Below are 72,089 nucleotides of genomic sequence, written 5' to 3' on the forward strand. Positions count from 1 at the left end.
AACATCAGGACCTGTTTATGGCCTTTGTCAAACTCTCCAAAGCATTCGATACTGTGCAAAGAGAGCTCTTTATAGGATGTTCTCCTTAGGTTTGGCTGTCCCAATAAATTTGTTAACATCCTTCGCCAGTTCCACGATCAGATGACTGCTCCGGTGACCACAGGAGAACAAGAGTCCGAGCCCTTCCTTGTACACACAGGGGTGAGGCAGGGGTGTGTGTACTAGGGCCAGTGCTCTTTAACATCTTCCTCTTGTGTGTTACCAAGCTTCTCCACAACGAGATCGAACACAGCAGCGGTGTGGCAGTGGACGTCAGATTAGATGGCAACCTCTTTGACATCAGGAGGTTTCACGCATCACCAAACTCTGTAGAGAGCGAGTCCTGGAGCTGCAGTATGCAAATGACTGTGCTCTTGTGTCCCATACTCCGGAGGATCTTCAGACTGTCCTTGCTGTGGCCGTGAGAGCGTACAGCAGGATGGGGCTGACCGTCAATACCACCAAGACAGAAGTGGTTTGCCAATGGAGTACCAGTGTCCCACCCACTCTACCTGCCTTCACTGTTGGTGATGAAAAGCTGTCAGTAATGCCATCTTTCAAATATCTGGGGAGCATTCTCTCTGAGGATAGCGGCATTGACGACGACATCCAGAGCCACATTAAACAGGCATCAGCTGCCTTTGGAAGACCTCGGCGTCGAGTCTTTCAGAACAGGAGCCTTCGTCCTTCCACAAAGGTCTCTGTATACCAAGCGGTCTGTGTCACCACCCTCCTTTATAGCTGTGAAGCTTGGGTAACCTACAGCTGTCACATCAAGTCCTTGGAGTGCTGCCAAGTAAACTGCCTCCAGCGCATCCTGGGAATTACCTGGTGTGAGCGGGTGTCTCACACTGAAATACTTGTAAAGACCAACTGCAGAAGTATTGAGACCATGATCACCCAGCGTCAACTGCAGTGGCTGGAGCACGTGATAAGGATGCCCCCATGTCGGCTACCCCACAGAGTGTTATATGGCCAGCTACATCATAGTTGACACTCAGCTGGAAGGCCGAAGAAGCGCTATAAGGATCAGATGAAGAATGTTTTAAGGAAGTACAAGATCAGACCTGAGGACCAGGAGGACGTTGCTGCTGACCGTACCACGTGGCAACAGCTGTGTTGGAATGGGGTTCTTATTCTGGAGATGGAAAGAACAACCAGAAGGCAGCAGAAGAGAGCCGGAGAAATGCAGCCATGGTTGCCACCACTACCACCACCACTACTACATATACATGTCCCACCTGCAATAGAGCTTGTGGGTCCAGGATAGGACCGTATAGTCATCAAGGATCCCACCGTTAAAGGAGTAGACGTCGACTTGGACAACGAAAGAGAAAGAGAAATTTGAGTGCAAGCTGACAGACCAAACGAATATTGTCATTTAGCTTATCAAAAATGGTCACAGGTATGGGCAATCAATAGTTTTTGTGTACTTATCATATTGGTGGACACAGAAGCATCGCTGACAACATTAATTTTGTTTGTCCGCCTCTCTGTCATCAAAAGGCTTCAGGGCATTTGTGTCCCTGCACAACATCCATTAACTGGTCTTTATGATCTCCTTGTTCTGTTGATAATTATGTAGTCGATTTATATATTGACAATTATTGAGGTTTGATTATTGACATTTGCACTAATTGTTCATGGCTATTTGCACCATTGGCTTGGAAATTATTGGTTTCTATTGCGTTGTCTTGTGTTTTATGCTTGGCACTAAACCACAATCAATTCTGGTATGTTTCATATTCTGACAATAAAGTAATTCTTACTGTGATTAGTTTCTCCCAAAGGTGATTGGACCTTCAGAGGAGTTTTACCAATTACAATGCACTTCCACTATATATTCCAAAGAAAAAATTAGTGAAGTATTCAAGTAAACAATGTAATTGTAACTATTGAAATTATATTGAATCACCTCTGTTACCTTTGATCTTAAGGGTATAAAATGTGATGTAACTTTGGGTTTGTGAGCCTCCACTGAGAGTGGCTTCAGAATGATGCCTGCTTGTTGTGCTGAATAAAGACTTCTATATCACCAACTTCAGTGTCTTTGATCACAGTCACAACATTTGAGGGTTCGTCTGGGATCATTCATGGCCCAGTGTATGGCCTGTGACTTCAGCAGTCTAAGGGGTTGAATTTTTTTTTAAGGAGTAGCACCCATACTTAGATCTGTTTAGGTCAATAACCATGGGATCATGGGATCACAGAGTATCAAAGGACAAAGCAGAGACTGAACAGATAGATATAAAAGAGTGTGTGTGTGTGTGTGTGTGTGTGTGTGTAAACCTGAGCCCAAGACAGGCAATAGTGCAGAAATATTTAACTTTCTACATAAAAGGGATACAGAAACACCATGGGCTCGATTATGAAGAGGGAAGAACTCACAGAGCATGTACTCTATAAACTTGACAAAGTTGAACAGACAATGGTCAAAACCGGGTTGGTTAAGACTGGAGCCCAGAGGAACATTGGCAGTGGTGGGAAAACCAATAAGGAAAGGAGATAAAGTAGCAGTCATTCTATACCATGTATATTTGTAAAAGAGAACAGAGTGCTCAGAATCACATAGTATACACATAGTAGAGCTATAAAAGTTAGATGACGAATACAGGGAACAGTGGGACAATGTACGAGTAAGCTGGACAGATTGAAGGAACAATTGGAACACTTATAAAGAGAGAGACATGGGTGAAAAATATGCAGAACAATTAGAGCAATACAAGAATGAATTAATCAGGGATGTGGTCAGACTGAGACATAAATGGGCAAATGCCCAGCAGGTGGGTACTCTCTGGGCAGCAGGCCATTGTAATAACAACTGAGGAAGGTAATGAGGTAAATTAGGAAGCTCTGGACCGGGGAGTCGTCTAGTGGGAAAGTACCCACAAACATGAGAGATTATACCCAGTACTGTCTGTTGGAATAGCACCTTCAGAGACCAGTCAACAACAGGCTCAGAACCCCAATGACACAACCTGCCACCTACACTCATTGCCACCATCCACAAGCTGCTCACCCCAGGGGAAAAGCAAAGTATTCTATCGAAAACTGCCCTCATTTAGAGTTGGCAATGCAGAATTTTGGTGTAGGTTAGAGGAAATGATCAAAATCCACCAAATGCACCCCAAGGACATACTCATGTGGGTTAAAGCCAAACAGCCAAGAAATACATGGGATGGTATGACTCCAGGGGTGCTGGATGGAACATGGGCAATTAGCGGGAATGCCAGCAATGAGGAAAGATATCGGAACTTTAAGGAAGAGGTGAGTCAGCAACGGAGGAGGAGAATTAATGGGAGTGATAATATCAGTTGTTCAGAAGGCCGATTAATTTGCCATGGACCATGCAGAATGAAAATATGGTGCTTATGAGGAATATTCAGGACTGGGCAATTCAGAGAGGGATGATCCGGTCTTCCTGAAAATGCTCAAGGAAGGGCTGAGCTCAGCCTACCAGGAGGTTTTAGACTTGGGGATAACTTGGATTCACCTACTTCACAGTAGTTTCTTGGGCTGGGGAAATAGATCGAAAAAGAGGGAAAAGAGGTGATAAGGAGGCTGTAGCAGACGTGATTGCTATGAAGATGCAGGGATCTTGCTTCGTTTGCTCAGACCAGGGCACTAAGTAAGGGACTGCCATGCGAGACACTGAACGGCAGAGGGGGTAATATGTGACAGCTGTGGTCTCCCAGGCCATGGCTGGAGACAGTATCCTAGCAGAGGAAGGAGACAAGAGTCACCCTTCAGGACAGGTGGAGACCAAACAGAACCTAAGTACCTAACCCCAGCAGTGCCCTCTCTTCAATCTGATTGCTGATCCACTTATAGAGCTAGTAAAGACAGTGATGAGGTCAGACAAGTAGATGGTAGAGGCAACCATTGTCAGCCCTGGTGACTGACAGATGTACATAACAGCACTGTAAGCAGGCCAGCAACACCATTTGTTAGTGGACACAACGGCATCAATATGGATAACAGATCTAACCTTGCCAATGACTGGAGAGGCTATTTATATTATGCGTGTAGGGGAAAGAATAACAAAGTCAGAAAGAAGTGAGTCACAGATACTCAGAATCAGTGGAATGCAGCTTCCAGTGTATTCCTGGGTCTATCCAAATTATTCTTCCCGCAATGGAATAATTAAGGTTTTGAGGAGGAGAAGATGGCGGCGCGAAACAGCGCAAGCGGCCTCTCCGGTGAATGATATCTGTAATCTGTCAGGTAGGGTACCGTGCACAGTTCTGATCTGATGGAGACAGATGTGAGAGTATGGAGGAACATCTGGGGAAACTTCCGAAATGCCCGCTTTGCTGCCGCTGCTACTGTGTGGTAACCTGAAACTCTGGAGCAGAAGGCCCTGAATCCTCGTCTTTGCTTGTTTCGGCAGCCGGGGCGAGGTTGAAGGTGCTCAGCAGAGGATGGCGCTCGGGAGACTGTATCGGAGAGGCTGGTCGGAGGCTCGAAATTTTCGGATTGATGAACTCGGTGTCAGCTGTGGTCGGCTGGTTCCAAGGCATCGGCAAGTTGTCGGTGCCTTGGAGGTTTATGGCAAGGAGTTTCTCTTTTTTGCCGCCTGCTATCGGGGACTCGGGAGTCGATCGGGACGAGACTTTTTTTTACCGTGCCCATGGTCTGTTCTTTATCAAATTATGGTATTGTTATGTACTGCTGTAACTATATGTTATAATTATGTGGTTCTGTCAGTGTTAGTCTTTGGTTTGTCCTGTTTTCTGTGATAATCACTCTGGAGAAACATTGTATCATTTCTTAATGCATGTATACATTTCTAAATGACAATAAAAGAGGGCTGAGTGTTCTCATAATCTAATTCAAAAATAATGAGTGTATTATCATAGGAATAGTCATCCTGAGGGATGTAGGGACTGATATAGACTCTGGATAGGGAGAAATAACATGGACAAATCAGGGGCAGCGAACACCTATAACCAATAGAGTACACAACCTAGCCAACATAACAGCAGCCACTCCAGTCATCAGGGACCGGAGCCAGGATAGTGTCTGCAGTTCCCAGAGGTGTGGGCTAGACAAAAGCAAGATTGCTGTCAGATAAAGATAAACCTAGCTAAAATAGCGGGGGATCTGCATAAACCCCATAAGCAGTATCCCATAAAAGCTGATGCATTGACAGCTGCCCAGAGCATAGCGAAGGAACTATAACACCAAGGGACACTAAGAGAGACCTCGTCAACCACTAACTCACTATATGGTCAGAAAAGAAACCAGATGGATTCTATTGGTTAACAAAAGACTATACCACCCTCAAAAGCACCACACCGAGAGGGCATCCCATTGTGGTCAGCCCTGCCAAAATCCTGAATGGCCTGTTGCTAGAACATAAAACTTTCTCAGTCCTGGACATTCCTAATGGATTTTTTGTGCTCCCATAAGCAACTGAGTCCCAAGACTGATTTGCCTTCACCCTGGGTAGGCAGCAATGTACAATGTTTGTACATGCAACGGACTCTGCCAGAGATTCCACATTTTCACAGCCATTTTTCATAAGGTCATGGCACAGACTCAATTTAACACTCTTCCGCTCAGTCATCTTGTAATATGTAGATGATCTACTAGTTGCCTTGGAGGATGAAGCAGGTCACTTAGGGTAACAGCCAGTGGTTTAGAAATACTGCAGGTCGAGTCGTTTAAAATCAGCCCATACAAGACTCTGATGGGAAAAAAAACTGCACAGTACCGAGGATATACAGCATTGCAGGGGAGAAGGACATGTCAGATGACAGACGTCCTGCGGTTAGCTCCATGCCCCACCTAGTGAGGGGAGTAAGGAGGGTCAAGGGTCAATTCAATTACTGCCGTAGTTCCATACGAGGGTTCTCAGCACTAGTGGTTCCAATATAGGTCTTAATCAAAGGAGGGAAACCCCTCTGGAGGAGATGAAATGGAGGCCAGATGAGGAAAAGGCTTCTATAGATATCAAGAAAGCCCTGGTCTCTGAACCTGCGGTAGGATTACCAGATGTGCCTCGCCCCTTTCAGCTCTCCTGCAGAAAATAGGGAAGGTATTACAAAGCAGTGATGTGCAGACCCATAGAGACACAAGAAGACCAGAGAAATATTATTCAACAAAGCAGGACCTGTTGTGTCAGGGCTTCCATGAGGTGTAGCAACATTAGACTTTGCAGCGTGCGTCGGTGAACCTGTTGTGATGATGGAATAATACACTCTGCACACTGCCCATACCATTGGAGAGCTCCTGAACACCAGGGGGCGGGGGGTGCGGGGTGCGGGAGGGTGAGGGAGGTTACCTACAGCAGAAGGGCATCTTGGGATGCAGTTCTCATCCCCAAAGACAAGTCAGTGACAAAAGTAAGGGACACTGGCATGAATTCTGCAAGCACCATCCTAACAGAGGAGGAGGCATATGTGTGCCAAGTGGTAATAGAGCAGGAGGAAGATATCAGTATGACGGGAAGGTCTCTGGAAGGTGAAGGAGAGGAAATATGAATAGATGGGTCTCGGAGGTACATAAATGGGAAGCCACGGACTGGCTGTGCTGCGGTGAAGGGAAAAGGTGATGACTTAGCTGCAGCACTGCCAGGCAGTTGCTGAACTCAGGTGGCAGAACTGGTGTCTCTGGTAGAAACACTATGCTACAGTAGAGGCAGATTCGTAAATATATATACAGACAACAGGCATGTGTTTGGAGTGGTGCATGATTATCTGATGGGCACGATGAGGATTTATAACCTCAGCAGGGGCAGGTATCATCATGGGCACCTAATACAAGTTCTGCTGGGAGCAGTGAGGTTGGCAGCAGAGGTTGCAGTGATGAAAGTAAAGACTCATCAGAACGGGGAGAAGAAGGAGCAGAAAGGGAAAGAGTGGTTAGGCATCAAGGCAAAAAGGGCCGCAGGAGAACAACCTTATCACTCTCAGAGCGCAGGAATGATGAAAAGGAGCAGAATCAGAATCAGGTTTATTATCACCGGCACGTGTCGTGAAGCTTGTTACCTTAGCAGTGGCAGTTCAACGCAATACATTATATAGAAGAAAATAATAATAATAATAATAATAATAATAATAAATAAACATCAGTTTGGGGTGAACAATGCAACTCTCTTACGGGGTGATTGTGGGCTGCAATGATCCTGGAACTTATAGGGATGAAATTATCCCATCTGGAAAGAACCTCTGAACCATCCTGAAGTATTGAGGGACTGAGAAAAGAACAGCAACACATTTGTGACTGGAGAGAGCCAGAGGGAGAGGAGACAATCCTTCCACAGCCAGGATACTAAGTCATGATAAGGGAGCTGCCTGAAAAGGCAGGGTTCATCCCCAGGTGGATAGGATCACAGTTGGTGCTTCTGACAAATGTTGCTTATGTTTGTTTGCAGACCCAGTGAAGCAGGCAGAGGAAACACTGGACTCAAGTTAAACCATATGACTTAACTATTTGTTGCCTTCACAGACAGAAGAGATCAAGTCTACCCATTAACAGTCCGGGAGGGGGCGCTACTGGAGCAAGGTCTTTGGGGCTATTTCAACAGATACAACCCCAAACCCTCCTGTAGATCAATGAAAAAGACTGGTGTCGAGATCATTCTGATAACCCTCTGTCATGGCATGGAATACGAACTGTTTCCGGCAAACCTGAAACGAAGTTACCTTGCTGTGACCCTGCCAACAGAGTAAATACTAACAGTCACTACTGATAGTTTTAGCTATCAGAGATTGAAGGAGTGAAGAGAATGTGATCAATTTTCTGTTTTTTTTTCGCTATTTCAGTACAGTTTTGTTGATATCCAAATAGGGGTATTAGATAGTGTAGGTGTGGGTAATTAGGGGAGGGGGCCAAAGTGAAAGGCATTTTGTTGCACTGCTTAATCAGATCCTACTTAAAGTTTGGCCTTCTTAGGATAGATTTCTGTCCAGAAAGAATTAGGAAGAATTCTGGAGTTATGTGAATATTAATTCAAACAAGAACCTGACTTCAGTTCTTATTGGAAATGTAAGTAAACTGCAGAGTTTGCAAATAGCCTTCATTTTTTTTTGTAAATTGAAGTTAAAAACACAGGCTTCTCCACAGACTAAGAGATTGCATATGCAAGAGTCAAATGTTAAAACAATGAGTTTGTGTTAATTGATTTACATCAAACCAGACAAAACAGCTAAGTTATTTGCACCATTGTGACTTGAGTGCAAGCTGGTAGACCAGACAGATGTTGTCACTTGGCATATCAGACATGGTCACAGGTACAGGTAATCAATAATTGTAGTGTATTTACAATATTTGTGTACTTAGAGACAACCCTGACAACATTAAATTTGGATGTCTGGCTCTCTGTCATCAAAAGTTTTTAGGACATTTGTGTTAATTAGTTTCTCCCAAAGGTGCTTGGACCTTCAGAAGAGTCTTAGCAACTACAATGTGCTTCCACTATGTACTGTATCTCAGAGGAACCATTTATCAACCCCAAGTATTGAAGTAAACAATGTCTTTGTAACTATTTGTATTGTATTGAATCACTTACTGTTACCTTTGAACTTAAGGATAGAATAATGTGATATACCTTTGGGTTTGTGAGCTTCTACCGAGAGTGTCTCCAGAATGATGCTTCTTGTTATGATGAATAAAGTCTTCTATATCACCAGCATCAGTGTCTCTCCAGTGACTTCAATCACCGTGACAACAGTCTGGTCCATTACCTTTCTGGTCACCTTAATAGCCTCATTAATTTCACCTTTTTGGTTTATCAGGCAAGAGGCTGAAAACATCCTTGTCTTGATGTTTTACAATTGAAGACTCTACTGAGCATAATCAAACAATTAAGCTCCAATCTGTAGCTAGCCAGCAATTTTTTGCCTTGCAGAAGGTGACCTTCCTTATTGAAACACCACAGTCCCTGTGGTGAAGTTCTCTCACAGTGGTCTTTAGTAAGGATTTATAGTAAGGATCCAGCAATGATGAAGTACCAATGATATATTTCCAAAGCTGGATGGTGTATGACAAGGACTAGAACCTGTAGGTCGTGGTGCCTCATTTGTCTCCTTCTTGGCGCTGGAGGTTGTGTGTTGAGAGGTGCAGTAGTACTAACCTAGGCAAGTAACTGAGCTGGATTTAGTAGATGTTACACACTGTGGTTGGAGATGATTTACAATATCCTGGACTATTTAGTGCCAATGTCTGAAATTGACAATTATCTTACAGCCTTGTAACTCATCCCCTGGTATCAGTTATACTCTCTTATTATATCAAAATTTTCTCCTGGATTTTTCAGATAGAAGTGCATTTGAATTATTTATCTACTACTCCTACTTCAAACATATCAGGTTAAATATTACAGTGGATTCCCATCCAGGCTACTATTTTTAACAAACCACAGTCTCCTTAGACAAAGGCAGCCTGATGCCGTGGAACAACAATATAAAGGTACATGTCCCTACCTGCCAACACACAGCATTTAGCTGAATATAACATCAATTAGTTTCAGCAAGACACAGGTGCACTTACAAATACAGCTTGGAGTGCCTTTAAATGAGTAAAATATCTCAAGGTGTTTGGAAGGAGCATTTTCAAATTGTCTCTGAGCCACAAAAGGTGAGATTAAAGCAGTTGAGGAAAAGAATGAGAGCATTTCCTCTAATAAATTTGGCCATTGATTCAGGACAATTAATTCATTACAACTTCAGAAAGACTGGGTTACAGTCAATTATTTGAGAATAGCTTATAGTTGACTTAAATATCTAAACAAATTTCATGACATCTGCCAGGTATATTAAAGCTGATTCTGATTCTGATTCAGTTCTGGGACAGTGATCGGGCAGAGTGGGATGCGGAGATGAAATAAAGACAGTGTAATGCATTATGGACAACTGCTGAATCCATTTTTTACATATGGTGAACTCCAGAAATCTGCAAAGAAAATGCAAAAGGCGTGAAGTGTTATTCAGAACTTGTTGGATTGTTATACAAATACAAATCTAACTCAACTTGAGAAACTTAGATCAAAGAAGTAAGAGCAAGAGCTGAAGGGATTAGGACAGGAGTTCTAGAGCTCAAGGACTTGTCTTCTAAAGGTATGACAAACAGTGGATGTGGTGATGATCAAGAGGCCAAAACTTGAAGAGTACAAATGGGGCTGGAGGAGATTTGTGAGAGAGCAAAGGCAAGATTAAGGAGGAACTTAGAGATCTTGGAGGGTTAAGGGAGATTATATAGAGATACGGAGAGGCAAGGCCGGATTCACAATAAGTGACTTTACTACTTACAAAATAAAGCTCTTTTTTAAATCGGTGGACAAGTATTTTAGTTAGAGAAACAGCTCTCATTTCTTTTCTCAATGTTCTGTACAACAATATAAAACTTAGATTTGCATAAAATATAAAATATTTGCTGTACTGAGCTTGCCAAGTAAATCGGAACTGCTTTGGATATAAGTATGTAGGATGAATTACTTGCACAATCTCAACTGTATATAAGATTTTTATTTAATAATTAACATACAGAAGCCTAGATGAACCCTTCTCACCTCTTTCCTTCAGCCTGTGTTAATTTCGAGTAATTACACATTCCTATTAAGATTTCCCCAAAAATAACAAATTATAAAATATTATCCACCCGCTAACTCGTTCATTCTCATTACTTGCCAGAAGCGGAGTATGACTTAAATGGAATTCCACCTCGAGTAAATTCTAACCTCAATGGAAATGCTGCTTAACATACTCAGGTTTTCTTTCCAAATCCTGTTGTTCACCATTGTGTTTACTTCATGACATAATCCAAATAGTATTTGGTGACTGGTTCCTCAACATCCATTAGCTATAATGCCTATTGAGATTAATAAATTCCCTGAGAGTTCCTTCAGGTTCCGACTGTCCCTAGGTCATTATAATTGTGCTTTCATTGACATTCTTCCAAAATCACTCAGCACTGAAACAGCCTCTTCGACCCAACCAGTCCACAATAGGCATCAAGCACCCACCTGCACCTACCCAATACTAACCTTCATTTTATTCCCTCCCCAGATTCCCATCAGTTTACCCAGATTCTACCACATACACAAAGGAAAGTTTACAGTGTAGAACACACATATCCTTGAAGTTGTGGGAGGAAAGCAGAGCATCCAGAGGAGATACACGGTTGATTACAAAGATCAACCTCCATGTAGCCAGTATCTCATTGATCAGACTGAACACAGGTTCCCAAAGCTGTGAGGGAGTAGTCCTACCAGCTGCTACACAGTGTCATTCAAGTTCCAAAGCCCTTCCATAACAGTGAGATATTTTGACTGCTATTAGAATAAAATGAACAGCAGTCTCATTTGAATAACAACAGATAACTAACCAGCTAATATGCTGGACAAGTGCAGAGCAGTCATCAGCAACTGCCTGAATTTCTTGGGAGAATGGAACTAATTTAAGTTTGCTAGTAAGACAATACCACTGATGATCTGACAGCTTTGGCAGTCTGAAATATTCAGACTGGCCTTGGCATGGACCTTGAGCCTTTAATATTTTGACTCAGAGCAAGAATACAACAAATGGAAACCAAATAGCTGAAATAAGGAAATATGCTTCAAACTTCCACCATTAAAACAGCACCTGTATTTCAAAAGTAATTCATTGGCTATAAAATACTTTTAGAATGTGGTGCACGTAAATGCAAAAGACTGTAAGATAAATGTAATATTCTCCTTTTGCTTGCTGTCAACTAATATTTAAATCTTCTTCACCTAGAGTACAGAGTATATGCGAAAAAAGGAATATTTTATGTTTCTTTTCATATTGCAGAATAGCCCAAATACACCTAAGGAGCATAATCAAGAAGAAAATAACATCAAGAGGAAGGAAACTATTTATATGCTTCAGAGTTAGCTAAACATGGCCATGTCTGATCAGTATGCTATCGTCATTACGGGAGCTTGCTGCATGCAAATTATTTTCCTTTTTCCACACATTACTACCAAGCATACTTATCAAAAGTATTGAATTGGTTGTAAAGTACTTCGAGAAACCCTGAGGTGACCAAAACCATGGTTTTACTACAAGTCATTCTCTCTCGATGTCCAATCCAGTTATGAATTATACTTTGTTTGTGTGTGTGTGTGTGTGTGTGTGTGTGTGTGTGTGTGTGTGTGTAGAATTGTTACAATAATCATGTTTGCTCGATCTTGTCATTTTTTGATTCACTCTCGACCAAGTTTGATAATAAATCTAGTACAGAATCATTTCAGGCACAGCCCTTAATCCAGTTTTAGTTCTTTATGGATTCCAGCATGTTCTTTCCAAATGATTAAAACCCATTATGTTACCTTGATGTATTAACACCGCTAGACCTCCAGGTGGAGTTTCGGACAGATGAAAAAGCCAAAGCAATCATATTTCTTACACACAATGTCCTGAAGGTAAAGCAAAACTGTTTACTGTATTCTGATTACAGCACAATAGCTATATACCAGGTTAGATTCTTTTTTATGCTGAATTTCCCAGTTTTCTATGCAGCACCATCTTGTCTTCACTAAATTTATCACTTACCTGGATGCTCAATAAAAGAACCAGACAGTTAATTTAACAAAAAATCTGTAGCAGCAGTACAGAAAAAGAACACAGCATTGCTGCTCTGTATGTTTTGCTAATTTTCATTTAAGTATTCACTAGGGACAGTTGTGACTCTAGAGACAGGTGTGACTGTAAATTATGCAGTCAACCAGTATTGGCGAAATCTATCAAAAGATACTGTGTTTTTTCTTTCTGGTTTCTAGCTGCACAGGGTACTGAAACAGGAGGGAGTACGATAAATAAACAGATTCTCATGTAGCATTGCTTGTACGAGCTCGGGATGTAGGAAGGTTGGTGGTTACTGTAGGATGAGCCTAGAAATTCAAGCCTCATTCACTATTTGTGTGACTATACAGCTGCATCAGCATGCTGTATTGTACTTCCAAAGCTTAACCCGTTGACTCCAATGGAATAAATGTCAGGGTCAGAGAACAATGAACAGACCTGAAATTATAGTGATACAGATTGGGGTGAATTTCTAGGCAATATTATCTACGATCCCAAGCCATCATTAACTTTAGATTGAATACTCTTTTAGTATACTGAACAACCAAGATTATACCATACATGTACTTTTATGGATATTTCTGTGTTGCTTTTCTCTGTTGTATTGGGCTGTAGAATTATTATTTTTCCTGCAGATTAATTTCTTATGCTTGTTTGTATTTTTATATAATTGCCTATATACATATATTTAATTATTCTGTGGGTTTCCCAGAGCTTACAGTTGCCTTTGTATTTATTTTCTGGAAATTTCAGTAGCTGGTGTCATATTGCTTGAATTTGGCTATCTTATTGGTCATCAACACACATAAAACGCTGCAGAAACTCAGCAGGCCAGGCAGAAATGGATTTCCAGCTTCTGCAGATTTTCTCGTGTTTGTGATCATATTGGTTAACTGTTTTCAATGGAATTTCTGCTTATCTCCAGTCTGGTATGAGAAGACCACAACTACTTCATGAGTCTCTTTCCTTTGACTCTCATGACCCTTCTTCTTCCTCCTCTTCCTTGCCTTTGTAACACTTCATAAAACTATTGTAAGCAACAAGTTTTATGCCTCATTTTGACTTCTGAAGAGCCTTTGGATCACAAAAATAGCAGGATCCAACACTTCCTTTTAAGCATTCTCTAATAAGATTTTTGCTAACCTAGTGTTCTTGTCTGTGACTCAGATCACCATTTAGTTTAATAATTGACCCTGAAATACATATTAGCATGAAAAAAATATCTTTTATACTCTTACCCTTTTTAGAGTCACAGAGTATAATTGAAAATATTTTGTTTATGTGCCACCCAGACAGACCATTCCATACACAAGTACATTGAGGAAGTGAAAAGGAAAACAGAATGCAGAATAAATTGTTTGGGTTACAGAGAAAGTGCAGTGCAGGCAGACAAATAAAGTGCAATGGCCACAACAAGATAGATTTGGTGACCTTTAAGGATATGAAAGGTGATAACATAGAAACATAGAAACATAGAAAATAGGTGCAGGAGTAGGCCATTCGGCCCTTCGAGCCTGCACCGCCATTTATTATGATCATGGCTGATCATCCAACTCAGAACCCTGCACCAGCCTTCCCTCCATACCCCCTGATCCCTGTAGCCACAAGGGCCATATCTAACTCCCTCTTAAATATAGCCAATGAACTGGCCTCAACTGTTTCCTGTGGCAGAGAATTCCACAGATTCACCACTCTCTGTGTGAAGAAGTTTTTCCTAATCTCGGTCCTAAAAGGCTTCCCCTTTATCCTCAAACTGTGACCCCTCGTTCTGGACTTCCCCAACATCGGGAACAATCTTCCTGCATCTAGCCTGTCCAATCCCTTTAGGATTTTATATGTTTCAATCAGATCCCCCCTCAATCTTCTAAATTCCAATGAGTACAAGCCCAGTTCATCCAGTCTTTCTTCATATGAAAGCCCTGCCATCCCAGGAATCAATCTGGTGAACCTTCTTTGTACTCCCTCTATGGCAAGGATGTCTTTCTTCAGATTAGGGGACCAAAACTGCACACAATACTCCAAGTGTGGTCTCACCAAGGCCTTGTACAACTGCAGTAGTACCTCCCTGCTCCTGTACTCGAATCCTCTCTCTATAAATGCCAGCATACCATTCGCAGGATAGAAGGATAGAAGCTATCCTTGAGCCTAGTAATGTGTATTCACTTGAACCCTCCACCTGAAATAAAGGAGGAGAAGTGCGAATGACTGGGATGAAAGGGGTCCTTGATTACATCAGCTGCTTTCCCGGAGGCAGCAGAAGGTGAAGGTACAGTCTATGGAGGAGAGGCTAGATTGCAAAATGAACTTCTTTGCATTTTTGGCCTTAGGAGAGAGGGGAGAAGACGTGTGCTTATTCCCATGCACTATATGTGTAGTAATGCCAGATTGACACTTTGTTCCATGTTTCCTAAATCAGTCTTCCCGGAATTCCAGAGGCAGAGCCCGACATGCAGCTGCTCCCACTCTGACTGAGTGTAAACCTCTACTGGAGGTATTTGAAGATTTTTACCCTGCAGACAAAACAGGGTCATCTAAGGATGCTCAGCATGCGTTCCAATCACATAATTGTATTTCTTTTCATTATTGCCGAGTACTTAATTTAATTAATATTTCTTGACAAAGGGTCTCGGCCCGAAACGTCGACTGTACCTCTTCCTAGAGATGCTGCCTGGCCTGCTGCGTTCACCAGCAACTTTTATGTGTGTTGATTAAAATCAAACAGGTTAGTTCATATTGGTTTGAAGTAAAGTTAGTCGTAGCATTATACAGCAAAGTTTAACTATGATGGTGGGCTGGGATGTGCCCATGATGTATGAGATTGAGTCCACTACTCTCTGCAGTTTCTTACATTCCTGTGAATTCAAATTGCTGTACCAGACCATAACGTAGCCAATCAGGATACTTCCAACAATATATCAGTAGAAAATGTTGTTCTAAGACATGTGATACCCTACCACAAAGACTTATAAAACTTCACTGGCTATATGCTGTGAAGCATCCCAAAATGTTGATGGGCACTAGAAAAGTTCAGATTAGAGTGATTAGTTCGTATGGTTGAAAATATTCATGAAGCCTCTGTAAACAAAATGTTAGCTATTGAAGGAGTTGCCTTATCTTGTTTAAACCCAGGTGATTCACCAAATGTATGCAGGACTCATAAAAAGAGGCTTTCAATTATTTAATTGTTTTATTTGTGACATCTGGGATCATATAACAATATATCTAATGAAATAATTATAGCTACATAACATTGTCACTACAGATATCAAGTCAAGTCAAGTCAAGTCAAGTCACTTTTTATTGTCATTTCGACCATAACTGCTGGTACAGTACATAGTAAAAACCAGACAATGATTTTCAGGACCATGGTGCTACATGAAACAATGAAAAAACTACACTGAACTATATAAAACAACACAAAAACTACACTGGACTACAGACCTACCCAGGACTGCATAAAGTGCGCAAAACAGTGCAGGCATTACAATAAATAATAAACAAGACAATAGGCACAGTAGAGGGCAGTAGGTTGGTGTCAGTCCAGGCTCTGGGTATTGAGGAGTCTGATGGCTTGGGGGAAGAAACTGTTCCATAGTCTGGTCGTGAGAGCCCGAATACTTTGGTGCCTTTTGCCAGATGGCAGGAGCGATAAGAGTTCGTATGAGGGGTGCATGGGGTCCCTCATAATGCTGTTTGCTTTACGGATGCAGCGTGTGGTGTAAATGTCTCTAATGACGGGAAGAGAGACCCTGATGATCTTCTCAGCTGACTTCACTATCCGCTGCAGGGTCTTGCGATCCCAGATGGTGCAATTTCCGAATGAGGCAGTGATGCAGCTGCTCAGGATGCTCTCAATACAACCTCTGTAGAATGTGGTGAGGATGGGGGGTGGGAGATCTGATCATGTAGCAGTCCTAGATTCCATTGGTGCTACTAAGTTTACAGACACCACACATAATGATGCGCTAATAACAAAACAATCATGCAAAAGAAATCTTCAAATCTCCAGAATTCTCCATCTTCTATCCCCTTAAATGCAAAAGGAAACTAAAAATTTCTCCAGAATCTTTTAAAACTACCCAACACACCAAAGTTTTTGTGAGACCTGGCCCTGACCAATACAAAGCTTCTTTAAATTATCACCACCAACATAATGTTACATTGATAAGAGAAATACACAGTCAATGGCAGAAAAAAACCCTCAAATACAAGGCAGTGATTGATCACACCAATTGCTTTGTGCCTTAGATTGTAGAGAGAATGAAAAAGGCTTAAGGTCATTCGGTGACCCTGTGATTAGAGAACTAGAATAACTACCTGTGATTGATTTTGTGTTTAAACCTATGCAGAAACAGCTAGTGAATATGAATCTGCATTAATGTATGAGTACTCATATTTCTATGTGTAAATTTGTGTTTCTATCAGGGCGTGTGGGAGTGTGTGTGTGTATGTGTGTCTTTGTGTGTATACACATGCTTGTTCTATCTAACTAAGTTGCTGACTTTATCCCTCCGGCTGATTGATAAGCAAAGAGCAGAAAATTCCTAAGCTTGGGTAGCATAGACAAATAACACGTATGATTCATCCTTGAAAGAAAATAGAGGGGAATGAATTGTGGAAACTTGACCAAATGCAATAAATGACCAAAACCAAGTAAAATTGTGGAAGATTACATCACTGCTCTGGGTGTAATCGTCAGGTGAAATATGGACATCATGAATACATTATTCATCCATATTTCATGGAGCATGGCTAAATACAGACCTGGCTGAAGTCAAGAGTATTAAAATGTCAATAAATTGCTTGTGTGATATTTTAAGCCTTGTTAGCATTTTTATTGAGCCCTTGTGCTAACATTTTAAAGAACAGGCCAATATTAATCACAATTTAAATCTATACATTAGTCCCACAGGTCAATATTGCAACAAATGGGAACTGGATGGTCATCCCTGCACTGATGTTTTCTTACCAACTACAGCATTTCAATTTCAACACATTTTCATATTAGTAATTAAAGTGCTCACATAGCAGAGGCTATCTATCACAATAAGTAGACAGCATATGGCATTAAAATGTTAATGTACCAGATGATAGGTAACATAACTTAAGCCTGTAAATATTTCCTCAATTTTTGTTTTGCATTTTGTAAACTTGTCAGTCGCATTGCAAAATAATCTATTCTAATTAAGGGAAGGCTCGGCAGGGCAAACCTGTAAGAGAGGTTTAGTTGGAAATAAAGAATTCAGGAGGAATTTCTGTTTCCAGGAAAGCTGAAATGTGGTCCTCTATGCCTGCGAGGTATTCAAGAATATAAAATTTAAAGGGAAGTTAAAGGTAGAAGACGATGTGGTAATTACAGATGAGGATAGGTCAGAAAAAAATTATAAGGATGTTGCCAGGACTTGAGAGACTGAGTTATATGGAAAGGCAGGACAGACTAGGAAACTTCCTTAGAGTACATTTAGATCCTATGTGAATTTCTCATTTTGCTGCCTCTATCTCTGAAAATAACTCTTCCCTTTCTAGTGATAAACTTCATCCTTCTTGCAATGTATATGAGAAGACCAATTTAGTGGCAAATTGAGAGTAGCTTTGAGTTCTAAGCCAAGTGGGAACTAATTAACAATTTCTGAGTTTATTTAATTTAGTAACCATGTACTCAGCAGATAGACAATAATTTCTCCATCAATTTCCGAAAATTTGAGTCTAAGATGCAGCAGAAATTTCCTTTATGAATGGTAATTTATACATATGTATCTGCCTTACTCGATGAGAATGCACAATAGGATAATATTTAAGACTGGATGGCTTTCAATTATAGTATCTTTCTTATCCTGCAGTACTTTGAAGCAGTAGGAAGTGCAGCTGTTCATTTGTGTGCAGCAAGATCACACAATGTCGTAATAATCTTTTTAGAAGTGGGGATGAGCAATATAAATTGGGATGAACATTCGAGAGAACTCCCTTGTTCCTTGAGATAGTCCAGCAGACTCCTTAAACTGGAGTAAGAGTTGTTATGAGGAGTCAGGCTTGATGGTTTGATCTGGTGTTGTGGCCACAGGAATGCAATTATACTTAAACACGGTCTCAGTTTAATGTTGCATCAGGATGGTGCCAGCGAATGATGATTCCTTGAGCAACCTCTTCCGGATAGTCAATCTCTTCGATTATTTCACTTTCCTTACGTCTTCTGCTGGTGTTACGCAAACTGTTGGAGCCTGTGGCGTGCAGTCTGGAATTCAATTGAATGATCCAGTGCTCTGCTGTATCTGAAGAGGATCGAGAACACGGGCTGCCTCGTGGAAAGGACTAGGGGCTCAGGGTCATGAATGACACCTTTTCAAAGCGTGAAGGAAGGTTGAAACGCCAAGGTGAATGAAGAGGAGGTCAGCTTCTCTCAACGGAGGCCAAGGGGGTAACAGTGGTAGGTAACCGGGTCGCCGGTACGCTGGTTGCTTTTCACAGAAGGACCAAGTTCGTGTGGCCACTCTCCTCAAATGCTAACAGGAGGATGTTTTTGATATTCTGAGATTTATGTGGTTATTGGACTGTACTTTATATTGGTCCCCTTCAGTTTTTGGTCTTTTCCTTGTTGCTGAATGGCAGGTGGATGATATGTTGCTTTTTTCTGGAAAGGAGGAGTTGAGAATTTGGGGTCTGATGATCTTGTTGGTGTTTTTCTGTGTGGTGATCTGTTAGATTTTTTGTGCAGAGGAGGGGTGGGACTTTCAGGATTTGTAAGTTTTGTTTCTTCTTCTTTTTTGTGCCGGGGGAGATTTTTCTTTCAACAAAATCCCACAGTTTTTTCTGTATTTCGGAGATGAATTTCGGAGTTGTATTGTACATGCATACTTTGACAATAAAATGAACATTTGAACCTGAAAGAGGATACTTCCCACAGTGTCACAATCCCTCAGCAATGCACTGCAATTTGGCTTTGACATCTTTGCTCCTGTCTATAGGTGGATTTGAACTCAAGGCAAGAACAACTGATATTATAATCCCACCACTCCTGGCCCAACAGGTTGAAAAGCAGATGCCAATGCAACTCAGACAACAGTGGCAATAGTTTGTGATGAGCTACTTATCTTTCGTTCATCCTTGTACACTTATCGATAGGGAAAAAGTTGTATTTACACAATAAATTTATAGCATCATTTAATGATTTATAGTCTCTATTGTGGCAGCCATTTTTGTGCACAGTAAGAATCCATAAACAGGAGTGTGATCGTGACTATGTATTTTTTCTTTCGCTTATGTCTAAAAGGTTGGCCTGGGCACTAGGAATGTGAAAGTTGGATTATTGGATGTGCTTGGGAGCCTTCAATGGTCTCAGTGTCTATTTTGAATAAAGTGGATGAAAATAGATCTGTGGTATGAGACCTTTTATCATTTCATGAATTGAGATGTATGAAATCTCTCTGTTTCAAACCTTTTTAAATAAGAATACATTGAAAGCAGTCGGCCATGTCTGAAGGAACATCAGATGTGACCTTTTGCTCTTTTGGTGCATGGAGCTTGTCTAAGTATTCAAGTTGTCCACAAAGTCACAATCTCCAGTATAGCAAATGCCCAGGAGATATATTTACTGTGTTTTTTTTATAACTTATTAGGGTAAAGCTGCTATGATTTGCTATTATATTTTTATCCTGATCATATAAGCTGGTAAAGAAGAAAATACTTGTGTGTGCAAAATATGTTTTCTAAATTCTCCATGTACCTATGCTTGGTAAATTGGTTTATTATCGTCACATATACTGAGGTACAGTGAAATACTTTGTTTCACATGTCAATAATACAGATCATTTCATTACAGTGATGCATTGACTACACGGGAAAACAATGATAGAATGTAGAATAAGGTGTTACCATTACAGAGAAATTACAGTGCAGGAAGACATCAAGGTGTAAGGCCATGATAAGGTAGATTGTGAGGACGAAAGTTCAGCTTATCATATAAGGTATCCTTCAAAACATTATATTGGATCGAAGTTGTGCTTCCAGGCTTTTATATCATCTGCCTCACGGGAGAGGGGAGAAGAGAAAATGTTTAGAGTGGGAGGCATCATTACTGAGGCAATGAGAAGTGTGGCAGAGTCCATGGCAGGGAAGCTGATTTTAGTGATGTTCACAACTCTCCGCAGTTTGTTGCTTATGAAAGTCCTACAGACATAGTTTGTGTGGAGTCCTAAATAAGATCTTCCAGAACAAAACACTCTTCAACTTACACAGATACACATTTCTCAGCAACAAGGCCTCTGACACATGATAGGGGGCAGGGTCAAAATAAGCCACATCCCTGATCACTAAAATGCTTTGACAGCTGACAAAGCTGCTAAACCAGTATTCAAAGCTGTTAAAACACCATGAATGTTTTAATGCCTGTAACTATATAAAAGAATAAAAATCACATCACCCAAGCACAAAATATTCAGTTAATGAAAGTTTATTGAGTTAGAAGACATTGGAAGGTTCAAATAGTCTTCTTCTATGTCATAAGGAAATAGAGAGTTAAAGGACGAAGTGATTTTGCCTTGTTGTCAGAGCACGGAAGCAGGGATCCAATCGCAGACCCAGTACTGTGCACACAGTGATATTAATTGAATAACAAATCTCCAGGTGCAAACAAAGGTGATGTCAAAGTTCAGGCAGAGATCAAAACATCCAGAGAAATCCAAAAACCAGAATCAGGAAACAGGCAGAGTTGATATTCAGACGGACGGAGTACAGATACAAATGCTGGAAATGCTCGCGAAAACTCACTGGCACAATCTGGGAACAAACAGGTGAAAACACAGGACTGAAATTCACTGAGTAATAAACAGAGAGGCAGGCGATAGGTGGAGCACAATGAGACACAGGTGGCAGCAATACAGGTAATAATGAGAAACAGATGCGAGACGGAGTACTCAGTAATACAGGGGCCGGAGTAGAGCAGGTTTAGGGACAGGAGTATGTGGGGCTGAAAACAAACAAGAGTTCAACTGGAGGTAGTGATAGCACCCCCCCCCTCACCCCCCACTGACATCTCCTGGCGTCACGGCAGGTAGAGCTGGGTGCTGTTGATGAAAGTCCCTGATGAGGGAGGGGTCCAGGATATTACGGGCGGGGACCCAGCACCTCTCCTCAGGACCGTGGCCCTCGCAGTCCACAAGGTACTGGAGGCCAAGGCCCCGGCGATGAATGTCCAGAAGTTGCCGCACCGTGAAGGCCTTTGACCCATCGATGAGCTGTGGGGGAGGGGGGAGGTTTGGGGACAGGACACAAGGGGTGGCGAATGAAAGGCTTGATGCAGGACACACAGAAGGTGTCCTGAATGCGGCAGAGAGTGGAGGGGAGCTTGAGGCAAACTTTAGCAATGGGAAAAAGGCCGAGAAAGCTGGGGGGCAAGATTGTGACAAACCATCTTGAGGGGCAAGTCTCGGATTGAAAGCCACACACGTTGTCCCTGGCAGTAACATGGGGCTTTGGAGCAATGGTGATCAGCTTAACACTTGATCCTAGCAGAGGCAGGGAGAAGGGCAGAGCAAGTGAACCTACATGTCCGCTGACAATGGTGGATGAATGCCTCAGCAGATGGAACGTGAATCTCATCCTCCTGGGCAGGAAACAGTGGAGGTTGGTAGCTAAGGCAGCACTTGAAGGGGGACAGACTGGTGGATGAGGACGGATGAGAGTTTACGGCGTACTCAGCCCAGGGTAGCTGCTGACTCCACGCAGGGGGGTTCTGGGAGACCAGACACCGCAATACTGTCTCTAGCTGTTGGTTGGCCCGCTTGGTCTGGCCGTTGGTCTGTGGGGGGAATCTTGAAGACAGACTCAGAGGCATCTAGAAGTTTACAGAAAGCCCTCCAGAAGTTGGATGTGAATTGAGAGCCCCGTCTGACTCAACATGTACAGGTAAACCATGTAATTTCAAAACATGCAATACTAGTAATTTGGCTGTTCCTTTGGCAGAGGGGAGTTTAGGTAAAGGAATGAAGTGTACAGATTTGGAGAAGTGATCAACTACTGTGAGAGTGGTGGTGTTACCATCTGATGGGGGAAGACCGGTGACAAAATCCAGGGCTATGTGGGACCAGGGTCCCTTGGAGATAAACAGGGGTTGTAACAGACCAATGGGTGACTGGTTAGAGTTCTTGCCTTGAGCACAGACCAAGCAGGCTGAGACGAAGTTGAGGATGTCATCTTCCATGGACGGCCACCAGAACTGCTGACAGATGAGGGCTTGGTTCCGGGGTGACAGGATAACCGGGATGAATGACCCCACTGCAAGACCTGTGAGCGGACAGAGCTGGGAACGTAAACACGGTTAGTGGGGCATTGGCTAGGGTCTGCCGCTCTCTATCTCGCTCTGTTGAGCAGCTTGCACAGTGGATTCAATGTCCCATTGCACTGCACCCACAAGACAGTGAACAGGGAGGATGACATCGGGGACCTCAGGGGTCTCAGAGGAGGGAAATCTTCGGGAGAGGGCATCACGTTTTCCATTCTTGGAACCAGGGCGGAAGGACAGTAAAATTGAACCTTGAGAAAAACAGGCACCAATGAGCTTGACGGGAGTTGAGATGCTTGGCAGTACGGATGTATTCCAGATTATTGTGATCAGTCCAGACTAAGAATGGCACCTTGGCTCCATCCAGCTAATGCCTCTATTCCTCCAGAGCTTGCTTCACAGCCAGCAGCTCCCTGTTTCCGACATCGTAATTCCGTTCTGCGGGAGTGAGGCAGAGAGAGAAGGTGCAGGGGTGCACCTTCTCATCCTTGGCTGAGCTCTGAGAGAGAACAGCTCCTACGCCAATGTCAGACGCATCCACTTCCACAATGAACTGGCGGTCGGTGTCGGATTGAATCAGGAGGCAGAGGTGAAACGTTCCTTCAGGTCAGAGAATGCTTTTTCAGCAGCAGGGGACCAGCAGAATATGACAGCAGATGAGGTAAGAGCAGTCAGTGGTGCAGCCAGTGTACTGTAATTTCTGATGAAGCAGGGATAGAAGTTAGCAAAGCCCAAGAAGCGTCGCAACTCCCGATGACTTGAAGGTTGGGGCCATTCGACCTCCGCCTTGACCTTCTGTTGGTCCACCTGTGAAGCACCTTCAATTACTCCAAAAGACTGAGGTTTGGTAAAAATACTGAAAGGCTTTTATTCGCTGTACAATACGACTTCCACAGTGAGTATCTGCCCCCGGACTGAGGGGGAGGGGCAAGACAAACACCTTTATACAGGACTCTGTGGGAGGAGCCACAGGGGCAGTCAGCAGAGGGGTGTGTCCAGACAGGTAACCGAGTTACAACATATATACATGGTTTACCACAACCTGAATGGAACCACCTGAAATTACACACCTCAGGAAAGAGATGGTACTGCGATGAAACTCACATTTCTCAGCCTTCACGAAGAGCTGGTTCTCCAGAAGACGCTGGAGAACTCTGCAGACATGACCTGTGTGTTCAGCAAGGGACTTAGAAAAAAAATCAAAATGTCGTCGAGGTACACAAAAACAAATTGGTTCAGCATGTCCCTGAGAACATCATTTACCAGGGCTTGGAAGACGGTGTGGGCATTGCTGAGGCCGAATGGCATGACCAGATACTCATAATGGCCTGAGGCAGTGTTGAAGGCCGTCTTCCACTCGTCCCCTTCGCGGCTGCGGACAAGATGGTAGGCGTTACGGAGATCAAGCTTGGTGAAAACTGAAGCTCTTTGCGGTAGTTCAATAAAGAAAAAAAATGGCACCAGCAGGGGAGGAAGATGGCCGGATGATGCCTGCAGCCAGAGACTCCTGAATGTACTTACTCGTGGCTCCTGTTTCAGGTACGGACAGCGAATACAGGATGCCCCATGGGGGAGATATGCCAGGCAAGAGGTCAATGGCGCAATCATATGGACGATAAGGTGGTAGGGGAGTGGCCCAGGACTTGCTGAACACAGTCTTGAGGTCCATGTATTCAGGAGGGATGGCACTAAGGTCCAGAAATTCCTCAGCGGGATGTGGGCTTGGAGACAAGTGGAGCTGAGCATGGCGGAAGCAGTGGGAGTGACAGAATGGGCTCCAGACTACAATCTTGCGAATGAGCTAGTTAATGTGGGGCTTGTGTTTAAATAATCAGGGATGGCCCAGGACAATGGGAGCTTGAGGAGAGTCAATAACATAAAAGGTTAACTGTTCATGATGGTTGCTGGATAAACTGAGACTCACTGGGGCCGCGACATGGGTGATGTTAGCCAGTCTCTGACAGTTCAAGACGTTGGCCACCAATGGTGACCAGAGAGTAGACGTGGGTAATCCCCACTGAGCAGCCAAGCCAGAATCGATAAAACACCCCTCCGCACCAGAATCGACCAAGACAGAGACTGCTCGCCGTTGGATGCCTCACTCCAGAGAAGCAGGTATGAGAGTGACTGGCGTCGAGGAGGGCCGGACAGGGTCATGCTCACCTGTACTCCTCATCCTACTGGTGAGCACTTGACTTTTACTGGGAAGGTGGAGATGGAGTGGTCTGGTTGGCCACAGTACAGACAGGAACGGGCGCTGATTCTCCTTTGTCTTTCAGTTGCTGTCAGGCGAGTTCAGTCAACCTTCATAGCTTCGGGCTCTTGAACAGGAATTGCAGACGGGGGCAAATGGCAGGGCAATGTAGGCTGACGAGGAGCTTGGAACTCACCCAGTGCCCCCAGGGATCCTCTGGAACCCCTCCCTCCGCAGCACTGCTGAAGGCGAACATCAATACAGATGGCCAAATCCACCAGGGCTTCAAAGATGGTAGGAAGGTTCCTGGGTGACCAGCTCATCTTTGATGTGTTTGGAGAGGTCGTTCAGGAAGGTGTCGTACCGCGTCTCTGAGTTCCAGCCGCTACAGGTGGCTATGGTCCGGAACTTTATGGCATAATCTGACACAGATCTGCATCCCTGGTGCATGTGCAGAATTTCACAGGCAGCCTCTCTCCCATGTTTGGAGCGATCAAACACTTCTGTCATCTCCTCAGAAAATAACTGAGAACTACTGCAGAAAGTGGAGCCTGCCTCCCAGACGGCTGCTCCCCATTCTCTCCCCCGACTAGACATTTGGATGATGACATAGGCTACTTTGGCTCGATCAGTCAGAAATATTGTTGATTGCAATTCAAAAATGAGGGTGCACTGGGAAAGAAAAGAGCGGCAGGTACCAGGTTCACCTGAGTACTTTTCTGGAGGAGGCAGACGGGGCTCTTGGAAGGGAGGAGTGAGCAAGAACACAGAGGGTGGGGCAGAAGATGCAGTCGCAGAATGTTGATGGACACGCTGAGACAGCTGGAGTGACTGAGTCTAGGTCACAAGATTGGCTACATTGGCAGAAAGCAAATCCACTACCCTGAACACAGAGTCCAGCTCGTTCTGGTGTCTCCCCAGCATCACTCCTTGTTGTTCCAGGGAAGCTCTCAGGTGACTGCAGTCTGCTGGATCCATTCTGACCAGATTATACTGTCAGGGCACTGGAGCAGGGATCCAATTGCAGACCCAGTACTGTGCACACAATGATATTAACTGAGTAACAAATCCCAACGTGCAAACAACATTGGTGTCAAAGTTCAGACAGATCAAAACATCCAGAGAAATCCAAGAACCAGAATCAGGAAACAGGCAGAATGGATATTCAGATGGACAGAGTACAATCCCAAGCTGCAAACAAAGTCAGTGTCAAAGTTCAGGCAGAGATCAAAACATCCAGAGAAATCCAAAAACCAGAATTAGGAAAAAGACAGAGTCAAAATTCAGACAGGCAGAGTTCAGATACAAATGCTGGAAAGGCTCAGGAAAACTCATTGGCACAATCTGGCAACAAACAGGTGAAAACACAGGACTAAAATACACTGAGCAATGAACAGAGAGGCAGATGATAGGTGGAGCACAATGAGACAGAAGTGGCAGCAAAACAGGTAATAATGAGAAACAGGTGAGATTTGGAATACTTAGTAATACGGGGGCCGGAGTAGAGTAGGTGCGGGGACGGGAGCACATGGGGCATAAAAACAAACACCAGCCAGTGGTGCAGTGCTAGCCAGAGCACACCAGAGCGCGTCCGGCACCTCTTTAATAAAAAAGCCGAAATAAACAAGCTAATTTATTAGGTGCCGCCCAGGGAGATTTGAGTATCTCAGAAACTGCTGATCTCCTGGGATTTTTATGCACAACGGACTCTGGAGTTTACAAAGAATGGTGCCAAAAACAAAAAAGCATCCAGCAAGTGGCTGTTCTGTGAGCGAAAATATCTTGTTAAATCCACTCACTGGATTTTTTTTTGTTCTTGGCAGAGCACTGCACCACTAACAAGAGCACATGGCAATACAAAACCACAGACTGACAGCTAAGGGGAAAACACACAAAAATACAAAGTTCAACTGGAGGTACTGACACCTCTGCACTTATTTCACCATTCAGTTAGATCACAGCAGATTTTTTACCTCAGCACCAATTTACAGACTACGTGCATGCAGATGGGCATCATGATAGACACAGTTTTGTGGACTAAAATAGACTGCTCCTATGCCCTACTATTCTTCGTTCTGCTGTAATGTGTTCTTTGGGCCTGCGCAGGGCACCAGAGAATGTTGTATTCCTATGGAACTTTTTGCAACATCTCAAAGTGCTTTGTAGCCAATGAATATTCTTGAAGCACTTTTACAGTTATACCATTGGACTAGGAATTCACAAAGCTGGTATTGAACTTTTGCCAGCAGAGCTGGGTGCTTCAATTTCAGTTAATTAAATCCATCTAATATTAAAAGAAAACAAATATCAGTAATGGTGACCAAATTCTATTAAACCTGCCACTTTAGTAGGTACACCTGTAAACTAGCTCATCGATGCAAACATCTAATCCGCCAATCATATAGCAGCAACTCAATGCATAAAAGCATGCAGACGTGGCAAAAAATGTTCAATTGTTTTTCAGACCAAACATCAGAATGGAAAAGGAATGAGATCTAAATTACTTTAAACGTGGAATGAATATTGGTGCCAGACAGGGTGGTCTGAGTATTTCAGAAACTGCTGATCTCTTGGGATTTTTAGGCACAACATCCCTAGAATTTACAGAAAGTGGTGCAAAAAATAACAAAAAAAAAAATCTGGTGAGTGGAAGTTCTGTAGGCAAAAACACCTTGATAATAAGAGTGGTCAGAAGTGAATGACCAGACTTGTTCAAGCTGACAGGTAAGAAATAGTAACACGTTACAACAGTGGTGTTCAGAAGAGCATCTCTGAATGTACAACAAGTTGAACCTTGAAGTGGATAGGCTACAGCAGCAGAAGACCATACCAGCCCACTCCTGTAGCCACTTTATTAGGTATACTTAAAGGTACCTATTAAATTGAATTGAATTGACTTTATTACTTACATCATATATATGAGGAGTAAAAATCTTTATGTTACGTCTCCGTCTATATGTGTAATGCGCAGTTTATAGTAATTTATAATAAATAGTATGTACAACAGGACAGCCAATATAACATAGAAATATAGTTGTGTCAGTGTGAATTAATCAATCTGATGGCCTGATGGAAGAAGCTATCCCAGAGCTTGTTGGTCCTGGCTTTTATGCTGCAGTACCATTTCCCAGATAGTAGCAGCTGGAACAGGTTGTGGTTGGTGTGACTCAGGTCCCCAATGATCCTTCAGGCCCCTTTTACACACCTGTCTTTGTAAATTAGATTAGATTAGATTAAACTTTATTCGAAGAAGAAGCCCGAGAATCGGAGCGGGAATGCGGAGTAAGCCATTTTTGAATTTTTTTGTTTTTTTTTCCATCGGTGTTCAGAGAGGCGGGACTGCGCAGGCGTGTGACGTCGGGCAGTGAAGCACAGAAGATTTAAAAGGAATAGAGCCTCATACAGCGGGCAACGTAGTTTGTGGGCTGCGGAGTGAGCCAGGAGCAGAGTGAGGGCTTAAGGGCTTTGGCTTAACGGGCTTAGGCGGAAACGGGTGAGGTGAGGAAGGTTTGGTATTCATTTTTTGTTGTTATTTGAGGAGAGGGGCAATATGGGTGTGAGGGAAGCTTGTTGTTCTCGATGCCTGATGTGGGAGGCCCTGGAGTCTGCAAGCCTCCCGGACGTCCACATCTGTGCCAGGTGCACCGAGATGCAGCTCCTAAGGGACTGCGTTAGGGAACTGGAGCTGCAGCTCGATGACCTTCGTCTGGTCAGGGATAGTGAGGAGTTGATAGAGAGGAGTTACAGGCAGGTGGTCACACTGGTCCATGGGAGGCAGACAAGTGGGTCACAGTTAGGAGGGGGAAGGGGAAGAGTCAGGTAATAGAGAGTACCCCGGTGGCTGTGCCCCTTGACAATAGGTATTCCTGTTTGAGTACTGTTGCGGGGGACAGCTTACTTGGGGGAATCGACAGTGGCCGTGCCTCTGGCACAGAGTCTGGCCCTGTGGCTCAGAAGGGTAGGGAAAGGAAGAGGAGGGCAGTTGTAATAGGGGACTCGATAGTAAGGGGGTCAGATAGGCGATTCTGTGGACACAGTCCAGAGACCCCGATGGTAGTTTGCCTCCCTGGTGCCAGGGTCCGGGATATTTCTGATATGTCCAAGATATCCTGAAGTGGGAGGGTGAGGAGCCAGAGGTCGTGGTACATATAGGTACCAATGACATAGGTAGGAAAAGGGAAGAGGTCCTGAAAGGAGAATATAGGGAGTTAGGAAGGGAGTTGAGAAAAAGGACCGCAGGGGTAACAATCTCGGGATTACTGCCTGTGTCACGCGACAGTGAGAGTAGGAATGCAATGAGGTGGAGGATAAATGTGTGGCTGAGGGATTGGAGCAGGGAGCAGGGATTCAAGTTTTTGGATCATTGGGACCTCTTTTGGCGCAGGCATGACCTGTACAAAAAGAACGGGTTACACTTGGGGGCCCAATATCCTGGCGGGGAGATTTGCGAAAGCTACTAAGGTGACTTTAAACTAGAATGGTTGGGGGGTAGGAATCAAATTAAAGAGACTAGGAGAGAGGAGATTAGTTCACAACAGGGGGATGGGAACCACTACAGAGAGACAGAGGGGTGTAAAATGAGGGTAGAAGCAAAAAGTAGTAAGGTGAAAAGTAAAGGTGGCAGGCCGGCAAATCCAGGGCAAAAATCAAAAAGGGCCACTTTTCAACATAATTGTATAAGGGCTAAGAGAGTTGTAAAAGCGAGCCTGAAGGCTTTGTGAGTCAATGCAAGGAGCATTCGTAACCAGGTGAATGAATTAAAAGTGCAGATTGTTATTAATGAATATGATATAGTTGGGATCACAGAGACATGGCTCCAGGGTGACCAAGGATGGGAGCTCAACATTCAGGGATATTCAATATTCAGGAGGGATAGACATGAAAGAAAAGGAGGTGGGGTGGCATTGCTGGTTAGAGAGGAGATTAACGCAATAGAAAGGAAGGACATTAGCTGGGAGGATGTGGAATCGATATGGGTAGAACTGCATAACACTAAGGGGCAGAAAACACTAGTGGGAGTTGTGTACAGGCCACCTAACAGTAGTAGTGAGGTTGGGGATGGTATTAAACAGGAAATTAGAAATGTGTGCAATAAAGGAACAGCAGTTATAATGGGTGACTTCAATCTACATATAGATTGGGTGAACCAAATTGGTAAGGGTGCTGAGGAAGAGGATTTCTTGGAATGTATGTGGGATGATTCTTTGAACCAACATGTCGAGGAACCAACTAGAGAGCAGGCTATTCTAGACTGGGTATTGAGCAATGAGGAAGGATTAATTAGCAATCTTGTCGTGAGAGGCCCCTTGGGTAAAAGTGACCATAATATGGTGGAATTCTTCATTAAGATGGAGAGTGACGTAGTTAATTCAGAAACAAAGGTTCCGAACTTAAAGAAGGGTAACTTTGAAGGTATGAGACGTGAATTAGCTAAGATAGACTGGCAAATGACACTTAAGGGGTTGACGGTGGATATGCAATGGCAAGCATTTAAAGATCGCATGGATGAACTACAACAATTGTTCATCCCAGTTTGGCAAAAGAATAAATCAAGGAAGGTAGTGCATCCATGGCTGACAAGGGAAATTAGGGATAGTATCAATTCCAAAGAAGAAGCATACAAATTAGCCAGAAAAAGTGGCTCACCTGAGGACTGGGAGAAATTCAGAGTTCAGCAGAGGAGGACAGAGGGCTTAATTAGGAAGGGGGAAAAAGATTACGAGAGAAAACTGGCAAGGAACATAAGAACTGACTGTAAAAGCTTTTATAGATATGTGAAAAGAAAAAGATTGGTTAAGACAAAAGTAGGTCCCCTACAGACAGAAACAGGTGAATTGATTATGGGGAGCAAGGACATGGCAGACCAATTGAATATGTCTTCACTACGGAGGACATAAATAATCTTCCCGAAATAGTAGGGGATCGAGGGTCTAGTGAGATGGAGGAACTGAGGGAAATACACGTTAGTAGAGAAGTGGTGTTAGGTAAATTGAAGGGATTAAAGACAGATAAATCCCCAGGGCCAGATGGTCTGCATCCCAGAGTGCTTAAGGAAGTAGCCCAAGAAATAGTGGATGCATTAGTGATAATTTTTCAAAACTCTTTAGATTCTGGACTAGTTCCTGCGGATTGGAGGGTGGCTAATGTAACCCCACTTTTTAAAAAAAGGAGGGAGAGAGAACCAGGGAATTATAGACCGGTTAGCCTGAAATCGGTGGTGGGGAAAATGCTAGTGTCAGTCATCAAAGATGTGATAACAGCACAATTGGAAAGCGGTGAAATCATTGAACAAAGTCAGCATGGATTTGTGAAAGGAAAATCATGTCTGACGAATCTCATAGAATTTTTTGAGGATGTAACTAGTAGAATGGATAGGGGAGAACCAGTGGATGTGGTATATTTAGATTTTCAAAAGGCTGTTGACAAGGTCCCACACAGGAGATTAGTGTGCAAACTTAAAGCACACAGTATTGGGGGTAAGGTATTGATGTGGATAGAGAATTGGTTGGCTGTCAGGAAGCAAAGAGTGGGAATAAATGGGACCTTTTCAGAATGGCAGGCAGTGACTAGTGGGGTACCGCAAGGCTCAGTGCTGGGACCCCAGTTGTTTACAATATATATTAATGACATGGATGAGGGAATTTAATGCAGCATCTCCGAGTTTGCGGATGACACGGAGCTGGGCGGCAGTGTTAGCTGTGAGGAGGATGCTAAGAGGATGCAGGGTGACTTGGATAGGTTGGGTGAGTGGGCAAATTCATGGCAGATGCAATTTAATGTGGATAAATGTGAGGTTATCCACTTTGGTGGCAAAAACAGGAAAACAGATTATTATCTGAATGGTGGCCCATTAGGAAAAGGCGAGATGCAACGAGATCTGGGTGTCATTATACACCAGTCATTGAAAGTGGGCATGCAGGTACAGCAGGCGGTGAAAAAGGTGAATGGTATGCTGGCATTCATAGCAAGAGGATTCGAGTACAGGAGCAGGGAGGTACTACTGCAGTTGTACAAGGTTTTGGTGAGACCACACTTGGAGTATTGTGTGCAGTTTTGATCCCCTAATCTGAGGAAAGACATCCTTGCCATAGACAGAGTACAAAGAAGGTTCACCAGATTGATTCCTGGGATGGCAGGACTTTCATATGATGAAAAACTGGATCAACTAGGCTTATACTCGTTGGAATTTAGAAGATTGAGGGGGGATCTTATTGAAACGTATAGAATCCTAAGGGGATTGGACAGGCTAGATGCAGGAAGATTGTTCCCGATGTTGGGGAAGTCCAGAACGAGGGGTCACAGTTTGAGGATAAAGGGGAAGCCTTTTAGGACCGAGATTAGCAAACACTTCTTCGCACAGAGTGGTGAAACTGTGGAATTCTCTGCCACAGGAAATAGTTGAGGCCAGTTCATTTGGCTATATTTAAGAGGGAGTTAGATATGGCCCTTGTGGCTAAAGGGATCAGGGGGTATGGAGGGAAGGCTGATACAGGGTTCTGAGTTGGATGATCAGCCATGAGCATACTGAATGACGGTGCAGGCTCGAAGGGCGAATGGCCTACTCCTGCACCTATTTTCTATGTTTCTATGTTTCTATGTCATTGTGCTGAGTACAGATACAAAGCCAATGAAATGCAGTTAGCATCTGACCAGAAATGCAAAGAATAGTGTTATTTACAAAATAACTGCGAGTAAAAAGTAAGTGCTACAGCACACAAATATAAAGGTACTGAGACAGTACAATATGGGTGCAATACTGCTTAGCGCTGTGATGTGAGGTTCGGCAGGGTCACAGCCTCAGGGAAGAAGTTCGTCCTGTGCCTGTTGGCGCGGGGGCGGAGGCTTCTATAGTGCCAACCGGATGGAAGGAGAGTAAAAAGTCCATGGTTAGGGTGAGATGCATCCTTGATAGTGCTTTTCACCCTGTCCAGGCAGCGTTTATGGTAAATATCCTGAATAGAGGGAAGTTTACATCTACAGTGAATGTTGTACAACATACAATTTCATGTAATTCCAACATATCTTGTAAAATCCTTGCCACAAGAAGTTGGAATCTTTGAATATCTAGCATCAGGTCCAACTTGGCCTGCACTGACATCACTGCAGTTAAAGTGGTGTGCTGTGTAAAGGGAGATAAAGATCAGCTTATTTGTCTGCTCCTAATTGCTTTTCTGTGACTCATGCTGGCAAGTATTTCTGCCAGATTAGAAATGCATTGGATTTGACTGCAGTGTTGCCTTGGTTAAAAGTCAGCCTGACACTCACAGTACTGGGTCACAAACTATTAACAAAGTGTGGAGAGGGAGGAGGGATTCTTGCAGTTCCACAAGCTTTCTGACACACAAGAAATTCTGAATCACTTCACATGAATTGCTTTATGAAAAGAGGACCAGAACTGAATGATTGGAGTCAAATTAGTCAATGTACACACCCATCCCAGATATTGTATTTTCTCCTCCCTCCTATTGTGCAGAAGATACAGCACAAAGCCTGAAAGCAGACACCACTGGGCTCAAGGGTAGCTTCTACCCCACTGCTATAAGACTACCGAACAGTCCCCAGTACAAAAAGATGGACTCATGACCTCACAATCACCTACATCATCGTCTTCCACTTAATATCTGCCTGCAATGCAATTTCTCTGTATTCTGTCATTGTTTTCTTTTATATCACCTCAGCAGACTAATGTGGCGAAATTATCAGTCTGGATAGCATGCAACACAAAGTTTTTCATTGTACCTTAGTACACATGACTAATTTCTCAACATATTTTTGACAAGTTGTGCTCTTTATCTTTAGAAATTACTTTAATGAGACCAAAATTTATGAATGTGCTGGAAAGGGATAAACAACAGAGATTCTGCAGATACCGGAAGTCTTCAGCAACATGCATAAAACGCTGGAAGAAATCGGCAAGTAAGGCAGTGTCTATGGAGCAGGGTAATCAGTCGATGTTTCAGGCAGAGACCCTTCATTAGGATGCTGCAAACTTGCTGAGTTCCTCCAACGTTTTGTGTGGGATGATGAAAGGGAGATGCTGAGGTATGGCATCTCTAAGCAGTCAAAGGTTGGCCATTGCCATCACTAGAAAAAAAGACGTTGGGGAGGAATTCAAGCCAGACTAAAGCATCAAAGTGTGAATCTTCCTCCACCCAGCATCTTGTTAGCAAGTTTACATTCACTGGAGAACAAGACAGGGGAGCTAAGGGCAAGATTGCTATATAGGAGGGAATTAATGGGTTGCTGTATTTTCTGTTTCATTCAGAAATGGCTCACTTTGGACTTGCTGAACCTCATAGTCCAGCCCAAGGGCTTCTCGATTCTCTGGACAGAACTCCCAATTCGGAGAAGGCAAGAGGTGGGGCTCTCTGTTTCATAGTACACCCTTCATGGCCCATGGTAGTGGTCTTGTTGAACTCTTGTTCTAGACTATGTAATGATAAAGTTTGACTTACTAAGAGAGTTCTTCTGTATGATCCTGACCAAAGTTTACATACCGCTAAAGACAGGTGTTAAGCAAGCACTGGATATATTAAGTGCTGTGTTTAACAAACAAGAAACAGCCTACCCTGATGCCTCTCAATTCATTGCCAGGGATTTCAATCAGGAAGAAATCTCTGCCCAATTATTATCAATGTATCACCTGTAGCACCAGGTGGCCCAACACATTCAACCACTGTTACACTAAAACCAGGAATGTCTACCACTCCATCCCTAGACTGTATTTCAGGAAATGTGACCATCTGGTTGTCCTCCTGTTACATGCATATAGGCAGAGACTAAAGAACAAGGCTCCAGAAATAAGGTCAACAAAGAGATAGTCACGGGAAGCAGAGGAGCAGCAATGGGATTGCTTTGAGTCCATGGACTAGGTCATGTTCAAGGACTTATCAGAGGATCTGAGAGAATACACCACGGTTGATATGGACTTGATAAAGACACTTGTAGATGATTGTGCCCCCACAAAATCATTCAGAGTCTTCCCCAACCAGAAGCCTTGGATGAGATCCTCAAACTACTGAGGGCTAGATCAGTGGTTTCCAGGTCTGACAACCAAGGAAATTGCAAGAGGTCCAGGAATGACCTCCAGAGAGCCATCTCACATGAGAAGTGTCTATTCCAGACAAAACTTGACTCACTGAAGGATGCTCAAGAGCTATGGCAGTGTTTGAATACTATCACCTCCTTCAAAGTAAAATCAAGTGACATATGTACCGACAAGTTTTCACTCCCAGGTGAACTCAATGCCTCTTATGCTCACTTTGACCGAGAGAAATGGAGACAACTTCACAAACTCCCACAGTCCCTGAAAACCCTGTGATTTCAGTCTCTGAGGCCGATGTAAGAGCATTCTTCAGGAGGGTGAACCCATGAAAAGCATCTGGCTCTGATGATATACCTGGCTGAATACTGAAAAGCTGTGCTAATCATCTGGCTGGAGTGTTTACTGAGATCTTCAATCTCTTGCTTCAGCAATCTGAGGTACCCACCTGCTTCAAGCAGATTTCAATCATACCAGTGCCCAAAAAGAACATGGTAACCTGCTTCAATGGCTATCATGTAATAGCACTTACACTCACTGTAATGAAGTGCGTTGAGAGGTTGGAGAAGAAACATATCAACTCTTGCCTATGGATCTACTCCAGTGTGTGCACAGTCACAACAGGTCAATGGCAGATACCATTTCTTTGGCTCTTTACTCAACCCTGGGACATCTAGACAGTAAAGATGCATACAACAAGGTGCTCTTTATTGACTACAGCTCTGCATTCAACACCATCATCCCTTCAAGGCTAACCAATACCTCCTGTCAAATGGATCCTCATCTTCCTCACTTGCAGACCCAGTCGTTTTGGATTGGTAACAACAGCTCCTCCACAATCTCCATCAGCACAGGTGTACAACAAGGCTGTGTGCTTAGTCCCACGCTCTACTCACTTTATTCTCATGACTGTCAGGCTCTACAGCTCCAATATTATATTTAATTTAGATGAAGACACCGTTATTGTTGTCTGAATCAAAGAAAGAGATGAATCAGCACATAGCAGGGAGATTGAAAATCTGGCTGAATGGTACCAGAACAACAACCTCTTACTCAACATCAGCAAAACTAAAGAGCTGATTATTGAGTTCAAGAGGAGGAACCGGAGGTTCATGAGCCAGTCCTCATTGGGGGATCAAGGCAGAGAGAGCAACTTTAAATTCCTTGCTGTTATCATTTCAAAGGATCTGTCCTGAATTCATCACAGAAGTGTAATTACAAAGAATACATAGCAGCACCTCTACTTTCTTAGAAGTTGGCAAAGATTTGGCATGTCATCTAAAACTTTGACAAGCTTTTATAGGTGCATGGCGGAGAGTATACTGACTGGTTACATTGCAGTCTGGTATGAAGCACCAATGCTCTTGAACTGAACTGATTCCACACCCCATGGACTCACTTCCATTGACTCTACAACTCAGTATTCTCAGTTTCTTACGTATTTATGTATTTTTTTATATTTACATAGTTTGTTGTCTTTTGCACATTGGTTTTTGGTTCATCTTTGGTCTTTTTTCATTGATTCTATGTTTCTTTGTACTTATTGCAAATGCCCACAAGAAAATAACTCTCAGGGTAGCATATAGTGACATAGGTGTACTTTGAGCACAGCAGTAATCTCAGCTGATGTCCATTTCCAAAATATGCTCCTGTGAAAGAATCCGGGAATCCAGTAAAGAAGATGCATCCATGTACAGTACCTGTCTATCAAACACTGTAATTGTAGCCACCCATGCTGGTTTTTCTGGTAACTTGATACCCACCACCTCTGTGTGAACAATATGTCTCTATTTTTTTCCGATCTTAACTTCATATAATCTAATTTTAGATTCCACCGCCTTCATGAAAAGAGACCGGCCATTCACCTCATGATTTTATAAACATCAGCCTCCTACAGTACGTTCAAAGGAAAATAACCTCAGTTTATCCCCCTTATGACTCAAGCTTTCTAGTTCTGGCAACGTTTTTGTGAACCATTTCTGCAGCTTTACCAGCTTAACGACATCCTTTCTATAACTGGACAAGCAAAAACTATATATCGTACTCCAAGTGTAGTCTTACTAGCATTTTGTTCAGCTGTAACATGATGTCCCAAATCCTGTACTCAGTGCTCTGGCCAATGAAAGCAAATGCATTAAGTGTCTTCTTCAGTACTTTTAGGGAAAAATGCACTTGTACCCCAAAGACTCTCTATACAACAGTCTCTAGGGCTGTGTCATTTGCTTTGTATGTCAGGGCCTTGTTTAACTCCCTACTTCACACATGTCTGAGTTCAATTCCATCTGCCATTTTTGGTCCACTTTCCCATTTGATCTAGATCCTTTTGAATTCTTAAGCAACTTCCTCCACTGTCAACCATACCACCAATTTTGACGTCATCCTCAGACCTATTAAGCAAGCCACCTATATTGTTGATATAGATGACAAACATCAGGCGTCCCAGCATGGATCTCTGTGGCATACTGTTTGTCACAGGCATCTTATATGGAATAATAACCATCCTCTTCCACCATTTGACTCCCACCACTAATCTAATTTTATCTCTATTTGGCTAGCTCACCAATAGATCAAATGTGAACTAACTTTCTGAACTAGTTTATTGTGACAAACTTTTCTAAAGTCCATGTAAGCAATATCTACCTACCTACCCTCATCAACCCTCTTTAAAATACTCAATCAAATTTCTGGGACATGAACTACCAAGTACAAAACCATCTTAAATGTAGTTAAGGAATTCACTTCAGATCATTTCTGTGGTAGACAATCCTAGATGTTCAACACTTTCTGGGAGAGAAAGTCTTTCCTCAACTCAGTCTTAATGGCTTAGCCCTTATCCTTACATTGTAACCACTGCTCATGAACTGGAAACATCCTGCCTCTAATTTGTCCAGTTCTGTTACATATCAGTAAGTTTTAATGAGGTCCCTCTCATGCTTCTCATTCTGTCCATTATAAGTCCATTTCTTTTCATATATCAGCTTTGCCATTCCAGGAATCAGTCTGATGAATGTACATTGAACTCCCACCAGAGCAAAAATAACCTTCCTTGGGTAAGAAGATGAAAGTTGCATACATTGCGCAAGGTGTGGACTAATTAGTCAATGGGTTCCTATTTTCTCTCTATCTCCATTTTTAAATATTGAGGTTATATTAGCAACCCACCAGTCGGCTGGAACTGTTCTAGAGTCTAAAGCACATTGGAAGAAATCCACCAATGCATTCATTATTTTAAGGCCTCTTCCTTAAGTGTTTTCTGATGCAGAGCCTCATATCCTGGGGGGTTACTTGTCTTTAATCCCTTCCATTTCCTTAACAACATTTCCCTACTGAGGAGACACCAGGGAGTAATGCTGGAATCTGGAGCGAGATATAAACAGCTGGCTAAGCAGCATCCACATCTCCTACTAATACTGATTTCATTTATGGTAGTTCTTTGGTCTCCCTAGATTTCTCAACATTTACGGGAGTTTATCAATGAAGACAAAAACAATGTATGTATTTGATTAGTCTGACATTTCTTTCTTTTCAATTATAATTCACGCTCCACCATTCTTATTAAAGCTCTAAGTAATAACATTCAGTCTTTCATATAATACCTGAAAGACCTTAGCACTGTATCTGACTATAAACACAAAAGATTCAACAGATGCTGGAAAACCTGAGCAACAGGCACTGGTCAATCGGCATGTATGGAGGAGAATAAACAGTTGCTATTTCAGGTCAAGACCCTTCATCAGGACTGGAAAGGAAGGAGGACAGAAGCCAGAATAAGAAGGTGGAGGGAGGGGGAGGAGTCAGGGGGAGACCAGGTGCAAGGGAAGGTGGGTTGGTGGGAGAGAGAGGTGGACGAAGTAAGAAGCTGGAGGGCAGGATAGGTAAAGTTTTGTAGAAGAAGGAATTGAATATGAGATGACAGTGATCCACAGGATAAAGGGAATGAGGTGGGATCCAGGGAGAGGTGACTGACATATGTGAAGAGGGTACATCTGATCATATTTTGTTCTTTCTCTCTGCATCTTGTTCTCATGATATTATGTCTATCTTCTTGCTTATTTTGCACGTGTAATTCATGTTAATTTAAATGTAGGGTCACTCATGTATTTCCTGAGCTTGTGCTACTGCAGCAAATGCTAATTTCCATGGCATTTATACCCTCTGCAGGTATGGCTAAGACAACATTAAACTTGGACTTGAATTTGAACAAGGCTCATTTGTACCTTATACGTTTGCAACTTCCTTTGCTTCGACTCAGATTACTTTTTCAAAAACAACTCTCACTCTCCATCTTAATGAAGAATCCTCTCATGCTTTGAACACTTCACTAAAGACCATTAGTATTCCTTTCTCAGTACATAATATCAAGTCTCAGATAACCTGCTCTCCTGTTGGTTCTTCAGTGTGTTAGTGCAAAAAATATTCATGAATGTATTCCAGGAATTTTCACTAACAGAATCATTGCTAACTTGGTTTGCCCAATATTCATGTAGATGAAAGCCACCTATAATCAGAGTTCAACTCTTATCACGTGCACCAACATTGCCTTTTTAATGCTTCTTACATTATCATTACTTGGTGGTCTATAAACAAACCCAGCAAAGTTTTCTGCCCTCTACTCTGTCTAAGAACGACCCATATTGAGTTTCTCTGAACTAACATTCATCGGCATTGTTGCACTGAATGACAACAAAGGCATTCCACAGCCTTTTATTTTTGGCCTTTTCTGGAATATTGAGTTTCCCTGAATGTTCTGTTTCCTAGTTATACCAAAGCTAAGACTCTGTTACTTCCATATAAGTACAAAGTTCAAAGTAAACTTACTATCAAAGTATGTCATCATAAGCATTCCTGAGATTCATTTTCTTGTGGGCATACTCCATAGATCTATGTAATAATAACCATAACAGAATAAATGATCTATTTTTATTTACATGTGTGGTTAATTCACTTACCTTACTAAGATACAGTGCCTACTGACTTGTCCTTCTAATTTTCTTCATCATCTTAACATTATTTGTATGCTAGGCCTCCTTGTTCATCACTGTTATTTCCAAGCTTTACGCTTTTACTAATGTCTTCTCAGTCTGTCTGCTCAGCTTGCCATACCCTGGCATTCCAGATAGAATCCCCCAAACAGAATGAACAAATACCTTGATCTGATCTTACCCTAGCTTATCTGCACATGATCCACCATCCCAGCACCCATTCCAATGTGCAAAAAAATGTGAATCTCTCCCTGCTACACTAAACAAGCATATTAATTACAATAAGGACCTTATTCAACTCCAAACACTACCCTTTGCTTTTACTTTAGCAAATTACAGTAATTAAATAGTTGTAGAAATACCATTGAGATCTCTAGTGTAATTAGTACTCAAGTTAAAGGGAGCTTAATCCAAGGTGATTCATGAGAGGAGAGATTGTCACTATAGCATGTTGCTGTGATAGGAAAATTGCCATTAAGCTGGAAAAATGCAAAGAAGATTTATGAAGATATTGCCAGGACTTGAGGGACTAAGTTATGGTGAGAGTTTGGGAACGTTAGTATTTTATTTGTTGGAGTGTAAGAGATTGAGGGGTGACCTTATAGAAGTGTATAAAATTGTAAGTGACATAGGTAGGGTAGATGCGCTCTGTTTTTTTCCTGGGGAAAGAAAAGCAAAAACTAAAGGACATAGGTTTAAATGTGAGGGAAAATATTTTAAAAGGATCTGAAAAGTATTCTTTATGCAGAGGGTGGAGAGTACATAGAATAAGCTGCCAGAGTAAGTGGTGAAGGCAGGAACAATAATGACATGTAAAATGCACTTGGACAAGTACAAGGATAGGAAAGATTTAGAGGGATATGGGACAAATAGGTAAATAGAATTATCTTAGATGGACTACTTTTTGGGCATTGGATGAGTTGGGCCATGGTATGTTACTCTCTTCCTGAGTTTTGTGGGAAGTCGACGACACTTCCAGTATCAGTCAAAGTACACAGGACCTGTCCTTACCTAACCAATAAGATATTGCAGCATGTTCTGGTTCTTCCTCACTAACCCGATGAGAGCATGCAAGGGTGTGCCCGTCCCAGAGCTCGGTGCTAGTGTCTGACTCCTAGGCATGTTCTCAATTGTCTGTGTCCCTTCTGTGCCATCTCCTCACTTTCACTCACTATTGATCTCTGGAACTGTTGAAGGTCTTCTACCATTTCTGATCCTCTGTATAAAACAGCTTGCACCTTACATTTCAACTCTCAGAGATAAGGTTATAAGACCATAAGACAAAGGAGCAGAATTAGGCCATTTGGGCTATTAAATCTCCTTCATTATTTGATCAAGGCTCATTTATTATTCCTCTCAACCACGTTCTCCTGTCTTCGCTGCATCACCATTGTCACCCTCACTGATCAAAAATCCATCAGCTTTAAATATAGCCAATGATTTGGATCCACAGTGCTCCGTAGCATATTCACCACCACTAGTTAAAAAAAAAATTCCTCTTCATCTTTGTTGTAAAAGGATATCCTTCCATTCTGAGGCTGCGCCCTTTGGTCCTAGATTCTCCTATTATTGGAGATGTCCTCTCCATTCACCTCCAGTCAATTTAGGCCTTACATTATTTGATAGGTTGTAATGAGGTCCCCCCCCCCCCCACCACCATTCTTCTAAACTCCAGTGAATGGAGGCTCAGAGCCATCTAATACTCCTCATACATTAACATTTTCATTCACAGGATCTCCTCTGGACGCTCACCAATGTCAACACATTCTTTCTTAAATACAGTGCCCAAAACTGCTCACAATACTCCAAATGTTGTCTAACCAATGCCTTATAAAGTCTCAGCATTACATCCTTGCTATTATACTCTGTCCCTCTGAAAATGAATACTAACATTGCAATTACCTTCCTTCTTACCAACTCAACCTACAAGTTAATTTTTATGGAATACTGCACCAGGTTTCCCAAGCTTTTTCACACTTCCAATTTCTGATTTCACTCTCTGTTCAGGAGGTAATCTGTGTCTTTATTCTTTTTGCCAAAGTACACAACGATACTTTTCCCTATATGGTATTCCATCTACCACTTCTTTGTCCATTCTCCAAATCTGGCCAAGTACTTCTGCATTTCCATGCTTTCTCAACACTACCTGCCCTCCACCTCTCTTTGCATCATCTGCAAACATGGCCACAAAGCTATCAATTCTGTCATCCAGGACATGGCACATAACCAGCGCGCGTGGCCTCTCCGATGAAATGATATCATATTTGTTAAATAAGGGCCGTTCACAATTCTGATTTGATGGAGATGGACGTGAGAAACATGGAGGAACATCTGGAGAAACCTCTGAAATGCCCGGTTCGCTGCTGCTGCTACTGTGCGATCGAGAATCTCCGGAGGGAAGGCAGCAAATCCTCGGCTTTTCCTGTTGCTGGCAGTCGGGGCTGGGGTCGAAGTGCTCAGCAGAGATGGTGCTCGGTGCTCGGTGTCGGAGGGCTGGTCGAAGGCTTGAAGTTTTTGGACGACCCCGAGTCGGACTATGGTCGGGTGCTTCCAGATGTTGCATCGGCAAGTTTGCGGTGCTGGTAGCTCATGGCAGGGAGAGTTTTCTTCCTTCTCCCGTCTGTGTGAGATGATGGGACTTTCGAGAGACTTTGAACTTTTTTTTACCATGCCCATGGCCTGTTCTTCATCAAGTTACGGTATTGCTCGCACTGTTGTAACTATATGTTATAATTATATGTTTTTTGTCAGTTTTTCAGTCTTGGTCTGTCTTGTGTTTCTGTGATATCACACCGGAGGAACATTGTCTCATTTCTTAATGCATGCATTACTAAATGACAATAAAAGAAGACTGTGTGTCCTCATAAATTAATCTAAACTTGAAATTAACAGATCCAATACAAATCCCTCCAACCGCCAAGTTGGAAAGGCCCCCTTTGTTCCTACTCTTTGCCTTCTGCCAGTCAGTCTGTCCATGTTAATATCATTACTCTAATGCCATGGCATCTTATTTTGTTTAGCAGTCTCATGTGCAGCACCTTGTCAAATGCCTTCTGAAAGTCCAGGTAAACCATATCCATTGACTCTTTATTGTCTGCCCTGTCTATTATTTCTTCAAAGAATTCCAACAGATTTCTCAAGCTATATTTCCCTGTAAGGAAACCACACTGGCCTTGGATTATTTTATCATGTACTTTCAAATAACCCTAAACCTCATTGTGAATAATGCACCCTAACATCTTGCCAACCACTGAAGTCAGGCTAACTTTCCTCTGTCTCACTCTCTTCTTAAAGAGTGGAGTGACATTTGCAATTTTCCAGTCCACCAGAACCATTGTGGACTTTAGAGATTCTTGAAAGATCACAACTAATGTCTCCACAATCTCTTCAGAACCATGGACTGTAATTCAGCTGGTCTGAGTGAGTTATTTAACTTCAGACCTTTCAGCTTCCCAAGCACCTTCTCCTTAGTAATAATGACTACACTCACTCCTGCCCCATGACATTCTCAAATTGCTGGCATACTGTGAAGACTGACAACAAAAACTTAATAAGTTTATTCGTTATTTCTTCGTCCCCTTCAACATTACTTTCCAGTTATCCAATATACCCTTTCATCTCTCTTTTACTCTCTATATATCTGAAAAAAATGACATTCTCATTTATGTTATGGGCAAGCTTACCTTCGTATTTCATCTTTTCTCTCTTTACTGTTTTGTTTTCAGTTGTTTTCTGTTGGTTTTTAAAGACTTCCAAATCCTCTAGCCTCCCACTGGATTTTGCTATATCACACGCCCTCTTTTCTGCTGTTATGTTGTCTTTGACTTGCCTCGTCAGCCACGGTTGCCTCATTATCCGTTTAGAATAATTCTTCTTTGAGATGAACCAAACTCCGTCCACGTGGTAAGGAGGTTAGTGTTAGGGTCTGTGACTCTGTTGCTCTAATTTCTTTCCTGTGTTACGTAACCGGCAACAATGAATATCAATCGAGACAGGTTATATAGAAACAACCAAACATTTATTAAATACGGATAAACAATAAAAACAAACGAAAAACTTAACCGGAAGTTACTGCTATGCGGACATTCAACAAACCGTCACTTGGCACTGGTTCTTAAAGCGTTAAATGTGAAAACAGTTCCTAAAGCGGTAAAGTCAAACACAGTTCTTAAAATGGTAAATTCGAAAGTCCAACAGATTTATACGTTCAACTGGGAGAGATTTCTCTGGAGAAGGATTTCTTCATAGATGCGACTTTCCTGCTGGTTCTGTCCAAAGGGTTCACGATGAAGGAAATAAATGGCTTAAGACAACTGACCTGAATTTCTAGAGTGCAAATCCTGCATGAACTACCTTTTTTTCTTTTGGCAGGAGTTATCTTCGATGCAGGTGGCTACTTCTTCAACAAAGACTCAACAAGGTCTATCCTTTATTAAACTGCCGAACATTCCCATCTTCTCTTAATCCTTCATATTCTGTGCTTTGATAAAGTCTTCACTCTCCAATACTGCTGGAAAAAGGTAGGTCAACAGACCTAGCAAAAATTGCCAATCCAGCACTATTGTACCTTACAACAGAATGTAACACTCTGTTTTAAAAATGAAACTGCATCATAAAAACAAATACGCTTCAGAAACGGAGACTCAGGTGAACGTTCTAGCTGGAAAACTGAAAACTAAAAACTAACTGCATCATCTGAGGTCTTCCCTTATATACTCGTGGTGAACATGTCATTATGTGACCTCACATCGGCAGGAAAATTACATTAGGTGACCTCCAGGAGACCATTACATCATTCTCACAAAAAAATTCACAAGATCTCCTTAAGGTATGTAACACCTGACATAGATGCTCCTTGGCCAAATGAGTTCCTCTAGCTGATTGCTTGTTGGCAGATTGCACATGTCATAGAGTTTGGTTGGGTAATTGATGCTGGTTTGGATTTGACGGGCAGAAAGGCCTACTACTGTGCTGTATGGCTCTATGAATTTATGAACCAACAGAACCTGTCACCTGAGAAATGCTTAAACACTTCAGCCAATAAATACCACCTCAGCAGCCTTTTAATGCTGCACTGAATTAGTACTTAGGTTGCCTGGAGAGAGCATCTGGGAGACATAAAAATCTGTGTTACAGACGTGGGGGAAGGAGGAGCATTGCAGATTTAGTAGTTGTTAGTGAAGGGAGGTATTGTTTGGATAAAATATTAGAAGACTGAAAAAAACCTGAAAGGAGAAAAGGGTCCTGGGAGCAGGTGCTGCCAGATTCTGTAGAGCCATGCCTGGCAATACCAGTGTGCTCAGGAGCAGAACACAGCAAATCAAGAGCAAAGAAATTAAAGAAAATTGCATTTGAAGTACCTGATCCAATCTCAGTGTAATTAGACTACCCCACAGTTCCTCTTTATTCTACATCTAGACTGCTGTCATCAGTCTCAGGCATGCCCCTGGCGATATCAGTCTATCCTCTAAATTCACTCAGTTCATCAGGGTTGGGAACAATTGCAGAATCATAACAATAAAGGATTATTTACAAAATGCTCAATAAATTTTAACCTGGAGGTTTTGAAAATGAAAATGTAATACTGTTAGCTTCATAAGGTCTCCTGGGAGTCAATGCAAATTAATGTAACTCATTCCAAGTACCATTTTTTTTATATAACTGGATTTAAATTTCTGCCAAGACACTCCCAGTTCTATAAAAGTGACGAGAACTTGCTCTACCTCTGGCTAAAGATTGTATTATAATAGCTGTGAACTGTCTGATAGCATTGTACCTGGAAAACAATAGTTCCAAGTCTGGAAAAAAAGCTGCCTCCAGATTAGAAGTGCAGTCAGCTTTACGGCTTGGATTTGCAGCTGCTCTGCCAAAGACCGTAAGAAACTGCAGCGAGATCTAGACACAGTGAAGCACATCACAGAAACCAGCCTCCTATCCATAGCCTCTATCTAAATTTCCCACTGCCTCTGGAAAGCAGCTAACCTAATTGAAGAACCCATCCATCCTGATCATTCTCTCTTCCCTCCTCTCCCATTGAAAAAGATACAAAAATTTCAGAACTCTACCAGCAGACATAAGGACAGTAACAACCCACTATTATAAGACTGAGTGGATCTCGAGTGCAATAAGGATCTCTCAATCTACCTCATCATGGCCATTATACTTTATTTGTCTACTTACACTGCACTTTCTCTGTAAGTGTAACCCTATATTCTGCAATATGATTTTTTTTTTCTTCTGTCCCACCTTGATGTACTTTTATGTGAAATGATCTGTTCAGATGGCATGCAAAATGAAAGCTTTTCACTGTATTGTGGTACATATGTCAATAATAAGCCAATAACTGATTACAAATATGGAAATTTTTTCCCGCAGCTGCTATTTTGGGATCAAGTTTGGGGGCTTCATTTAGAAACATAGAAAACCTACAGCACAGTACAGGCCCTTCAGCCCACAATGCTGTGCTGAAAGTATTTACCTTAGAAATTACCTAGGGTTACCCATAGCCCTCAATTTTTCTAAGCTCCATGTACCTATCCAGGAGTCTCTTAAAATATCCTATCGTATAGGATAGAGGACAGAGATGGGGTCCCAGAACAGATCGCTGAGGCACACCACTGGTCACCGACCTCCATGCAGAATATGATCTGTCTATAGCCACTCTTTGCCGGCAGCCCATTCCATGAACTCACCACTCACAGCATAAAAAAAATTATCCCTGACATCTCCTGTATACCTACTTCCAAGCACCTTAAAACTATTCCCTCTCATGTTAGCCATTTCAGCCCTGGGAAAAAGCCTCTGACTATACACATATGATCAATGCCTCTCATTATCTTGTACACCTCTATAAGGTCACCTCTTATCTCCTGTCGCTCCAAGGAGAAAAGGCAAGTTCACTCAATCTATTCTCATTAGGCATGCTCCCCAATCCAGGCAACATCCTTGTAAATCTCTGCACCATTTCTATGGTTTCCAAATCCTTCCTGTAGTGAAGCGAAAAGAACTGAGCACAGTACTCCAAGTGGGGTCTGACCAGGGTCCTATAGAGCTGCAACATTACCTCTCGGCTCTTAAACTCAATCCCACGGTTGTTGACGGCCAATGTACCGTATGCCTTCTTAGCCACACAGACAACCTGCGCAGCAGCTTTGAGTGTCCTATGGACTTGGACCCCAAGATCCCTCTGATCCTCCACACTGCCAAGAGTCTTACCATTAATACCATATTCTGCCACCATATGATCTACCAAAATGAACCACCTCACACTTATCTGGGTTGAACTCCATCTGCCACTTCTCAGCCAAGTTCTGCATCCTATCAATGTCCCGCTGTAACCTCTGACAGCCCTCCACACTATCACAACACCCCCAACCTTTGTGTCATCAGCAAATTTTTAACCCATCCCTCCACTCCCTCATCCAGGTCATTTATAAATATCATAAAGAGATGGGGTCCCAGAACAGATCGCTGAGGCACACCACTGGTCATCGACCTCCATGCAGAATATGATCTGTCTACAACAACTCTTTGCATTCTGTGAGCAAGCCAATTCTGGATCCATAAACCAAAGTTCCCTTGGATCCCATGCCTCCTTACTTTCTCAATAAACCTTGCATGGGGTACCTTATCAAATACCTTGCTGAAATCCATATACTCATCATCTACTGCTCTACCTTCATCAATTTGTTTAGTCACATCCTCAAAAAATTCAATCAGGTTTGTAAGGCATGACCTGCCTTTGACAAGGCCATACTGACTATTCCTAATCACATTATGCCTCTCCAAAGGTTCATAAATCCTGCCTCTCAGGATCTTCTCCATCAACTTATCAACCACTGAATTAAGAGTCTCTGGTCTATAATTTTCTGGGCTATCTCTACTCCCTTTCTTGAATAATGAAACAACATCCGCAACCCTCCAATCCTCCGGAACCTCTCCCGTCCCCATTGATGATACAAAGGTGATTGTTAGAGGCTCAGCAATCTCCTCCCTCACCTCCCACAGTAGCTTAGGGTACATTTTGTCCAGTCCTGGTGATTTATCCAACTTCATGCTTTCCAAAACTCCAGCACATCCTCCTTCTTAATATCTATATGCTCAAGCTTTTCTGTAAGTCGTCCCTATAATCACCAAGATCCTTTTCTGTAGTGAATACTGAAGCAAAGTTTTTATTAAGTACCTCTGCTATCTCCTCCAGTTCCATACACACTTTTCCACTGCCACACTTGATTGGTCCTATTCTCTCATGTCTTAACCTCCTGCTCTTCACATACTTGTAGAATGCCTTGGGGTCGTCCTTAATCCTGCTCACCAAGGCCCTCTCATGGCCCCTTTTGGCTCTCCTAATTTCATTCTTAAGCTCCTTCCTGCTCACCTTATAATCTTCTAGATATTTATTATTACCTAGTTTTTTCTGAACCATTCATAAGCTGTTCTTTTCATCTTGGCTAGATTTTCAACAGCCTTTTTAGAACATCGTTTTTGTACACTACCACGCTTTCCGTCTCATTGGACCGCACCTATGCAGAACGCCACAGAAATATCCTTTGAACATTTACCACTTTTCTGCCCTACATTTCCCTGAGAATTTGTTCCCAATTTATGCTTCCAAGTTCCTGCCTGATAGCTTCATATTTCCCCTTACTCCAATTAAACGCTTTCCTAACGTCTGTTCCTATCCCTCTCCAATGTTATGGTAAAGGAGATAGAGTTGTGATCATTATCTCCAAAATGCTCTCCGACTGAGAGACCCAACACCTGACCAGGTTCATTTCCCAACAACAGATCACGTACAGCCTCTCCTTGGTAGGCCTATCTACATATTGTGTCAAGAAACCTTCCTGAACACAGCTAACAATTTCCACCCCATTTAAACCTCTTGCACTAGGGAGATGCCAATCAATATTGGGGAAATTAAAATCTCCCACCACGATAACCCTGTTATTATTGCATCTTTCCAGAATCTGTCTCCCTATCTGCTCTTGTTATTACTATTATTATTACTATTACTATTACTATTGAGTGGTCTATAAAATAGCATCCAGTGGAGTTATTGACCCCTTCTTGTTCCTAACTTCCACCCATAGAGATTCAGTAGACAATCCCTCCATGAATTCCTCCTTTTCTGCACCCATGACACTATCTCTGATCAGCAGTGTCACGCCCCCACCTCTTTTGCCTCTCTCCCTGTCCTTTCTGAAACATCTAAAGCCTGGCACTCTAAGCAGCTATTCCTGTCCCTATCATCCAAGTCTCTGTCATAGCCACAACATCATATCTCCAAGTACTGATTCACGCTCTAAGTTCATCCGCTTCGTTCATCATACTCTTTGCATCAAAATATACACATCTCAAACCATCGGTCTGAGTGCATCCCTTCTCTGTCACCTGCCTATCCTCCCTCTTGCATTGTCTGCAAGCTTTCTCTATTTGTGAGCCAACTGCTTCTTCCTCCATCTCTTCAGTTTGGTTCCCACCCCCCAGCAATTCTAGTTTGAACTCTCCCCAATAACCTTAGCAAACCTTGCTGCCAGGATATTGGTCCCCCTGGGATTCAAGTGCATCCTGTCTTTTTTGTACAGTTCACACCTGCCCCAAAAGAGGTCCCAATGATCCAGAAATCTGAACCCCTGCTGTCTGCTCTAATCCCTCAGCCACGCATTTATCCTCTGCTTCACTCTATTCCTATACTCACAGTCATATAGCACAGGCAGTAGTCCCGAGATTATTACCTTTGAGGTCCTGCTTCTCAACTTCCTGTAGTCTGTTTTCAGGACCTCCTCCCCTTTCCTACCTATGTCAAAAAAAACCCACAAAATCCAAGGGGATACCAAAGTTAGTATCTGGAACTTTATTGGCAGATTTTACCAGGAACAAACTTTACCAGGAATGAGTTACATTACTTCACCCGGATTAGCCAGAGGAAGGCTGGAAAGGAGCTCAAATGTTTTGATTTCAAAATGTAGAAGTATCTTTACCCCGAAAGCTGCCAAGAACTGATGAAAATTCTAGAGCATGGATTAATTTCTGGTCAGAATAGTCATAAAATAATGACCTCTTCAGAACTTCAGACTGTTAGCTCGTTCAGGTTATCCCATTGATAATTGACAACAATGAATGCTCAAAGAGGAACAAGGGCAATGATTGCCAATGAATATAACAAAATAAGTTAGATTTAATTAAGTTCATGTTTAATTGTCATTCAATCGTACATGAATACCTATGAATACAGCCAAGCGAAACGGCATTATACTGGTGCCAAGGTGCAAAACACAGTACCGACACTCACACACAGTACAAGGAACACATAGCACAGCTAAGATAACAAACAAATATAAGATAGAAAGCACATATAAGATAGCAAGCACATATAACATATCGCTAAAATAGAGTCACACAAAAAAAAAATAGTCCAAGTCCCTGAGTCCATGTAAGCTGCAGCAGTCTGCAGTCGAACACCATACAGTGTGTCTTCTATCGAGTGAACACTGGGGGCAGCACCCACTGCAGGTTGGAAGCCATGCCACATCGATCCGGTGGAGCACATCGACTCTGACACCTGTCCCCAGGGCAACTGTAAACAGGTGGCACTTTACTTGAGGCCTAGTTCTTTCTATGTTTGAGGCCTTGCAGCTCCAGCCCTGCCAGCCTGTCATTCACCAATAAATCAACAAATCGGGTTTACAGCATTCCACATTAACAATGCCCAGCAGGGTCTTGGAGTCACTGGAAAAGCTACTAAGGTGGTCACTTGTTACTTGACTGCACCACTACCTTCATGTACCGACTCCTCCGACATCTCTCTAGTGCGAGCAGCAGCACGATCTGCATCAAGTCCAACTCCTTCAGTTTCTCCACCATCAGGCAACTCACTCATGGGATAGACCTACAGTACTGTAAGTCTTGAATGTCCAGCAGGGTGCTGCAATCTTAAAAAGTATGATTAAAAAGGACCCCATAGAAGCCGCTGCAATTGAATGCACTGCTATTTTACCAGGTAGTAAGAAAAATCACTGGATTAGAACTAGGCTATTGACTTAGAGATATTTCAGTTTAATCTCTGGTGGGGAATCTAAATTCAAGAGATTTGGCAGATTCTTTTTTTTAAAATATGTAGACCTTTAAAAGAAAATCTATGTGATCATGAAACCAACAGACTGTGGTTTAAGATCCTATCCAGTTCATGAATTTTATTCTGCTGCCTCCAAATCCACTAATATGACCTGGGAGGATTTTGACAATGGGCAGTAAAGGTTGGCCTTGTCAGTAATGCCTACATTTTGTGAATAAATAAATAAAAATGATAAAAAAATTCTACCTGATCAAATCTTGAGATTGTACCCTCCCATAAAAATAACATTACCTTTTTATTTTACTGCCTGTGTTGTTAAAACCACTTGATATTTCAACTCATTTATTCTTGTGGATCCAGCTTATTCCAAGGATCTTTTTTTTTCTGTCATCACTTTAAACCCTGGCATTTCATCTTACCTGCGGGCTGTCAGTTAATAGGTGCAGCAAAGCAAGCAATCAAGTTGATCACAGAGACTGCATTTTGTCCAGTAGGTAAGTTTAAATCCAAATTGTACCTTATTCTAAGGCTGATGACTTTTCCTCACCTCATTAGACATTTCCCAGCCCACTTTAAGGTCTCAGGCAATCTGGAAAGGTTTGATAAAGTAATGCCATTACAGAATAGCTCTCGCGTATATTGTTAAAATACTCGGCACCAGTCATATTGAATGGACTGTTTCAAAAAACTTGTAAAAGATTGGCCACAAATAGAAGTGCTTTCTTGTATGCCTTGACATTTTGTCATCACAAGAGATTCTTCAATTTCACCAGAAGATCACAGCCCATATTATTTTCAGGCTGAGTCTCGTGTCAAAGATGTTCAGTCTTCTGCAGCTGCTCAAACCTTTGTACTTAATGGTGATATAGCCAAGTGACCTTGTAGTTAATATATTCTGGAAGCACACATCATCCATTAAACTGACAAGGTCTGTTGATTGTCTCTGAATAGCAAAGTTCACAAATAGAGTCAGGTCATCTCAGTGAATTGGCAGTGATGAAATTGATTTAACATGTAACAGGCATGCCAGTAACCAGAACTACTACAACAGCACGAGCAACTTCTATTTGTGCAAAAGCTGTGTCATCGTGAAGCACTACAAACTGCTTGAGAGAAGTTTGATCCAACAAACCTTTGGATAGTTTGAGATGTTAGGCCGCTAAAAGAATCAGAATCAGGTTTATTATCACTCTCATATGTTACGTAATTTGTTGTTTTGTGGCAGCAGTACAGTGCAATACATCAACAGTTACAATAACTTATGGTAAGAAATATATAATAAATAAATGCATAATGTCAAAAGAGAGCAAGATACTGAGGTCTGCTACTGGCTTCAATGACCCTTCAGAAATATGATGGTGGATGGGAAGAAGCTGTTTCTAAGTCACTGAGTGTGGGTTTTTAGGCTCCTATACCTCCTCCCTGATGGTAGTAATGTGAAGAGGGCATTGCCTGGATGGCAAGGGTCCCGTATGATGGACGCTGCCTTCTTGAGGCATCACCATTTGAAGATGTCCTCAGTGGATGCCTGTGATGAAGCTGTCTGTGTCTACATGACTCGGGCATTTTTCAATCTTGTGCATTGCAGCCTCAATACCAGCTGACGATGCAACCAGTCAGAATACATTTCTTGGTATATCTATAGAAATTTGAGAGATTCTTTGGTGTCCTACCAAATCTTTTCAAACTACTAATGGAGTATATCCACTTGCATATCTTGACAGGCCTGCACAGGTCTCCACTGGGGACATCTGCCATTCATTTCCAACAGGAGACATCTTCACCAGGAGACAACTGCTGCTCATTTCCAACTCATCACTTGCAGCCTATTTAAACCTAGCTCTCACCCACAGTCCTTTGTTCACCCATCAAACCAGCCAGCCTCAACCAGTTACTCTTAGCCTTCAGCTACCTTGATGCCTTGTCATGCTAAGTACCTGTTCTCTCTTGTTATGTATCCCGACAAGGATTTTTATTTTGCAGTTTATTAGTAAAATATTGTTTACAACTAAACTGTCTGTGATGCCCTACACTTCCTGACAGGAGAAGATGACCAATAACTGACCAGCAGAGTACGCATGCCTAAAGGAAACTGTTCATTAACAGTTGCACATAATCCCTAAGCACCAGGAAACCAATGTCCGTCTACTTGGCGCTCTCAGACAACTGGCTGCCTCGATACAGCAACCCTGCGCCAGGCAATCTATTTCTTAGGAGCCCCGGACTCAGTGGCCAAGAGCTTCAATGGATCCCCATTTGGTGCTGCAAGTTCCTTTCCCAGTAGGTCTTAAAATTTGAGTTCCAACCATCTCTATATTCTACAGACTGAACCAAGATGGCCTTTGTCATTCCTCTCCTGACTGGTGAGTTCTAACTTCAACTGACAATAAAATCACCATTTGTAGTAAATATGTGGAATTCACTGCTGAGATACGCTGGGCTTTTTGACCATCCTGGAAGCTGAAGGGGGCCAACGGATTGCATACTTCACATGTGTCAAAGCATATGCTTGGATCTGCATTGCACCGGGGAATTCAGGACACTTGCCATGGAGTGTGGCTGGAATACAGAAGTACTGCTGGTCCGTTAACATCATGGTCTCTTGGAGTGCTTGAAATATGAGCTCTGTACCCAGGAGATGCCCAACGACCTTGAAATCATCATCACTCAGGTCCTCCCAATTGACAAGCATCTTATGGAATGACCATCCCTGGTCAACAACCAGAATCCCAGAACCATTTCAGGCCACAAGACCCTCATCAGCAATGCCTCCAGAACCGAGGCAGTTAGGGAGAGATCCCTGAAACCTTCCCCCCACCAAGAGAGTGAGCGTTGGTGGAGGAACAACTTGCGCACTTACTGTAGAGCTGCCAATCACCCTTGCATCAAATGACCACTGCGTCTGGAAAAACAGCACTATCGGGTAGAGATGAGGGGCCTTCTATCTGGTAATGCTCCCTCAGCCTCTCATCCCAGTACCATAGCCCGACTCACTCTCTGTTCTCCTCCACACCACATCAACTCTACATAAGTCAGGAGGCTCTGGTGGATTCTGGTGAAACAAGCAGCTTTCTGGACCAGACTACGTGTGTGCAGTTTGGATTCCCTACCAAGCTTCTCTCTTACACCTTCTACATTACAGCCTTTGACAAACATCCTTTGGGGTCTGCAATGATCAGACTGTGCACATAAGTGTCAGACAGCACCATCCAATCTCTCCTTATCGACTTACCCAACACTCCCCTCACCTGCCTCTCCACTCACGAAACTCACTTTACCTGGTCATCCAGTTCACTGCTGAGTTGGGCACCTGCCTGAAACTTCAGCTGAATTCAACCAGTAAGTCCATGGAGATGGAGGAAATTCTCAACATCACCAAATTCCCACAGGAATACCATGACTTAGCCACCGCCTTGAGTAAAAGGGACGCCAGTACCCTGCCACCTCAGTGACCATACAGCTGCGTGATTGACCTCCTCCCAGGAACCACCCCTCCCTGAGATTGCCTGTTCTCCCTCTCCCCTCCTGAGATCCAAGCTATGAATGACTACATCACCAAAGTGCTATAGCACAGCTTCATTCAACCATCCTAGTCTCCAGCCAGAGTAGGGTTCTTTGTTGTTAAGAAGAATGATAGGGGTCTTCATCCCTGCATTAACTACTGTGGACTCAAAAAGATCACCATTAAGAACCATTACCCACTCCCCTTAATGGATAATGCATTCAAAATACTCTGTGTGCCCAGATTTTCACCAAACTGGAACACTGGATCTCCAAAGCACATATGATCTGACATGCATCTGCCATGGAGATAAGAGGAGTATGATGTTGATCATGCCCACTGGCCACTACAAATACTTGCTGATGCATTTTGGACTTTCTAACAGTCCAGCCGTTTTCCAAGCTTCATTTTCTCCAAGGACCCCCAAGACCATGTCTGTCACATCTCTTCAGTTCTCAGCATCTCCTCAAAAACCAACTGTACAGCAAGTTAAAGAAATGTCCTTTCCACACCCTCATCATTTCCTTCCCGGGTTACATTGTTTCTAAGGCATTATGATGGACCCAGAGAAAGTGTATGCCATCATTGAATAGCACTGACTGCACACTCTTAAACAACTATAGGGCTTCCCCAACTTCTACTACCAGTTCTTCAGGAAATACAGCCAAATAGCTACTCCTCTCATTTCCCTTACCAAATAACTTATGTAATGGATAACCCGGTGTGCTACCGTGGACCACACTTTTGAGGAGCTTGAGACACTTCACCACCATTCCCATTCTCCGCCATCCGAACCCCTGTGGACCTATTGTGGTAGAGGTGGACACATCTGAGGTGGGTATGGGGTCACCCTTTCTCCGCGAGGACTGGATGGGGAGACACGTCCTTGTACTGCCTTCTTGCTCAAGTTCAAATCCACACAGCACTGTTATGGAGTAGGAGACAGGGAGCAACTCGCCTTTAAATGGGCATTGGAGGAATGGAGACTGGCTGATGGGAAATTCTGAGCCCTTCCTGATCTGGACTGACCACCAGAATCTAATATAACAGACCTGCCAACTCAACCCACGTCAGGCTCGCTGGCCCATCTTCATCAAACAATTCAACTTTACCACCTCCTACCAACCCGACTCTAAGAACATTCAGGTGGTTGCCTTATCATGATAATTTGACCAGACTGAAATGGAAATCAACTGTCAGCCTATCATCCCAACCTCACAGATCTCACCCCAATCATCTTGGATCTTGAAAACCAGATCCACCGGACCTTACAGCTCAAGCCTGCTCCAACGGACACACCTGGCAACTGCTTGTATATTCCAACAGTCGTGGACTCTGACGCACTCCAGTGGGCCCACTCCTTACCCTTCTCCAGGTGCACAACAGACTCTGGATTTTCTGTGATGCTGGGTCTGTTGACAGATGTATGTCAGTTAGTCACTGCCCCCCCTCAATGTGCCCAGTCCAATTCCTCTAACCATCAGCACTCTGGTTCCCCAACACCTGTGGTCACACATCGCCATGGATTTCATCATGAGCTTGTTACCTTCTGATGGGGCCACGGTGATTACAACATTGGTATATGGGTACTCCAAGGTGGTCCACTACATTGTACTCCTCAAACTTCCCTCAACCGCTGATACAGTGGACCTGGTTCTTGAACTTGTCGTTTGCCTCCACGGTTTCCTCCAGGACATCTGGTCAGACCAGGGCCCACAATTCGTCTCCCACTTTTAGCGAGCCTTCTGCTCCCTCCTCCATACCTCAGTGAATTTATCCTCTGGCTATCAACATTCAGTCAGAAAGAGCCAAACAGCAAGTGAAGTAGCTTATGCAATGCTTTGCCACCTCTAACTCTTCCTCATGAAGAACTATCTGCTTTGGGCTAAACTGTCCCACAATCTACACACCTCCTCTGCCCTGGGTGCATCGCACTTTGAGGAGCCTCATGGCTACCAACCCCCATTGTTCCCCGCGGAGAAGGCAATGGTGGAGGTCCTGCCTGCCAGAGTCCTGGTTCACCAATACTGGAATGTTTGGAAGATGACATGGAAGACCATCCTCACTACCAACCATGCCTACTGCTGCAAGGACAAACGCCCGTCAGCACTCAGCCAGATTAGGGGACTATGTATAGCTGTCCACCAGAGATCTTCCCCTGTGCAACTCCCGCAGCTTTCTCTCCAGTTCATTGGTCACTTCACATCACATCAGTCCCGTCACTTACTGTTTCCAGCGTCCACCATCCCTCAGGATGACATCTACCTTCCCCATTGCCTGCCTCAAACCCATTATCCACGGACACTCAACCCACCTGTCCCTGCACCTCCAGAGCCAAGGAAGGTGGTCCAGTGTGCACTTTCCTCCAGTTGATTGATTCACACTGTCATGGATGGGGTGTGCTGTGCCTGGTCGAATGGGCAGGGTTCAGCCCAGAGCAGAGGCCTTGGGTGACATCGAGTGTCATCTTAGATCCATTGGTTATAGGGAATTCCACCGGATCCATTTAAATCAACATGGGCCGTTGGGTGCTGGCCATAGGAGAGGGATGGATCCTGTCAGGCCTGCACAGGCAGGCCCCTCCCAGTCTCCACCCAGCTAACTGCAGTCACCTGTCAGTCATTCCCAACTCATCACCTGCAACCTATTTAAACCCAGCTCTCATCCCAGTTCACCCATCAAACCTTTCACTCAAAGTCAGTAAGACCAAGGAGCTGGTTATTAACTTCACAAGAAGGAAACCAGAAGTCCATAAATCAGTTCACATTAGGAAATCAAAGGTAGAGCGGGTCAACAACTTTAAATTCCACTGCTATCATTTCAGAGGATCTGTCCTGGGTCCAGCATGTAAGTGTAATTACAAAGAAAGGATGGCAGCACCTCTACTTTCTCTTGGACTTATTGTGTATGCCCACAAGAAAATGAATCTCAGAGTTGTTTACGGTGACATACATGCATTTTAATGATAAATTTACTTTGAACTTTCTGAACCAGACAGCCTCAACCAGAGCTCCTATCTTCAGTTACCTTGTTACCTTGCCATGTTAAATATCTTTACTCTCTTGTTTTATGACTCCCCGTCACTTGTTATTTTGCAGTTTATTAGTGAAATATCATTTACCATAAAATCATCTCCGCAACTCGGCTTTTAGGTCAACTCTCCTCTACATTTCCTGACAACTCTTCATGAACACAGTCCCAAGATTGGTCAGAGGCCCAGGTTTTTCCAAAGAATCATACTGAAGATTGGAGAGGGAGGCAGACCTAAGGAGAGGAGGCTATGAGACTGACGCAGCGAGCACCAACTACAGAGGAATTAATTCCAGGAATTTGAAAAGAATTCAACATTAGCCATCAGGTGTTCCAGAAGATTAAAGAGATAGAAGAGGACCAGGGCGTTATCTAAATCTTCCCCTTTGCCATAAAGTAGAAAAGAGGTTTTCAACCCGCCCAATCCGTCAACCGCCCCTTCACAATCATCCCTGCGCTCCCTGCATCGGTAGAATCTTCACAGCAATCAAGTAACTCTTCAGCTTGCATGAGTTTGAGATACAGAAGGAAACTGCTGCATCTGAGTGAAACCCATCTGACTGTAGAGAGAACATGCAAACTCCACAGAGATAATATCCGAGGTCAAGATTGAACCCGGGTCAAAGAATCATGAGGCAGCAACTCTATCAGTTATGCCACCCAGGGCAACTTGAAAATTTTAAAATTAAGGGATTATTTAATCCTTAGGAGCAAATGTGCATCAGTGATTACAGGAGAGAAGAATACACAGAAGCACATGGGTACAAAATGCAGGTTTGGAAAACTTTTCATTAACTGAGAGGAGAGAACTGACAGGAGATTTACCCGGGGCAGAAATGTCAACATCTGGAAGGCATGGATTTTATGTGAGCCGGAGAATGTTTAAAGGAGATGCAGGGAGATGTTCATGGAAAATATTTTTAAGCAGAGAGTGGTAGGTGCCCACAATGGCCAAGTGGAGAAAGGAATGGTGGAAAATGATAGATAGTGACACATAAAAGGCTGTTATACACATATACTGTACGCATACGTAGGGAATAGAACGTGGTGGATTATGTAAAGCAGAAGTGATTTAGTTTAATTTGGCATCATAGAGTCATAGAAGACTACAGCACAGAAACAGACCCTTTGACCCATCTACTCCATACAGATCCATTTAAACTGCCTAGTCTCATCGAGCTGCACCCGGATGATAGCTCTACATACCCCTTCAATCCATGTACCTATCCAAACTTCTCCTGAAAGTTGAAATTGAGCTCGTCTGCACCACATGTGATGGCAGCTAGTTCCACACTCACACAAACGTCTGAGTGAAGAGGTTTCTTCTCATGTTCCCCTTAAGCATGTTTGACCCAGACATCGTGGGCTGAAAGGCCTGCTCCACGTTCCATGACACTTCAAACGCTCCATATTCCATTTATAATTTAATACCTCTATTTTGCTGGCTGCCTTCACTTTGTTGCTTTAAACAATGCTGAAACTCTTTTTACAACGTACACATTCGGTCTGGTTAGCTGTGAACCAAAATATTCCTGTCATTCATTCTTCATTGCGTTAACAGAGATTGAACTAAACCTTTCCCTGTACAAAGCAAACAAACAAGAAATCCCACATGAGACAAAGCATTAATGTGCTGATGTTGGCTTGTGAAATCCTCCTTTTCCAAATTGACGGATTTTCAATTCAGCACAGGTTTTGGGCAGTGATGTTTCCTTCTCCATTGACAATCAATGCAACTGCTGAAGTGCCCTAAGCAGGGAGAAGAAATCTACTGAGTGATCATGGTAATCATTCTGACAAGTCACAGAGTCATATCCATAGATTTATAGAGATGTTCAGCATAGAAGCAGGCCCTTCTGCCTATCTGGTTCATGCCGAACAAGATACATTATACTTTATACTTTATTGTCGCCAAACAATTAATACTAGAGCGTACAAACATCACAGCGATATTTGATTCTGCACTTCGTGCTCCCTGGAGTACAAGTCGATAGTAAATATTAAAAATTTAAATTATAAATCATAAATAGAAAACAGAAAAGGGAAAGTAAGGTAGTGCAAAAAAAACCGAGAGGCAGGTCCGGATATTTGGAGGGTACGGCCCAGATCCAGGTCAGGATCTGTTCAGCAGTCTTATCACAGTCGGAAAGAAGCTGCTCCCAAATCTGGCTGTACGAGTCTTCAAGCTCCTGCGCCTTCTCCCGGAGGGAAGAGGGACAAAAAGTGTGTTGGCTGGGTGGGTCGTGTCCTTGATTATCCTGGCAGCACTGCTCCGACAGCATGCGGTGTAAAGTGAGTTCAAGGACGGAAGATTGGTTTGTGTGATGTTCTGGGCTGTGTTCACAATCTTCTGCAGCTTCTTCCGGTCTTGAACAGGACAACTTCCATACCAGGTTATAATGCACCCTAGAAAAATGCTCTCTACGGTGCATCTATAAAAATTAATGAGGGTTTTAGGGGACAGGCCAAATTTCTTCAGCTTCCTCAGGAAGTAAAGGTGCTGGTGGGCCTTCTTGGCAGTGGACTCTGCTTGGTTGGACCAAGTCAGGTCATTTGTGATATTGACCCCGAGGAACTTAAAGCTTTTAACCTGTTCCACTTGCACACCACCGATGTAAATGGGGTCATGCGGACCGCTACTCCCCTGAAGTCAACAACCAATTCCTTTGTCTTGCTGATGTTGAGGGATAGGTCATTATCCTCGCACCATGCCACCAGGTTCTTAATCTCCTCTCTGTACTCAAACTCATCATTACCCGAGATACGGCCTACGATTGTGGTGTCATCAGCAAATTTATATATTGAGTTTGATGGAAACTTGGCTACACAATCATGGGTGTACAGTGAGTACAGCAGGGGGCTGAGTACACAGCCTTGTGGGGCACCGGTGCTCAGAGTGATTGTAGAGGAGAGCTTGTCCCCTATTTTTACAGCCTGGGTCCTATCTGTGAGGAAGTTGACGATCCAGCTGCAGATCTGAGTGCTAAGACCCAGGTTCTGGAGCTTAGGAATCAGTTTATTTAGAATGATGGTATTAAAGGCAGAGCTGTAGTCAATGAAAAGGAGCCTTACATATGCATCTTTATTCTCCAGGTGCTCTAAGGAGGAATGTAGGGCCAGAGAGATGGCATCTGCCATTGACCTATTGCTCCGGTAGGCGAATTGCAAAGCGTCAAGGTTGACTGGTAGGTTGTGGTTGATGTGTGCCATAACCAATCTCTCGAAGCACTTCATAGCAATTGATGTCAGAGCCACAGGTTGATAGTCATTCAGTCACGCCACCTTGCTCTTCTTCGGCACTGGGATTATCGTTGCCTTCTTAAAACATGAAGGGATCTTAGACTGAAGCAAGGAGCAGTTGAAGATGTCAGCAAACACTCCTGCTAGTTCACTTGCAAAGGCCCGGAGAACCCGTCCCGGGATGCCATCTGGGCCCGTCGCCTTCCTTGGATTTATCTTCAGGAAGGCCCTTCTAACGTCCTCCTCGGTGACGATGAATCTCGGTGCCACCAGGTCCGGTTCATTCGGAGGGAGTGGAATGCTCCTCTTCTGTTTGAATCTTGTGTAGAATACGTTAAGTTCGTTAGGAAGAGAAGCGCCACAGTTATTGATATTCCCAGCCTTTTCTTTGCTCCCAGTGATCTCATTTAGACCCTACCATAGTCTACCAGCATCCCTCTGGTTAGCCTGGGCTTCCAACTTGGCTCGATATTACCTCTTAGCGCCCTTGATGGCTTTCCGGAGTTCATGCCTGGATTCTGTGTAGCGACTGGTATCCCTGGACCTAAATGCCGCAGCTCTAGCCTTCAAAAGGGACTTGACCTCATAATTCATCCAAGGTTTCCGGTTAGGAAGTACCTGGATCATCTTGCAAGACACACAGTCCTCTATGCAGTTCCATCTAAGCTAATCCAGTCTGCCTGTGTTTGGACCAAGTCCCTCTAAACCAGGGGTTCCCAAACCTTTTTAATGCTATGGACCAATACCATGGAGGGGGAGAAAGAACACTTATTAAACACAGATCAAGTGGTGGGATCATTATCCACCTATCTTGGAAACCTGACAGCTGTGATTTATTATATAAGTCACAAGCTACAGGTACGAATCATACCAGAACTAAGGCACTGTAGTTATTCGCAAAGATTGAACAGACTCTTTGCTCAAAAAGCGAGAGAGCTGAGGGGATGGTAAAACAGCAAAAAGACCCCAAGATGAGAACTCTTGCTCTAAACCTTTCCTATTCCTCTACAAATCTGATGATTTGGTCCAGGGATGAAGAACCCAAGGCACATGCAGAAATTTTGTTGGCACATGCCAAGTTGTGTCACCCCTCAAATTCTTTAAATGCTGCCCATAATAAAATGATATATTATGATTATCTTTACTGCAAAATAAAGAAGTGACTGAACTTATACAACCTCAGAACAGTAAGATGTTCTCACGGGAAACCTCTCATCCAGCTTGGCATGACAGTTAGACAGTTGCAAAAACGTGGTGTGGGATGATACATTTTAAAATCCTCATAGACCTAGTGTACACATCAGTATTTGGATAGTAAATACTTGAGCCAGTTGTTTTGTTTGTGACGTTATTTTTCCAACTGTCTTAAAAAAGTTTAAATATTTTTGTACAGGTTTTCTGAAATGCTTCAGGTATTTCAATGTGTCTTTGTTGTACTTTTATTAATAGTAAAACAATGAATGTATGTACTTAAGTAACAGGACATATCCTTTTTCCTGAAAAAGGACCATCATTATCATTCATTAATCAATAATGATCTCTTCTCAAAGTTATCAGGGTATATGAGAGAAATTGTTAGAAGATTATCACCAGGTTGGGCACACATTTCAAAAAAGTTCACCATTCCAGCTTAGACAGTCTCATTTCCAAATGCATCACTAATAATACAACACTGAGCCTACTGGTCAATATCATCTCTTTTCTGTATTTTAGGGTTCAAATATCAAAGTTCAATGTATATTTCTTCTCAAAGTTTTGTATACTATATACAACTTTGAGGTTTGTCTCCTTACAGCCCGCCACAAAACAAAGAAACCATTAAAAAAAAGACAGTCAAAAACCCAATGTACAGAAAAAAAACAAATCATGCAAACAATAAAAATCAGCAAGTATCATTGAGAACTGAAGTTCACAGCTACAAAGCCGGTCACAGCCTATCCAAGACCCATTAGTTGCAGGCCACAGCCTCAGTTCAGTGCAGAGATGAGTAAACTTCATTAACAGTGAGCTGAACACCGGCCCATTCTTTGCCTCTGACCTGAGCACCCTGACCTTTTCAATCCAGTCCGACTCTTAAATTAGCCAAACAGCAGGCCGTTCCTCACTCTCAGACCTGGCCCCTGCCAGTTAGATCCTTCATGAGCAACTTTCACTGCTGCAACTGTAGTTCTGTGGCAGTCTAAGTGAGGTGGACTCAGCAAAGCAAATCAGCCTTGTGTGTCAGTGTTAAAGGTGGAAAACCAGAGGAATTACAAAGGCAGAAGTGGGAAAGTGGAAACAATGTCTACTAAATACAGATGAAGTGGAGTAATCACCATTCACCCATCTCAGGAACCTGACAGTTGTGACCTATTATATAAGTAACATGAAGCATACCAGAATAAAGACACTGTAATTATTAGGAAAGATTGAACCAACTGTTTGCTTGAAAGTTGAAGGTTTGGTAAAACAACAAAAAGAATTGATGGAGAGATATTCAGAAAAAAAGATCTCCCTTGCGGGGAAAACATCATTTCAGAGGCAGTAACATGTTTGTCACTTATAACTGAAACTGGGAACTCAGGCAAAACTTCTGTGCCAAAAGGACATGGTGTTTACCATCACAAGGATAGCTTGAGACAGATAGCAGCAATATATTCAAAGTGAAACTTAGTGAGCAAGTGCTGAGAAAGGAACAGAAGGAAATGCTGACGTTTTGACATGGAGGAGGAGTGTTAACACAAGTAGGTGGCCTGTTCAAGCAGATGACCCCTATCTTTTTCAATCTGGCTTCTGCCCCCATCCTTTCCAGTCCTGATGAAGGGCCCCAGCCCAGAACACCAGCTGTTCATTTCCCTCCCGAAATGCTGAGTTCTTCCAGCATTTTGTTTATGTTGCTCAAGATTTCCAATGTCCGCAGAATTTCTTGTGTCCCTTGTGTGACTTCTTTCTTTAGCGTGGACACCAACAAGTGAAATGCATAGGACCATAAGACATGGGAGTAGAAATGAGCCAGTCAGTTCATCAAGTCATTCAATCATAGCTGATTTACTATTCCTTCTCAATGCCATTTTTCTCCCTTCTCCTCATGACTTTTGGCATACTTACTAATCTACACCAGGGTAGCATAGTGGTTAGAGCGACACTATTAAAGCTCAGGGTGTTGGAATGTGGTTCAATTCTGACATTGTCTGTACATCCTTCCTGTGGAATGCATGGTTCTTTTTCTGGGTGCTCCAGTTTACTCCTACAGTCCGAACACCTGCGAGTTGGTAAGTCATTTGGTCATGGTAAATTTTCCCATGATTAGCATTGGGTTGAATCCAGGTTTGCTGGTGTAATGCACTTGAAGAGCCAGAAGAGCCTAATCTATGCTGTATCTGGAAATAAATAAAAATAAATAAATAAATAATCAAAACTATATCAAACTCCGCTTTCAATACACCCAATGACATGTCGTCCACAGCCATCTGTGGAAATGAATTCCAAGATTCACCACCTTCAGGCTAAAGAAATGCCTCCTCAGCTCCATTCTAAAATTGACATCCTTTTATTCTGAGGCTGTACCCTCTGATGCTAGAGTCTTCCACTACAGGAAACACCCTCGTCACATCCATTCTGTACATGCTTTTCATTATTTGAAAGGTTTCATTAAGATCCCTCCTTGACCTCCAGCAAGAATAGACACAGAGCCATCGAACACTCCTCATACATACATTAACTCTTTCACCCTGGGATCATTCTTGTAAATCTCAGGACCCTCTACAGTATCATATCCTTCCTTAGATATGGAACCCAAAACTGCTTAAAATACTCTAAATGTGATCTGTGCTCTATAAAGCCTTAAGCATTATAGATTTGCTTTAACATTCTAGTTCTCTCAAAATGGATGGTAACATTGCATTTGCCTGCCTTATTAGCAATTATGTCTGCAAGTTAACCTTCAGGAAATCCTGCACAAGGATTCCCAAGTCTAATTTTTTGAATTTTTCCCCAATTCATAAATAGTCAACGTCTTTATTCTTCAATCAAAGTGCATGACCATACACTTCCCTACATTGCATTCCATCTGTCACTTCTTTGTGCTCTCTCTCCTAATGTGTACAAGTCCTTCTGCAGACTCCCTGCCAGTTAAGATCCAAATTTCTTGGGTACTTCTTAACAAGAATTGGTGGATGCCAAAATTGAAAAAAATCATCAAATTCACTTTATGGGCTAAGAAAATTCTGATCTTCCACAGATATCCTCGGCAAGATAAACCAGCTCTGAATGTAGATGATGTCTTGGTGGTACAGATGACTCCAACTCCACAAAAGCAATTTGACCCATCAAGGTAAATGCAAGTTAGTAACTTAGAAATGCATGGTTTGCATCGGTGAAATGTCATGATTACATGAGATGGAGCACTGTTTTCTTTGGGATAGAATGGTGGTAATTAAAGCATTGAGAATAATTAGAACTTGAAGTTATAACAGAATTTAACAAACTAATCTAAATAAATTTCCTCGGTTATAAACTTGTGATATGTCTAAATAAAACCAATATCCATTAATTATTTATACTTTTCATTTTGCAAACTTGCAATAGGTCTGCTATCAGGCAATGAATTGGTGTAAGTTTTTGAAAGCAAAATCAAACTAATTATTGGGTTCTGTTGTAAATTCATGAAACTGAAAAGTTAGCTCTGTTTTATTCTCTGAAAACACTGAATGACTTGATGTGCATTTTGTTTAACACTCAATGTTTTAGGAACAACTTCTTCCCCTCCACCATCAGATTTCTGAATGGACCATGAACACTACCTCACTATTTGCTCTCTTTTTTGCACTACTTAATTTTTTTATATTTCTTATTGTAACTTATAGTATTTTATGTATTAAACTGTACTATTACTGCAGACCACAGATTTCATGACATACAGCATGTTATTGATATCTGATTCTGATTTCATTTCAGATTCTCCATTTACATTTAAGTTGGTCTACACCTCAGTTAAAAAGATAACTGATACAAATGACAAATGACTAAAGCCTTCTTCATGAACCATGTATCCAGATGTCATGTACTATTTTGTTGCTTCCCCAAATGTTTCCTCCTTCAAGTTGATCAAATGGAAAAGGATTTGAATTACTATATCACCTTCCTGCCCCTTTCACAATATGCCAAAGCACTTTGTGAAGAAATATTGGACTATGTTGACACAGCACGTTCTCATAAACTGCGATGAGATGGTAATCAGATAATCAGTTTCAGCAGCATTGATCGGAGTTAAAAACTGGTCAGACAACTAGTGATAATTCTTTTTTTCTTCTTCAAAATAATGCAAAGGAATATTTCACAACTTGCTCAGAATGAAATGTTGGACCGTGTTTCTGAAGTCAGTACTCTCGCTGCACTCTTCAACCTGTTGTTTGTCCTCAGGTGAATATTTTTTAAACTGTAAATGCTGGAAATCTGATATAAATACACAAAATGTCAGAGACATTCAAGTGGTCAGTTAGTGTTTGTAGAGTGAGAAACAGGTAATGTTGTGCTCTGGTATCTGGAATGGGACCTACTTCTGCAACCTCAGCAACAGCAGTATATTGCCCACTGAGACAGGTGACAAGGCAACGCTTGGAATAAAGTTAGAGCAGGAATATTTAATTCACTGCATATGCTGATGAAAGATTTTACATAAGTTATTCACAGTTAAATGCAAATAATGTTTATGCATATAAACAAATCTAGTGTGCTTTTCACCCTCTGACAGAGGAGAATTAATTGCACAGTTCGGGAAACAGAGTGTGAATTTCTGGTTAGGAGCACCTTTAAATTAAAATCTCAATGTAATTCCAACTATTTAATTGAACAGTTAGGCTATCAGTTAACTCATTAGACTGTCAGTCATAATCTCAAACATCACATCAGAAGAATTATTGACAAATGCAGGACAGAGATCTGTGTCAGATGCATACACATATTGTGGGTATTTGATTCAACTATCATGGCAATATTGCAGCTGTCAAACTAACGACAGAATATGTTTGGTTGAAGGAAACTAGATAATCAGTAACTTAAATCACTTATTAAAATATCACTTTCTAATGTACACTGAGAGTATGCTCATGGTCTTTTGTGGCTCTAATCCATCTACATTGATGTGTTTGCATTCAACAATGCTCTTCTGCATGTCACTGTTGCAACACATGGTAATTTGAGCTACTGTTGCCTTATTGTAATCTTGCCCCAATCTGACCTTTCTCATTATCAAGCAACACTACCTCACTATTTTCTTACTATCTCTTCTTTCAGTTAGTTCTGACGAAGGGTCTCGGCCTGAAACGTCGACTGTACCTCTTCCTATAGATGCTGCCTGGCCTGCTGCGTTCACCAGCATTTTTTGTGTGTGTTGCTTGAATTTCCAGCCTCTGCAGATTTCCTCATGTTTGCGTTTCTCATTATCAAAGTGTTTTCACCCACAGAACTGCTGCTCACTGAGTGTCTGTTGTTTTTTTCTCTCATCATTTTCTGTAAACTGTAGAGACTGGTGCGTGTGAAAATCCCAGGGGTATGGCAGTTTCTGAGATACTCAAACCACCCCATCTGGCAACAACAGTGATTCCGCAATCAAAATCACTTAGAAGACATTTTTTCCCCATTCTGCTTTTTGGTCTAAACAACAACTGAAGCTCTTGACCATATATGTATGCTTTTATGCATTTATTTCCTGCCATGTGATTGGCTGATTAGATATTTGCATTAATGAGCAGGTGTACAGGTGAATCTAATACAGTTGCCACCGAGTTTAGAATATTTGGTTACCATAAAGGCAATGGTTAAATCATATTTAACTATTGCACATGAATGAAAGAAAAATGGAAGGTTATGTGCCATGTAGGAGGAAAGGATTAGACTGGTCAAGGAGTAGTTTAAATTGCCATTGTGTACACTGTGTTGTAGTGTTCTATGTTCCATATTTTCTTAAAAACATACGTTTCACATTTGATCTTATAGATTATCTAGAGTGGAATTATTAAAATGCATTGAAAAATCTGGAATTTCCAGTTATATTATAACTTTTCTATTTCTTGCCTCTCAGTTGCATCAGAGGACTATCAGAATGAGCATCGTGAGGAGTGCGACATTAACCCAAATCTTAAATGGAACAATACAGTTGCATCAGGAGTTTTATGTAGTAGATGACTCAACCTCTCACTTCCCAGTGATTGTCTACCATCAGTGAAGTATGAGTCAGGTGTGTGACACTATATTCTCCAGTGGGGTGGATGGATACAACATCTTCAATTTCAGGGAGCACAATATCATCCAGACTGAAGAAATCTGCTTGACTGGCATATATTAAATATTCACTGCTCACAAAAATTACTTCTGAAAGAAACCACATTGGGATCTCCCAATCTAAATTGATTTACTCCACTCCTTAAATTGACTATAAATTTATGTTGTTAGCTGTAAAATCAACTCTTTGCAGTGCACACCATTCAACTTCTGACTCATTCGTTTATACATAATTCCTAATGAACCCTCTGTTGATAATGAAATATTCAATAAGTTTTAAAATGAGCATTGCAAGCACTTGACAAAAAGTTCCAGGAATTTGAGTGAAGATCTATGAATGCACATGATTAACAAAGATTCCCTATGGTGATTAATTCACAAAGGCACAGCCGATTTCAAGGACAGGAGCAATTTCTGGAGTGATCATTCTTTTAAACCAGGAGCAAACCTAACCAAGAAAAGGTGCCAGGTCAAATCACTCTATACAAGGTGATAATTTGGAGTTAATTCCCATTGCAGGCTGTGATCAGCAAGTCTTTTCTTTTCCTTCAACTGTTGTCTTTGCCATACAGGAACATGAATAAATGAGTCATATGTGTGTGAGCCTTACATCAGCAGATCAGGCCATTGTTTTAAATTAATTGAGAAAATTATTTACTCTCACTGCAGTACCCAGCAAAACAGAATATCAAGTTATGTGTCCCCAGCCTTTGATAGTCAACTGAATGATGCAATTTATGTCACTGTGCATTAAATATGACATCGTCATGTTCCCAAAAGGGCTAAAATCATTATGTTGTGTGCAATGTATGATCAGCGATGTCTGCAGTGTGTTTTGTTGTGTAAAAAAAAACGGCCTGAAGGATCATCTAATGAGTAGACAGGTAAGCAAGACAGATTGCTTGGTGTGCAGAACAGGAACACAACATGTAGAGTGGGCTACGTTTCATCTGCTGCTCTTATGTTGTGCTCTTGTGCATTAGCATTTTACAATGGTTATTTAATATTTCTTTTAAAAACACACTGCTTGATATTCTAAAGCTACTCGCTATAACTGGGTCTATGGTAACTGAAAGCTGATTCCCTCCCTCATTTCTCACCATTGTCAGAAATGAGTCCCAAAGGGAATTATAGTTTGACGAATATTATTGCTGCAGAAAAGGCTCATCTCAGGTCAACAGTTTTAATCATGAGGGCATGCATTGATAACTGATGCATTCTGTTCTGCAATATTTTTTCCACTGTAGTGAATAAGACTAAATGGAACCACGGTGCAGTTAGTAGAGCCACAGCCGCTTTGAACGTTGACCCATAGGTGTTCTGGTTTCTTCCGATGCCCCAAAAACTTGTGGGTTAGTCGGTTACTTGACAACTGTAAACCGTCCTGTGTGTAAGTCAGTTATCAGCACTGTGGGGGGGAGATGGGTTGGGGGGGAAGCGGGGAATTGCTTGATGGAAGTATGGAAAGGATTCATTAAGGATCAGAATAAATGCATGCTTAATACGTGGGCTAATCTGGCATATGGGTCTGTTTCCATACTATACTACTCCAAGTAATCTATGTAATCTGAGATGAGTCTAACTAGTATTCAGTCCAAAGTTTAGCACTTTTGATCACAGCCAATATTCTTTATAATGTTACCTATTATTCACTGACGGCAGATGGCCTTAAATAATATTAATCTTGCCACCAGTATATGAAATAGAATTAGGAAAGAGGACCGGGTCGAGACAACAGAGATTTATGGAGAAGAGGAGTTCGGTGGGTAATACTGCTCCGGCTGACTGAAAGTGCACTGAGAGCGGTAAGCGTAAAGAAGTTGGGTGTTTACTGTTCTAGCTAACAATGGATGGTGCCATCCGGGGCATATTACAATCGGGGAACGTGTTTGCAGACTGGATATTGAACTTTTTACTGTTGGACTTCGGCCACATTCCACCGTGATACAACACTTGGCGGCACGGGAGGTCGTTCCTGCCTGTGGCCATCGAACATGCAGCTCCTCCCGTGGAGGGTCAGACACCCTGAGCCAATAGACTGGTCCTGGACTTATTCTCCATCTGGCATAGTTTGCATTTTGTTGTTTGATTGTTGGGGGGTTTTGTATTGCTATATTTACGCTCTATTCTTGGTTGGTGCGGCTGTAACAAAACCAAATTTCCCTCGGGATTAATAAAGTATATCTATCTATCTATCTATCTATCTATCTACTTACTGCATGCAAAGCATAAACTGGCAGCTTGAGCCTCTTACGTCTTTCACTATGGACACTTTGCAACTTCTTGTTTTCCCTCAGATTTCTGAACAGTTTCTTTTCCAAACATTGTTGCCACAAGCCAGATTGGGATTGGGGACGCTGTGGTCATAACAGATGGTGAATGGAGATCTAGCAGCTGGAGGAAAAGATGGGGAATTACATTATATGAGTATAATAGAATGGGCTGAAAGGGATTTAGCCATGCACTTGAGGGATAAAATCAAGCAGATATGAAAAGAAGATATCACTAGCATCTCTTTTTCACAGTCACTGTAATATTGTCCCAGCAGGTTTTACTGCTAATGAGGTAATTTTGGAAGAGTAATCGTCACTACAATGTTTTTTCGTGATAATAAACCTGATTCTGAAACATGCCCACCAATTTGTGCATAGCAAGATCCTACAAGCAGCATTTTTAAAATGCAGGGATAATCTGTGTGAACAGCAACTGACCATGGTACAGGGGGAAACTTCCCTGCTCTTTTTAACCAGAAGAACGTCTACATACATCGACCAAAAGCCAACCAAAAGCAAACTTCTCCAGCATCACAGTACTCTGTCAGGAACACATCAGTTCAGTTTTATGTGTCCAAGTTCCTGGAGTGAAAATTGAACTGAAAGTATTCCGACACAGAAGCAAGAGCCACACTTGTTACCTTTACAACAAGCACAAGCCATTGTGGATAAGCAGAGCGGGAAATTCATGAAGACTCTGCCTTCAAATCACATGGATTGATTCATGTAATGAAGAACTGGCTGCTTCCTCTGGTCACATCACCTAACATACAAGGATTAAAGAGCTGACTAGGCAAATGAGGATTCGAAGAGAGAAATTTGTTGCAGTCCGGAATCATAAAATTCTCAAAGTAATATTCCCTGTGAATGTTTGGTAATTAAATTCCTGTCTCTGACTGCAACCTGTGTTGTGGAGTTTTCTTGTGTAGTCTTAGCCAAAGATTTGGATAAGATTACTTCTGGTGTTGTCAATTGACATGAATACGATATTGCACATTTATTTAAAGAAGCTCGAACAAAGTAGGAAGAAAATAATGAAAGTGGCAGCATTTTGAATTCAGCAACACTTGGTGATATATTAATTAATTAATTTATTTATTGCAGTACAAGATGTATTGCACAGAGTAGGCCCTTCCACCTGCTTGAGCTATGCTGCCCAGCAATCCCCCAGTTTAATTATGGGATAATTTACAATGACCAGTTAACCCACCAGCTGGTATGGCTTTGAACTGGGGAGGACACCCATGTGGTCAAAGGAAGAACATACGAGGGGTGATTAATAAGTTTGTGGCCTAAAGTAGAAGGAGATGATACAGCTCTCGTTACCTGCAAGTGCAGCTCAACTCTTTGAGTGAAAATGCAGAAAGTTTGAAGTTAATAACTCATCTCCTTCTACCTTAGGCCACAAACTTATCAATCATCCCCTGCTGTAGACCACTTTCTGGAGGTCCAAGATGCCGACTTCTACAAAGAAGGGATCTGTATGCTCCACAACCGCTGGACTAAGTGTGTAAATGTAGGAAAAATAAATGTGCTAGGTTTTCTAAAATTGACTCCTTCTACCTTAGGCCACAAACTTATCAATCACCCCTCGTATGTACAAGTTCCTTACAGGCAGCAGGGGGAATT

The sequence above is a fragment of the Mobula birostris genome, chromosome 5, assembly GCF_030028105.1.
Source record: "Mobula birostris isolate sMobBir1 chromosome 5, sMobBir1.hap1, whole genome shotgun sequence".
Classification (NCBI taxonomy): domain Eukaryota; kingdom Metazoa; phylum Chordata; class Chondrichthyes; order Myliobatiformes; family Myliobatidae; genus Mobula; species Mobula birostris.